The sequence below is a fragment of the Pleurodeles waltl genome, chromosome 8 (assembly GCF_031143425.1).
Source record: "Pleurodeles waltl isolate 20211129_DDA chromosome 8, aPleWal1.hap1.20221129, whole genome shotgun sequence".
NCBI lineage: Eukaryota > Metazoa > Chordata > Amphibia > Caudata > Salamandridae > Pleurodeles > Pleurodeles waltl.
The window spans coordinates 160,130,511-160,202,599 of record NC_090447.1 but is presented as its reverse complement, the minus strand read 5'-3'; the positions used below and the strand labels follow the sequence as shown (position 1 = coordinate 160,202,599).

At 44.4% G+C, this 72,089-nt stretch overlaps 1 protein-coding gene across 1 annotated transcript; it reads left to right on the top strand.

Annotated features, from left to right (window-relative positions):
• The first annotated feature begins 14,164 nt into the window (after positions 1–14,164).
• Positions 14,165–59,648, top strand: CTSC (cathepsin C). The gene is made up of 7 exons (XM_069204002.1): positions 14,165–14,483; positions 28,992–29,137; positions 34,153–34,313; positions 36,880–37,035; positions 47,409–47,524; positions 49,518–49,649; positions 55,921–59,648. The coding sequence occupies exons 1-7, from the start codon at positions 14,309–14,311 to the stop codon at positions 56,442–56,444; spliced, it is 1,410 nt and encodes a 469-aa protein (XP_069060103.1). The 5' UTR covers positions 14,165–14,308; the 3' UTR covers positions 56,445–59,648.
• Positions 59,649–72,089: the final 12,441 nt, after the last annotated feature.

The window sequence follows — 72,089 nt, the reverse complement described above, 5'->3', positions numbered from 1 at the left end:
TCTTATCCAAGAACTTGATTATTCTACTCTCATGTTGTGATTTGGAAGAAATCTGTAAGAGTTGGTTACTGAAGCAATGCATTGCTAATTATATTGAGGCTTCATAGCACATTGATGGTAATTGCCTCTTCATGTTGTTCCCAGTATATTGCCTCTTCACAAAACCAGAGATGCTGGTCCCGTAAAAGTCCACCTTTGCATACTCATAAGGTCTCAGGAGCAAGCAGTGTTGCACCATTGCTGACCAGATCCTGTACAGAAAATCTATTTTTTCTTAGTTTGTTCCTTCCCTCCTTCCCCTTTGGGATGGTGCAGGATCTAGGAGTTCCGTCCCTGGATCTTGCATCATCATGAGAGGGACTGGAGGTCCAGTATCAGCTTAGTGTTGCCTCCATGGTTGGGACCATGTGAGTGCATGATAAAAGTTAATGACAACTATTTGGCACCATAAAATCTGCACCACAAGATAAATGTAGACAGCAGACCATGTAAATATTGCTGCCTCAATGTATATACGGGTATTTATATAGATCTGGCATGCTTGGTGTGGTTTTCCCCCAACCTTTTGCCTTCTGACCTCCTGTATTTGCTGACTTTGTTTTTTCTGGCCTTAGGACTCTGCGCCCCTTACCACTGCTACATCACAAATCAAAGCCAGATATTATGCAGATTCAAATTCAGACTACTTTCAAACTACAACTCCTAACAGGCACCACTTTCGTTTACTTTCATTCACACTCTAGCGCATGTGCAATGCCTTTCCCTCTTTATACTCTAAAAACTGCTTCAGGAATCCTGGGACAACTGCATCATTGCACACAGGTGTCAGGAATCTAGGCTGCAGATCCGATTAAAGGTAAATTTTAATCTTGAGATAAGACCGGCTGAACTACAAAGGTACAGTTTCCAGTTTCTTAATTCAATTTACCTAAGCAGCTCAAATTGGAATCCTACAGGTTCAGTCAAAACCATTCTCTGCTATCAGAATTTGATGTTGCGCTCCACCTAGTCCCCTTGCGTGACCGATGGACCAGGAGGAGTGTTAATCCCTTAGCCGATTTTGCTGGTCCTTTCTGGCCCTGTGTCTCTAAAGCATTCTAAATGGCAATTTTCAGTTGAGACACATAGTACCAATTTGGTCCTGCAAGAATGACAGACAGGGAAAGCTTAAACCCTAAAGGTTTATTTTCAGATTAAAACATACAGAAATCGATTAATATAGCCAAAATCAATAAATCAAAAAATCAGAGTTAAAAGCTCAGTTAAGGTACAGAATCAGTCAGGAAACTGTAAAGTTCAGGTCAGCACAATACAGAGTATATAATGGGAAAGCAACCCGGCAGGCCCTCGTCTCTTAAGGTCATTAAGAAAAGGGCCATAACACATCCAAAAAGAGCACACTTTTATTGGGTTCTGAACAATGGAGTTCATGCACTCAATACAGATGTAAATAGTTCCCAGACAACAGATCAATCAGAGGTAAACAGAGCAAAACAGTTGCAAGCAAATACATTTCAAAATGTGCACGTGTAACTTCTTATAGACACACCTGTACTAGACCAAATATTGTTGCATTTTGTGTGATTCTGCTAAGGCAGCTAGGTTTAACCTTGGCCATGTACAGTTGTACTGAAACACCACTTTAATATTCTTCTGAATGTCATTGTCTAGCCTGTAAAAAAACACTCAAACATTATTTCACTGGGACATGAAAATATAAATGTGTCCATGTGATACAGAGCATTGGCAGCAAATGTAACAAACAAAATGAATTATGATGCCTACAATTTCTGTGTCAGCTTGAGTTCGACTTTCCTTAGTGCAATGGATTTATTTTGTAAAAAACAAACTTAACAGGACTGCTCTTCACAAATCGGGGAGACCTTTGCCATTTTTGGGAGACTGCGGACATTGCAGAGACCACTGACATGCGAGGACTGCTGCTCGTTGTGAAAGCTGGTTTAATTGACCGCTTTCAATCTCAGGAGAACAGATGCATCTCAAGGGAAGTGCTGTTCACCAAGGAGACTGATGCCTCATCACAAAGACTGTGCTTTGTTTTAGGAGACTACTAATAGCTACAAGAACCTTCTGCCACACGGCTCTCAAGTTTTGAAATTTCCTAGGAATGTGAACTAATTAGCATAACTAATGACGCCACAGGAATTGATGTCATGAACCCTTGGCATAAGTGACAATATAGGAATTTAAATTGAGTACATAAAAAATAAATCAAAATGCATGTAAAACTGCGAGAGTAACACCAAAACCTCACTAAGGGAGAGAAACAGCTGATAGAGGTTGTGGAGCAGAACTCTGGTGTATTCAATGCAGACTCTCTCATCAAATGAAGAAGACTGGTGGCTCCCCAGAAGTTGTGTTGCAGCCTTAAGCTTTCATGGCTTTGCTCGCCCCTGTATACAAATCAGAGCTCTGAACAGAGGAGCCTTTACAAATCTGGTTCTAGCCCTTTCCAGCAACTGACACTTCACCTGATGTGCATGAGTGCTGTACTCGACCTCCAAGCAGTGCTGGCTTTTGGCATGGGTGAGCTAAGCCCAGGAGCCTAGCTTTAAAGGGGAGCACCTGGCCTACTTACAGACCTACCATGTATCACTCATTGAGCGTTTGAGTACGCATTTCCATATCTGACCACATTACCGCAAACAAATGTTATGTCACACCCATTTCAGAGTTCCTTACAATCTCTCACGACTATCTCAATTTCCACACCAGGCCAGTGTATTATTACCAAGGATGAGCTTGGACTCTGTTATATTCAAACCCATGTTTGCTGCCGTGCATAGGCACAGCAAGGGACGCCGGTGTTGAGGAGGCAAAGGCAGACAGTTAACAGCTGTATCCAGAACTTTTGCCTTTCTTTTAACTCTTGACATGTGTTCCCCAATAGGAGTATTCTTTCTGATTTTGGAGTCTATACCTCATAGAAACCCAGAGCGCTGCAGTTCTGGCAAGCTCTAAGGACTAAGTTAATTTCATAGCTGTTGTTAACCCACTGCAGCCTAGGCCCAGAAAGCAGCTGGTGTGATTGTCTCTGAGGTTAAGAAAGGCGAGTTGGTCGGTCAGCAAGTTAAACCACTAGGGGCCTCTGGAACCAGCAGGTCTATTTATATGTTTCCCTCGTCTTCATTGCTTGATTTTGCTCGAGAGGAAGGGTTGCAGCAGCATGGCAAGCCTTATGGTTTGTATAGGATAAGAGTGACCTAGGAGACATGTTGTTGTGGGCCGATGGACCTTTGGACTCCATTGAAGATGATCACGCCCTTAGTCTATACATAACATTGACACTCAATCAACCACAATATAAATTAATTAGAGTCAGTAAGTCCACACACGGTGACCCATTTGGCCACGAATAACCACACCGTTTAGTATCAGTTAGAATATTTATTTACCTAAATTAACAACTCTAAGATCACGTAAATTAGTCTCAACGCCACATAATAAAGATATAGAAACAGAACTGGTTGAATGAAACATCGAAAGAATCTTAACTTTACTAAGGCATTAATGACAAGACTCTCAATGGCTATAGTACAGATCAAGAGCAAGAGTAATCGTGCAATGGAAATAACATACATTGAATCAGCAAGTGAACGACGTCAGTTCGTTGTTAAGCAGGAGAAACCTCCCTAACTCCAGATTACCATTAACATGTTGGGCTGCACACAAACGTTTTAGGAAGACAAATTTGGAAAACATCTAACTATGGTTCTATCAAAAGGCAGCAGTTGGTACCTAGCAAACAGAAGACAAATCAATAATAAACATTTCAGCATATACCTGTCCTGAAGGATCAGCAGGTGGCGTTATCTTCATCAGGGGGACATCAGCATCAGAACAAGAGAGGAAGTGAGGGGAAGTGGTTTTAAATCGGGGACTCTAAGCTCTCCGAACCATGGAGCATAAAAAATAAACCCGGAATAGCAAAGTACCAGAATGTCGGTAGACAGGCTGGCAACAATAACCTGCGGAATCTCAAGACGAGTAGTTCAGAACTCCAAAAGAAGTGCGGTTAGGTTAAAGTTGTCCCACGTTGTCATTGATCAGAAGTACCTTGCGAGAAACATTTGTGCAATAACATTAATATTCTATATCAGAGATATAATTAGACAGTCTTTCACACGTTGATGATTGGTTCTTTTCCATCTGCGTATTTTAGTTGATACAATAAGACTCAATTTGTAGATCCTTATGTCCTCCGTCAATAGACCCATTTTTAGTTGCTGAGAGCGTTGCTTTCCCATACGCTTCACGTTAATAGTTGCAACGATGTAAGAACATTCAGGTTTACATACATTTCCTCAAGAGAAATACATTTTGGTATTACAAGTTTTGTTCAACTTTAGGATTTAGACAAAGGATTTGTTATTCAGCAAGCATGAGATAATTTTACTAACATTGCATTTTTTCAGTATTTGGCAGACATTCATTTTCAGCCTAGACCTCATTAACTTGAGGCCTACAGTTAGAATAAGCAAGCTCATAACGTTCAGCTATAAGTATGACAGATTATTGCATTTTGACATTTATATAAACTCTTTAAACATGTTAATACACTATTAATGAATAGCTTCGTATATGATGGTGGCCAATCAAGTTTTTGAGTCACCGATTATTTTCTATGTTAATACCTTTTCTATTTAAAATCAAATACAGGAATAGATAAAATAATTATTAGCATTAATTTAAGGGCTCACAGGGTAACCCTTGGTCATTGAAATGCCACTCATAATTGCACTGAATTTAGGAAACTGTCACACAGAGCAATCTGAAACATTGGCAACTATGTACTTAACTACCTGTGTTTTTTATTTATTTATTTTTTATTCCAGGCCACCAGCGGCCCCAGACTCTCGTTCTCTTCCTGTAGGTTCTCTTTCTTGCCCTCCCCCCTTCCCTCTTCCTCTCCCTTGGGCTCTGACTGCCTGTGGAATGGAACTCGGGTGTAACTGTGGCATAGGTGATTCAGGTGAGTAGAAGGGTATGTTCCCAGGTCGTTCACTGTTTTGAGGTAATCAGCATGATCTGACCTGTGAACACAAAGGAGTCCCACAGAGATTACAGCTGGAGAAAGGAAAAAGAGGAAGACAGGGATAAGGCAAGTGGTAGTGAAGGTTGAAGAAAGTAGGCCTTCCCTAATTTTGTCATGCACAGCCGGGTACACTCCAATGGTGGGCGGCCTGTCGTTCTCATAGCAGGGGAAGAGGTGTATGTTCGTAAACCAGTGATTAACAATGGTATCAACAGTCAAGATAGCAACAGTTAAGTCATGCTCACATGTATAGCAGTGCCAGGCTTAAACATAACAGAACAGCAGCTGTTCTTATTTTAACTAAGTAGTAGCTCCCGTTATAGACGGCACTTAAAAAAGGCTAGGTGGGAGCAGGGGAGGAGGCTCACGAAGGGTGCCATTTTGGTTTCACTCAAAGGCAGAGCGCTACCCAAGCAAAAGCTGGCCCTACCTCCAAATGTGAAGGTCCCAAACCAGGGCCTCCGACGCTGCTAACAAGGATAGGATGAGTGGTAACGGCTCGACGCCCAATTCCTCAGGCTAAATCACTTACGCCCTCATTATGACATTGGCGGTAAGTCACGCTTACCGTCATGCCGACTGCTACCAACATACCGTGGTGGTATACCGCTACCCATATTATAACCAACAGAAGTCCGCCAGCCCAAAGGTCAGTGATAAAATGGCAGTACCAAAACCCACACTGTTACGCCAACAGAACTAAGCCCACAGCATTATGACCCACGAATCACCGCGGCAGACATTCACCATGGTAAACCACTGGTGGTACATACTGCTGTGCTCAAAATACACACACACATACAAAACAACACCACATTGGACAATTCAAACTACACACACCTGAAACATGTACACACACCACACCCGTCACACCCACACACCCACACACCCACACCACTATAAAACACACACCCACATTACCCACAACCCTTTACGACTCAAAGAAATTGACAACTGAGAGACACACCAAGAGCACCCACAGAACCAGAGCCACAGAACACCATACACCATACACGCACCTCACAGCACACACCCCAACACACCCTCACACACACCACACACATTACACCCATGGCACCACAAAGACACCCCAGGTTCTCAGTGGAGGAGCTAAGGGTCATGGTGGAGAAAATCATCCGGGTAGAGTCACAGCTATTCGGATCACAGGTGCAGCAGACATCCATTGCAAGGAAGATGGAGCAATGGCAGAGAATCGTGGACAGGGTCAACGCCGTGGGACAGCACCCCAGAACAAGGGATGACATCAGGAAGAGGAGGAACGACCTACGGGGGAAGGTGCATCCGTGGTTGTAAGACACCAGATAGCTGTACAGAGGACTGGCGGTGGAGCCCTACCTCCTCCCCCACAACTAACAACATGGGAGGAGAAAGTCTTGGCAATACTGCATCCTGGGGGCCTGACAGGAGTAGCAGGAGGACTGGACTCTGGTAAGTCAATTCTCTATTACTATCACCGCCTTACCTGCATGCCATAATATAACCCCACCCCTACCCTCACCCCCATCACCCCACCACCTCACATAAACCCCACCATCACAACCCACCCATCCCCTTACCCAGCACTGCATGCACCACCAAGCCCTGCATGGACACCCATCACCACAGCATGCACACTAGAGAGAGCCACCTAGCCCACAAAATAACTACTCACACAAGGAAAAGCTGACAGGGCACTCACAACAATACAGGGCAACACACCCATGCACAAGATGTCACACGCAGAAACATTAACACTGCATTTACATCCCCACAGGTCCCACACCCAACGTCACGGGAGAGGAGGTGCCAGCAACAACCAGCCCCCACAGAAGAGGCCCACAGTGATGACAGCAGCTCTGCTCGCCTGGATCTGGATGACCAACCTGGCCAATCAGGGACCTCCGGACAGTCGGTTACCCAGCCACAGTCCCATAGCACCACAGAGCCTCACCCCTCAGGAAACACCACCACAGCACCCACCCAGGACACGTCAATCAGCAGTGTGTCCACCACTACAGAGACCCCAGGCCACCCCACAAACACAGGATGATCAGGGACCTGGGGTCAGTGGCAGTGGGCACACGGTTCAGGGGACAGAGGCACAGGATAACAGGGAAGCTGGGAGGACTTCTGTGCGACGGGGGAGAACAGGCCCAGAGAACCGACTCTCCACGGGGCACTCACCAACATCCTGGGAGCATACCACCATTCCCAGGAGACGATGGGCCAGATACTGGCCGAGTTGCAGGAGACCCAGCGGCTGCAGGAGGGACTATACCTGGGGATCAGGGAGGACCTGAGAGACATGCACACTACCCTCGTCACCATTGCAGGGGTGCTGGCAGACATGGCCAACACCATGAGGGAGGCAGTGGCACACCAACGGGCCCCTGATACTAGCCACACCGATGATCAGCCCTCCACCTCCGCTGACGCTAGTGGACAGGAGGCCCCGCCACAGGACCAACAGGCCACCAGCAACCCTCCCCCTGTAGAAGGAGAACCACCACGCAAATGGTCCCTGCGATCCAGGCAGAAGCCAGAGAACATTGCCAAGACCCCCGCCAGGAAATAAGACTCTCCTGATTGTCACCCTTGTGTCCCACTCTGCCACCCTGTCCACCTTGAACTGCCATTGCTCCACTTCCTATGCCCCCTTGGACAATGCACCTGTGATACAAAGAAAATGGACTCTATCCTGGACTCTCCTCCACCATCACCCAAGCCCACTGCACATCCCCATTAACTTTTCAGCAATTAAATAAACACCCTTTAAAAAAATACAAGTATGTAGTATGTCAAATGATTTAAGTATGTATTTCTTTAACAGTGTGTAGACTTTGCAATTAGACTGTACAGTAATGTATACATAGGTATGACCTGTAATGTGCTGCAATCAATACACCAGGAGCCAGAGTAGGGCACAGATATCTGTGAATAGACATGTCAAAAGGTACAGTAAGTGGCCATAGTAGTGGGAACAGCAGCCTACCAGTGTAGGTTTACAACACAAAACTGCAAAAGAAGGTGAAGTTACAGTGTCTTACCTGTGTGTCACTGGAAGTACTGTTGAATGATAGATGTTCTGTTGTCCACATCCTCATCCTCTGCCTCCTCTTCGTCACTGTCCACAGGCTCCACCGCTGACACACGCCCATCTCCAGCCTCATCCTCCTGCAGAAAAGGCACCTGGCGTCTCAAGGCAAGGTTGTGCAACATGCAACATACCAGGATGATCTGGCACATCTTCTTGGGTGAGTAGCACAGGGAACCACCTGTTAGATGGAGGCACCGAAACCTGGCCTTCAGGATGCCAAAGGTTTGCTCTATAATTCTTCTTGTTCGCCCATGTGCCTCATTGTAGCGTTCTTCTGCCCTTGTCCTGGCATTCCTCACTGGGGTCAGTAGCCATGAGAGGTTGGGGAAACCAGAGTCACTTGCAAATATTGAGGGATGCCTGTTAGCCAGACGCTCACCCTTAGGGCCAACCCCACACCCATATACCAACATACACTAGGTGGGGACTATGGACTCACCTATTAGCCACACCCAGTGCCTCTGGAGTTGAGCCATCACATAAGGTATGCTGCTACTCCTCAGGATATAGGCATCATGCACAGACCCAGAATACTTTGCATTCACATGGGAGATGTACTGGTCCTCCAGGCACACTATCTGAACATTCATCGACTGAAAGCTCTTTCAATTTCTGAACACCTGTTCATTTTTCAGGGGGGGGAAAAAGGCAATATGTGTACCATCAATTGCCCCAACAATGTTGGCAATATGTCCCATTGCATAGAAGGCAGCTTTCGATGTGGCCAAATCCTCCACCTGGGTGAATACGATGTAGCTGCACATGTGTTTCATCAGGGCAGACAACACTCTGGTCAGCACGTTTGAGAACATTGCCAGCTGTGACACTCCTGCTGCCAAGGCCACTGTCACTTGGAAGGAGCCACTTGCCAAGAAATGGAGCACAGATAGGACTTGCACAAGAGGGGGGATCCCAGTGGGCTGAGATCTGGGCTGGCTCCAATTGGGCACACAGCTCTTGGATTGTGGCCCAATCAAGTCTGTAGGTGAGGATAATGTGCCGGTCCTCCACTGTTGACAAGTCCACCAGGGGCCTGTACACGGGGATATCTTCATCTCCTAATCATCCTCAGTGGTTGTAATCTAGGGGGCAAAACGATGAGCATCTGGTCAGTTTTCAACAATTCCTCAATGTACATTGCATTGCATGTTGTGACAGAACCAGTATGTTGATGTTTAGTCCCAAAATGTGCTTATGTCTGCTGTGACGCAGTTAGGTGCCATGGCCTGCCCGCCTGTGTGGAGGGACAGGTGGAAATGAGGTAATGCCGCTGATGTTTTGTGCCGTTGCGGGAGGCGGTCGAGTACCAACGTGCAACTCCTCAGTGGTTATCATTGGGCCCTATTGGTTACAGTAGCCAATGGTGATGTACGCCAGAGGTGACGGTACGCACCGCCGTGGACGTGACTGCCATTTTCTATCTGTTCACTCACTTGCTACCTGACCTTCAGCAGGAGAGGACCTACACTGCAAGTGCTGCTGTGACCTGTGTCTGGAAGCGACCATGGCTCGAGTCACTTGGGAAAGGGCCCCTACCTTCACCGCTGTGGAGAGACTGGTGGATGGGGTCCTACCCCAATTCCGATTGCTTTATGGGCCTCCAGACCAAAAGGTGAGTACACTGTGTGCACGATGCATGGGGCATGAATGCATGGAGTGCTATGTGTGAAAGCTTCGTGTAAGGGGGGGTGGTTGGGAGGTCCTGGGCAGCGTGCTGTATGTATGTGGGGCAATGTACGTGTGTAAGAGGATGGGAGGGATATGGTGGGCCATGAGTTAACATGCCGGATGGTATGACTGATACCATTTTCTATTTTTATTTTTCTGCAGGTCAGCGCCCATCAGAAAAAGGGTATATGGCGTGCCATCACCAAGGACATGTGGACCCTGGGTGTCTACTGCAGGCGGAGCACCCACTATCGCAAACGGTGGGAGGACCTGAGACGCTGGGCAAGGAAGATGGCAGAGGCCCAGCTGGGGATGGCCTCCCAACGATGAAGGGGTGCCCGTCGAACCCTGACCCCCCCTGATGTTCTGCATACTGGTGGTGGCCTATCCGGAGCTGGGTGGGCGCTTGAGGCCATCACAGCAGCCACAAGTGGGTGAGTACAGTTCACAATATACTACTTGCGCATGGAGGGGTAGTCTCTGGATCGGGGATGTGCGACTGTGGGTGCCCCTAGGCCAGGCCGGACATTGCAGGGTAGGTTCCATGTTGGGCAGGGGCTGATGCACTCCACCCCCAAACATGCTAGTGGGCATCCACTACTGGGCTGGGATGTGTGGGTCTCAGGTATGCTGCAACTGGTATTAGGTATTGCTATCGAAGGCCTGGTGACTAGCATTGTGTCTGGTAGTGCATCGCCTAGTGCGTAGGGCTGTCCCCTGTGTGTTGGGCACGCCAACAGTGGTGTTGTTGCTGGCATTGACCAAGTATATCCTCGGTCTCTCCCCCACCCCTTTTTGTTTTGTCACCCTGTCCTTCTTTGCATTAGCATCATCTGGCGGAGGAGCAGAGGCACCGTCGACGGAGGGAGCTGCATCCCACAGGGCCCATGAGGCTGAATCCAACGGTGGGGGCACCAGTGGGCGGAAGGCGAGGGGAGCACCACGGCAGAGACTGGAATGGGCAGTTCTGAAAGTGATACCTCCTCCGATGGAAGCTCCCTAGTGGTGGTGGACACCTCTGTGCCCACCCCAACTACAGGTACAGCCGCCAACCCCGCACCAGCACCGCCCTCTCAGCAGCCCCTCAGCGAATTTCCCGTGCCCGCTCAACCAGAAGGGTGGGCATCTCCTTCGCTCCAGGCACCTCAGACCCTGTCCCAGTGAGCCCTGCTGCCCTGGTGAGGAGGCTATTGTCCTCCTGATATCCATCTCTGTAGGGCAGTAAACCATTGTAAATGCCATTCAGGGGTGGCATCCCAGATGCAACAATCTAATGCGTTCCTGGAGGGCATTAACACTGGATTGGCGGCCCAACAGAGATCGATTCAGGCTTTGGCCTCATCTCTGATGGCAACCATTGTCCCTGTTTCTACCATCACCCCTCCAACTTCCACTTCCCAGTTCCATTCTCCTCAACCCCTGCTGCCCTGAGTGAGGCGGATATTGACCTCCTGCGATCCATCTCTGTTGGGCATGTCAACCATTATGAATGCCATCCAGGGGCTGGCAGGGCATTTGCAACATACAAATGCATTCCTGAAGGGCATTCACTCTGGTGTGGCTGCCCAACAGAGATCATTCCAGTTTCTGGCCTCCTCCCTGATGACAGCCATTGTCCCTGTCTCAAGCCTCCCCCCTTCAACTTCCTCTACCCAGTCCCATTCCCCTGATCCCCAACCTATCCCAAGCACACATTCAGACCAGCATGCACCCAGGACAACACACAGGAGTGGTTCAGGTGAACACAAGCACCACACATCATCCCACAGGCACACACACAAACACCATCCAGAAGCAGACATACCAACTTCCATTGCCTCCACTGTGTCCCCCTCCTCCTCGTCATCCACCTCCCTCCTAGTAGCATCTACACTCACACCTGCATGCACTACATCCTCATCCACTACCACCATCACGCCTATCAGTACACGCCCCTCACTGGCAGTCACCACCCCCACATCCATGCACACGTCCCCTGTGTCCTCTCCCACTGTGTCTGTGCCCCCTCCTCCCAAAGTACCCAAACGCAAGCACTCAGACACCCAACAGCCATCCACCTCAAAACAGCATCCAGCCCATGCACCTGCACCCAAACACAGCAGACAGACACCTCCTACAACTACTTCCTCTTCCTCCACTCCCAAACCTTCACCCTCTTCCCGCCCCAGCGTCCATAAGAAGCTTTTCCCCTCCATCCTTGACCTCTTCCCTACCCTCCCCCGGTCCTTCACTTCGGGCCAGGGTGGGCAGAACCCAGGCCAGCACTTCAGCCACCCAGTCTATGGCCACTGTAGTTTCGGCAGCTACTGCAGGTCTGAGAGGCTCCAAGGAGACACCCATCAGCACTGGCAGTGTGCCTGCACCAGCTGCCAAGGGGAAGGGCAAGGAGGCACCACCAGCTGCCAAGGGCAAAGGGCCTGCCCCTGCAGGCAGGAGAGACAGGAGGCCTGGTGCTGTGACAAGATCTGAGCCCCCCTACCAACCATGGCGCTTCAGCCGTCCAAGGCTGCAGGGGAAGGGCTGGAGCCTCCCCCCACCACTGGCAGCACCGCCACCTGCACCACTGGCAGCAGCCCCAGTGGGCAGCCGTCCGAGGCTGCAGGGGAAGGGCTGGAGCCTCCCCCCACCACTGGCAGCACCAACACCAGTACCGGCACTGCCACCACTGTGCAGCCGCCGCTGACGACGGATGGAATGTAGTCCTGCTTCCATGGAGTGTTATGCATCCTGCCCACTGCAAATCTTGTGGGTATGACACCCAGGTGAGAGACTGTGACCTTGCACACCCCAAGTGGTGCATCACAGGGCACAAAGCCCCCTCCATAACCAGTGGAAAAAGGCATCCACTCACCCCCTCCTTGCCAGGATGAAGCACACAGGGCACAAGGCCCCCTCCAGAACCAGTGGAAGAAGGCATCTACTAGAGAATGTGGCCTTGCACTCCCCAGGACCAAGCAGTGGGCAAACAACCCACTTGAGAGACTGTGGCCTTGTACTCCCCAGGATCAAGCAGTGGGCAAACCACCCACTAGAGAGACTGTGGCCTTGCACTCCCCAGGACCAAGCAGTGGGCAAACCACCCACTTGAGAGACTGTGGCTTTGCACTCCCCAGGACATCACAGAGGGCATATAGCCCCCTCCAAGACCAGTTTCGTTGTACCATCTTCTGGCTGAGGTGCCCCTCCATTTCCCTTCCCCCTGAGGTGCCTGTGTATTTTCGACCTGATGCCCCAGCAGTGTTCTCTCCGTGTTGAGGCTGGAGTCAAGTGGGACCTTGGCCTATGTGATATGGCCCTGTGGCCCACAGACATTACGGACTGGGCAGTGTCCCTACATTTATATATATGTAAATACTCTTTTGATTTTTGAGGACGTATTTCTAGTATTTTATTTTATTACACTCACTTTAATCTATTCCTTTTGTCCTTGCATTATTCCTGAGGGGTACGGGGTGGATATGTAATGTTGTTGCATCTGGTTGTGTGTATGGTGTTGGGGTGGGGGTGTTGCGTGTGTGTGTCACTCTCTTTTTCCTCTCCCCTCCCCTGTGTGCTAGGCGGCAATACTCACCGTGGTCATCGCCGCCGTCGTTGGTATTCCTGGTGTAGGAGGAGGTAGACCAGCATGGGGAAGACCTGCAGTTCGGGCTCCATGGCGTTGTGGTTCTTCCTTGATGTCGTTGGTACCGCTCCGGAAAAGGTTTCGGATAGGCCAGTTGTAATACTGTGGGCGGTACATTGTCTTCCGCCTGGCTGTTGGTGGTTACCGCCGCAGTGCTTTTTGGTACCGCTGTGGCAGTCGTGTGTTAAAGTGGCTGTCTGTGCGAGCGGTTTCCGCTGTGGTCATAATTAAAAAAAATTTTACTGCCGGCTTGTTGGCAGTATTACTGCCCTTTATCACCGACCACCAGGGTTGTAATGAGGTCCTTAATGTCCTGGCGCCTGCACAAAATGAATGTGTTCTTATACTGGTGCTCATGTAAAGCACTATACCTTCGGGTCAGGTTTGAGCTATATAAAACTGAAAAAAGAATAAGCAAGACTGTTGCAAGGGCTGGCATAGTAATGTTGAATTCAGATGACCTCATCATGGAGGTCAAGTGCACTTTAGAGACCACAGAATACTTTGCCCACGCTCAAATAATCTTGCCAGGGCAATGGGACTTCCTACGGAAACATGAGTCAGGTTGTCAGCTGTCACCTCACCTTGTGGCGACAAGTTGGTAAGAGGCACCAGCTTGCCGTCACTGACGCTGCACATATCAGCATTACAGAAGGGACAACAGCGCATGCGTGTCTGAGAACACTCATTCTTAGCATGTGACCCACCGCCTGACCTTGCCGAACGGGGACACGTGACTTTCAGGAACTGAAAAAACTTTATCTCGTCCAAAACTCCGAGCCCGTCGCTGCGCCTAAGTCACTGCCTCGCTTCCTTTTCCGACACGGTCAGATTAGGCTCTCTGAGCTTAAGGCACTGCTCCGTCATGGCGCTGCGCTGCCTCCTCCCGCTGCTGCTGCCGCTCCTCTCCGCGCCGGGGCTCGCACTGGCCGACACCCCGGCTAACTGCAGCTTCCAGGACCTCCAGGGCTCCTGGGTCTTCAGCGTGTACAAGGGGGCGGGAGAGGCTCAGGACCGAAGCATCGACTGCTCCAGTCTGGGTGAGTGAGAAGGACACTTGCGTGGGGCTAGGGCACGAGGTAGAGGTGTGTACCAGGAACGTGAGTTAACTTGGATAGAGGAGCCTATGGTTGCCGCCTGGATGTACTTTTTTTTTTTTTTACCTGCGTGAACAGTATATATAAATGTACCGGCCGGTCAAATTAGTATGATTGACAAAATCCGTTTCCCCCTTATAAGTACACACTACAGACAGAAAATATAGAAAGAACGCACTTTTAAATGCATTCTAGTGCTGTCTTAATGATCTCTGACCGATAATTAAACTAAATGTTCTTTTGAAGTAGACAAAAGCTGCCGGAACGGATGCGTAACTTATTGGAGAAAATGGGGTGGCCATGTTAGAGGGCATCAGGAGCAGAGGGTGGTGGGGGTAACTTCATGCAGGAAGTAGAAACACCTGCAGCTGGAAGAATTGGGCTCTATTGAAATAGGACATAGGACCATTTGCAGGAAGGGGCCTTCGAAAGATGATGGCCTGTCTCTGCAAGAGAGGAGGAAAAACGCCAGCTGCATGGACAAGGGGCATCTGCTATAAGGAGAGATTTATGGGTGGCACATACTGCAGGAGGACCTTTTGGGGCGACAGGCTGCAAGAGGAGAGTTTGGACACTTTGGCCTGCAGTAGGAGAATTGGAAGGGTAGCACTTGCTGCTGGAGCAGAGTTGTATGCTTAGCATCTTCTTCAGGAGAATAGTTAGAGCGGAGTGGGAAGAGGGTACCTACTGCAGTAGGAGTGCCGGACACTGCTGGTCTACTGCAGGAAGAGTACTAGCTGCAGGAAGGGAAACTTCCCATAAAAGGATAGTTGGAGGGGTACCAGCAGCAAAAGGGCCACCTGCTGCAGGAGGAGATTACAAGGGTGTACCTGCCATAGGAGAAGGCATCTGCTCCAGGATAGGAGTAGACAAAGGTACCTGCTACAGGAGGAGAGTTGGAAGGGTGGCGCTTGCTGCAGAGTGATAGGTGGAAATATGGCACCCTAAGTAGGAGGAGAATTGAAGGATGAGATGGATGTGTAGCTACTGCAGATGTAAAGCTGGGCACTGCTAGCCTGCTGCAGGATGTGTCCAGGGTCACTTGCTGATGGAGAAGAGTTTGCGGGGGGCACCTGCTACAGGAGAAGGAGGAGAGTTGGAAGGATGGCATCTGCTGCAAAAGGAGAGGGACTTATGGGTGAAGAAGAGTTGGCAGGACAGCACCTGCTGCTGGAGCAGAACTGAAAGTGGGGCACTTATTGCTGGATGAGAGTTGGTAGCGGGGATCCTTGTAACAGGAGGAGCATTGGAAGAGGGGCACTTGCTTCAGGAGGAGGGTTGGACAAGGTGTTCCTTTCCTGTTCCCTGCCAGATGACCTCCGCGCTGGACAAGATAAGTCTGGCGTCTGACAGGGGAGAGGGGTGGGGGTGTTGTGTGTGTGTATGTGTGCGTCAGTGAGTGTTGTGTGTGTGTGTGGTTGTATGCATGTGAGTAAATACATATTTGAATGTTACAGTGAGTGCATGTCAGTGTGAATGCGCGTGAGTATGTGTGAGTGAATGCGGGTATGGAAGTGGTGGTGAATGGGTGTATGCGTGGTGTGTGCGCATGATTACGGGGGGTGGAGGTTGGGGAGTTGGAGGGCGCTGTGACTCGTGGGGGGGTTAGACAACTGCTGGATGGGGGAGCCTTCTATCGGTGACAGGGAAGGAATTCCCTGTCACTGGTACCGCAGCGGAAACCATGGCGGTAGGCCGGCTCATAATACCACTGGCGGTCATGTGTGGACTGCTGGGTCGGAGATGCACATCTCTGGCCCGGCGGTTAATACCGCCATGGCAGCATGAGTAGAGATGTGGCAGGTTGGCTCGTAATGTGGCGGTATACACCACCAGCCTGTTGGCGGTGATACTGCCACATTAACCCTGGCGGTGAGAAGACCGCCAGGGTCAAAATGAGCGTCTAAGTTTCCTAACCAGTCACAGATCCCAAAAAGTAGAGCAAAATCCAAAAAAACATCTTCTCAAAATGTCAGGTATTTCACAATCAAAGCACACGCCTTTTTTGTGGGGGAAAAAAAATATATATTGTAAAATCCTTTTCAAGTCGAGGCTACTAAAAATCGCACATGATGTCTGTTGCGAGGCATATTGAGGCTTACTGTGAGCACATAAAGAGCTTGGGTTCAACTCATTGGTTGGTTTTCTTTGTCACGTTCATTTTCCAGCTTCTTATTGGTGTCCTTCTTGTCAGTCTTGTGTTTTTCCTCCCATGGAGCATTGCATCTTTACTATCAGTTTGATTCGTTGGGAGATCTGCTTCTGTTGCTTGCTTTTCCAAGCACTACTTTTCACTTTTGTGTGAAGCATGCCATGAGAGTCTGAGCCTGTTCAAGCAGTCTCCCTTGTAGTTAGCCCTACCTGCACTGCGTTATGCTCTATCGCCTGTTTCTTCCAGCCTTCCTTCTTTTTGTGCTTGTCCTTTCTTTCACTCCTGCCCACTGCGTGTTGCCCTCCTGTTCCCCACACACCCTCCTCCAATGTTGCTCTCCTGTTCTTCACCCACCCTCCCCCCGTGTTGCTCTGCTGTCTGTTCCTCACCCATCCTCTTCTCATTGTTGCTCTGCTGTTACTCCCCCTTTCCCCCCCACCACTCGCCGTGTTGCTCTGCTGTTCCTTCACCATGCTCGCACTTTTATTTCCTTGGGTACTTTTTTGTTCTCGTTTGTGTTCTGACTTCTGCTAATTTATTTTCGTGTTGGCAGACTAAATCTGGTGGTGGCAGGACCATTGCTGGCTCATGAACTTCAACCTCACTTGCAGGACTGATCATTAACCCTCTTAGACATCTCTTCCTTTATACCTGATGACTGTGAAATACGTGTTCGGCTTGAAGCCATAACTGAGCGTGTGCCCAGCAGATGAGTAGCTCTGTCTTTAACTTGTGCACATGGGATCTCTGTAGAAGACAGGTCCCTAACCTGTGGCCTGCAGGCCAATGGGGGAGTCCGCTGCACCAGTTTGGGGGCGGGGAGGGAGGGCAGGGGGGGTTCAATCTCGTATGACCTCTAACCATTATTTCCTGTCAATCATTTTAAGCTAAATAACTGTATAAAAGACAGTTGTTTCATCAAGTAATGATGCTTGAAGTCTTCTCTGTTGCTTCCCTAATGAATTTGATATACGTATTAATAAGACTACTAGAAACATGTTTGAAAAAAAAAATCCTAAGCCTTTTATAGTTATTTTTGTGAGAAGATGATTGCTAATTCAGGACAGAAGATATGTGAATGCCTAGTCACTATTCACATTCAAATGTCTGGACCTGAACTAGCAATCAGTTTCTGGCTAAGGGAACTTTGAGTTGGTTATGGTTTTCTAGATAATTATATGCATCTTCACCCTTGGATCAGTGTTCTAACAACTCATTAATCCGCGTGTGTTTACACGGATAGACTGCCCTACAGGCCCTTTTAGGCTGCACATTCTTCCATTCACTGATTTACCTGGACAGACACATGCCGACTCCAAGCACCCACACTTCTTGCAGCAGAGCAGAAAAGCTCCCATCGTCACTTCCCAGAACACATCATGTTCTCTGCCATAATGACAACCTGGTCTTAAAGTACTTATGCAGTTACTGTGATTGTCACCTTTTGACACAAAGAGCCAGCATGGTCGCCATCTTTGTCCATGTCAAGCTTAAGTGCTGCCTTTTGTCTGTTCAAAGCTAATGTCTCTCCTTGTACTAATTCTGTCCCACAACGTTTGCTGAGAGCTCTAATTTCATGTGATTACCTAGTGATTTGTGAATACGACCTGGGTCTTACACAGGTGTGCATTGACTGCCATTGCGAAACCTGCAGTGGCTAGATGTACTTAGTTAGGATAATGTGTACTTGTTTGTGTACTATTTTGTATTATTGCTTAAGTGCCTGTAATAGAAATGGCTTAGTGTTCCCCTGCTTCCATTTGTGATTCACATGGGTCTGCAGAAGCCAGAAGTTTAAGAACCACTTCTGTAGACTATATCAATTATTTTAATGATGATGAAAGCAACAATAAATAAGTGCTATTAAAATGTTACAGTATCCTATAAGGTAGCTCAATGAGATGAACACTAGCGTCTGTGATCAAGTGTCACGTATAAGATGCACCTCCCCCTTTAACTATAACAAACACTGTATAAAATGGTACTCTAAATAGTGGAGACACTTTAAAAAAAAAAAATGTATTTTGCCTCCTCTCCTCTCTGGTTTTCAGTTTATAGTTGGGGCATTTACATTTCCTACCCTCAGAGTACTTGGGTTTCACTTTAAAGTTGTATCCTCAAACTGTGGCCTCGTAGGTAAAAAGTCTCACAACTAAAAGAAACGACCTTGTGCAGAAGTGTGTACCCCTCCTCATGAACCTTTGTAGGTGCTTTACCTCGCTTCATTGTCGGAGGTGACCTCGCTCTTTGCCCCACACCATACTCTTCCTGACTCCTCTTCTACCCTTCCCTCCTGTGTTTTCCTTCACTCTGCTGCAAGCTTTGTCCGTTCTAGGGCAGTATTTTTAAGGCAATACCCAGAGGAACAGAGAGAGATAGTCTTCTAGGTCTAGAATGGCAAGGAAACAATGTATGAGGCATACAGAGAATTCTATATCAATGGTTCCCAACCTGTGGTCCAGGAACGCCTGGGAGTCCGTGAAGCGTCCTCGGAGGGTCTGCGACTGCTTAGAAAATTAAATATTATTAACAGATTAGGTCCCCAGTTTTCAGTAATAACTCAGTGGGGGCTCCCCGATTCCAGTAATGATTCACTGGGGGTCCCTGGGTTCCAGTAATGGTAAAGTGGGGGTCCACACAAGACAAAAGGTTGGGAACCACTGTTCTAGATTATTTGGTGCATTCTGAGCATGTGATTTTTTTTTTTTATTTTTTTTTATTCTTTTTATTGTGGTCGAAATTACGTGCTCACTTCAGGGGATTTCCTTTGTTTGTTGGATAATCAAAAACAATCGAAAACAAGGAAGTGTAGTTAAAGATTTGTCCGCTTCTGTTTGAGAAGCGATGAGTTTCATAGAGCTGTTTGTATATCAATCCTTTTTTTTTTTATTACCTGTTTTCTTTTTTTTTTTTTTTTACTGAGAATTCTTTTTGCTAGGTTTTCATCCCTTTCGCCAAGCTTTTAATTGTCCTTGGGGACAGCAGGCAATATTTAAATCTGCAAAAAAGACCAGGACTGCAAGAATAGAGTCTTCTCTTTAATCTACTTACTTGAAGGACGATAAAGTAATGGCTGTCTTAACTTATATTGGAAGTTGTCTCTTAGTTGGGCAAAAGAGATATCTCTCTCTCTCTGTCTTTCTCTCTCTTGCTCTCTCTCACCCCCGACTAAACAAGACATAAAGTAAAATAAAGTTTAGACCTAGGGCGTTGGGCTGCATGCTTTGCAGTATGCATCTTAGCTTTATGAATTATATTATCATTAATAAAACTGACTGCGGGTTGCATATTGATCTTTTCAGCTAGTGCATTACCTACCTTAGATATCTTACCAGTCCTAAAGCTGACACATGCTTCATAAACGCACATCAGCCAGATGGCCTACTTCAAGTAATGGTCATCTCTTGGTCAGCCAGTGGAGTAATTGCACATGTGAGTGTAATAGGTTTCATTTTATGGGCATCTAGAACCAGCTTACAACAATTGTTGTATATTGAGCCATTCATGGTGTTGGTATACATGGTATTACTAAGTTCCTTGTATCAATTCTGGATGGACCCAAAACCTGCACACTTGCCCTAAATTCGGTGCTAAAATAAAACTATTTAATTTTCTCAAGGGAATAGCTGAAGCTTGCAGGCCAAGGAAGGTGCTTGATATGGTTTCACTGGAGCTGAGAACAAAATGAGGCATTTGGCAAATGGAACCAGGTGAGCAGAGATACTGTCACTGAAAGTTCTATCTGTCACTGCCAGATGGCAAGGTGCAGGCAGCAAGAGAGGAGTTTAGATTGGAGGTATGAAGTTCGTTTTCCTTGCCAGTTCTCAGTGATTCGGAGGCAGCCAACCAGAAGCTTGATGTCCTCCAAAGAAGAGGCTTGTAGATTAATTGAACTTATTAAGCATTCATCTTGTGAGAAACAGCTATCCAATGTCACATCTAACCAGTGTAAGAGAAAAGCTGTCTGTGGAAGGAGTTGTTTCATTGTCTCTGTGTGACTACTAGGATGGGTTTTATTATCCTATATTCGGATCAGGTTGGATCTCCTGTTGGTCTTGAACCGCTATGCAGGATCATCCCTAAACTTTTTGCCTTAACCTTCTGTTTTCTGGATCAGTTTTTGTTGTCGTTTAAGAGTGTGTGCACTTTATCATTGCTAACCAGTGCTGAAGTTCTTGTGCTCTCTCTTTAAGACCTGGTGAAATTGACTAACACCCAATTAACACATTTAATGTACTTCTGAATCCCTAGGATAGTAGTTGGGGCCAGTGTCAAGAGACCCTGGGAGAAGGCTGCCCAGGAAATCCTGAAAGCTGTTTTCTAGCAGTACCTCTCCCAAGCGGAAGGTACGGGGACCCAGATGGAGGAGCTGGAAGTGAGGCCTGGCAAAGGCTCCCATTTGGCGTTTCAACCTAGAAGTGGGTGGCACTTGACACTGACAGCTATCTGTGGCCTCTGTTGATCGCAGTCCTTATAGGCAGAATTTTCCTTTGGTTAGAGACAGAAGTCTGATCCAAGGAGCAGAATGTTCCCCATCACTCTGCTGGCCATGGTGACACTGCCTGCTTACTATGATATGATGCATCTGTGAGCAAGTTAAAGTTGGGTGCTTCACAGATGGGGTGCACAAGTGAGGATAAGGGTGCCCCATGGGTCAGTACAGTGGCACAGGAGACTAGACAGAAGGATCCAACTGAGTTTAGCAGGGAATAGACCTGGGATGTGCCACTACATAAGATGTCCTTCATCTACTGTCTATTGCCTAAGTAGGAAAGACCTTTAAGGTATTGATTAGTCTACCCTGGCTTTTGATTGGTGAATATTTTTCCAGGCCTAAACCTTCCTTTTTAAGACATTTGTCGCCCCTAGGGTAGGCCCGAAACCTGCCCACAGGGCAGGGTGCATTGTATTTAAAAAGTTGAACTTTTGCTTTTCAGATTTACATGTCCTGCTAGTGAACAACTCTCATTTGTTTTTCACTATTGCAAAGCCGACCTCTCCCATAGGATAACAATGGGTTAAAGTGAAAACTATTGATTGGCAGAATGTAAAAGAGTCATTATTGGTCTCATAGGAATTGAATTTAAAACATACTTTAATGGTAAAGATGGATTTTAAATTATAGAAAGTTGGCATTTTCCTTTCCTAACTGCCTGGTGTCTGTTTCTTAGGTCATATGACTAGGTGTAGTTGGCTGCTGGCCTCTGTGTATTCCTCCTAGACCGCATTAGAACAAAGGGTCTGGGTGTTGGCTGGATGGGCCATCTCTAGCCGGATTGGGGGGTGCAGAGCTGTTGCCTGTTACACTTGCACTTCAAAGGCACTGGCCAAGCTTACACATGGATGATTCACACTATTGAGGGCTGTCCAGAAGTGCAGTGGGCTCTCTCATTCCTTGATAGGTAGACCTGCTCCTCTAGAAGCCTCCCACTACTTCAGACAGTCTAGGGTCATTAGAGAAACCAACTGCAGTTTTTGTTAAGCCCCTTCCTGGACCTCTTTATCCTTCTGCTTCAACAGATTATAAACAGTTCCCAAAACAAAACTTACCTATTCTGTTGTTTTATGAATTGTTGATGAAACAGTGCACATGCAACTTTAAATAACTGTCTAATTAGGGCTTTGGCTCCCTCCTCGGTGTGCCTTCTGTTTCTACGCATTGGAATCAATAAAGGTGCTTTTAAGTTCTATCCTTGTCTTTCCAGCACTTATGAGGACATAGTCTGCCTTAGATGATTTTAAGTCTCTCCAGCTTCTGAATTTAAAAGGATTTTTCCATTCGCTAGATGCCGCCCAGTTCTGTCTGATAACCAGCTATAGTCAATTTGTTTACAGTACAAGCAAAAGTGATATATATATATATATAGTTTTTTTTTTTGTTTTTTTTGTTTTTTTTTTACAAGTCTTAACTTTTGTACACCCTCTGACTCTGAAAAACCACTCCCTGAACTTCATTTTTGGAAGACTTGAAACACAATGGACCTGATTGCGACCTTGGCGGATAGGAATAGTCCATCACAAATGTGACGGATATCCTGCCCGCCTTTTACAAGTTCCATAGGATGTCATGTTTGTGACGAAGTATCCCATCCGTCAAGGTCGTTATCAGGCCCATTATCTTTGCTTTACTCTTACTCTTGTATTTTATTGTAAATGTATTTATGTGGTGCCTACTACTCCTTTCCAGGCAGTTAAGCACTTTGTGGAGAGCAGCACACTACTCAAGGTTCGTAGTTAATTTAGTGTTTTTTGGTTAGTGTTGTTTCTCAGTAGAAATCCTCTCATGCTTTACACCAGTTGTTGTGGTGGAACCAGAGGGATTCTGTGGTTCATAGCCACAGCTGCTGGGCTACTCAGGTGCCATGCTGTTCACCAGCCAATGTTTGGGAAACTCAGGGCCGAGGCGCTCTGGGTGGGCAGAAGGCACATGGGAACCTCTTCCTACAGTTTCCATACTCGTCCTCCAGATGGTTGTTGTGAACCTAAGGAGCCTGGTTCAACAAGGCCAGAGGATGAAGCAACGCACGAGTAGTTCATACCAGTAGGCGATGACTGCCAGATCAAAACAAAGCTTCTGCCTTATCGAAGGGCCCTTTTAAAGGCTTACTTTTTTGTTTCACAAATAACAAGGGTACGTTTAATAACAGCATGCCCCACAATGAAAGAGGGGCTGTGTTAGGGTCCAGCGAAAGGACGCTATACATTAGCTGCAGGATAGTTGCAAAACAATTCGCTGCCAGTAACAAAGTATGCTGATGTCGGTGTGACACCTGATTTCCCAATCTCTGACGTGACACCATGTGCATCAGTAAAGTCAACAGGGAAAACAATGACAATTCGAAGAAAAACATTTACTTTACTTACGTAAACGACTAAAGTTTAGTGAGCTGCTCATCCATCCCCCTGTGGTGGGTTTAGACGCCCAAAATAGAACGAGTTTGCTGTGTGGTAGGAGGCAAATATTTGCAGGAGCCACATTGCTTTCTTACATGAGTATCAACGTTTTCCATTAAGTGCCCGGGTCTTGTAACTTAGATATGGATTTTGCTAGGCGGGTTCCTCTTCTCTCCTCCACGCCCTACACCCCGCCTCCCACGCCCATTGTAAACACACTGGTAAACGCATAAGAAACGCCATCAAATGTGGGCAGGCAGAGGAACAGTACTCGGGCATTTTCAAAGCGTTTTGTTTTATCACACAAATTTTCCAGCAATAACATTTTGCATTGTGTATAGAAAATATATAATTGAGCCTGTTATTGAATAGCATGTGCCTGACTGTTACAACTTCATTTTGAGTAAGGTGATGAGTGAAAATCGTTTGCAAGGGGTGTTCTTGCCCGGCCACGTACTCGGCGCAGAAAATGGGTTTTTGCACAGATTGTGCTCCATCACAAGTTTGTGCGTGCACCGTTTCCTGCAGGTAGAACAGAGAACGAATGGAACAGACGAAGAAGCAGTGTGGTGAGGTGAATTTTATGTGAAAAAACCAGACTTTTTTTATCAAGGCATTCAGTGGCCGGGTCTCTCAGTGTCTCACCTGGTAGTAATTTTAAACGGACACTGACACAGGTCCCTATGGGGCCCATTGCTACATTTCTGAACAATGAATGTAAAAACAACGTAAAAGTAATCTGTGTCAGCGATTTCGGTCCTTTTCATATTTTACATGTTTTACTTAATCTTGAAATCCCTAAGAGTGCTACCTATTTCCAGAATGTGGCTTCTTGAATATTTTTTCCTTGCAGCATGTTAATCTGGTATACAGCATAATGTACAGTTTACACTGAGTCACCTCCAGGTGCCTACAATAGGCCACCGTTGAGAGGTCAAGGGTTGAGGCTGAAGGCAATGAGTGTCTCACAGTGCCCGTCGGTGGGTCGAATAGGTCTTCAGAACACAGTCATCCAATCCTTGGCCTCTGTACAGAGTGCATAGAGCGGTGGTCACATATTCCAATTGTGATTCGGTGCAAATGTGCGTGAAGGAGGCATACACATGTCAAAATACTGACGAGGCAAGAGAAAACGCAGCGCTTACAGGTGCGTGGGTGCGTTGTGTGTTTGAAGGTGGTAAAGTGAAACAGATGTAAGGAAGTGCAAGGTATGCAGGTAAAGGAGATGTGGATAGTGAAAGGGAGTGTGCGTCTGACGTAGAGTGAACCTAACAGGAGTAGTTGAGCCACTCTGAAGACCACTGCCACCTCCACAGGCCTCGGTGATTAAGTCGCAGTCCCACAATTTCAGAATTGAAACATTTCAGTATTCCTTATTTACAACAAATTCATTTTTGTTTCTAATTTAAGTTAAACAGCTAATGATCAGTGACAACGTCGATAGCCCTGGCCGGCTGTACTTCTGCCAGGACTTGTGTAATATTTCTGGAACAGAAAACCGGTAGGGTGGCTTTCTGTGGGAGCAGAACTTTATAGGTTTAAGCAACACTCTTTATTACACAGGCCACACCCCTTTAAAGGACACCCTCCGCCCCTACTTTTGTCATCTAACATAACGCCCTGCTTTTCACGCACATTATTCGACACAGTGTCTCGAAAGGTTTGGAATCTGACACAAACAACGGCCCTATATATATATTTTTTTTTAAGATACGTTATTTCGTAGGGTGCTTTTAGAACCTCCTTATACCACGGTGCTAAGTATGAAGCCACTAGACTGCATCCAAGCACCAGCACTGAAGTTTTACAGCAACTCCATTACTTGCTAAGTCATCAGTGTGTATTTTACTTTTGGCTCACATTTTCGTTTGCTAGATAAGAGTACGTTTACCAGTTGACAGTTTTAAAAATGCTGCTTGCATACTCGCTGCTGGGATTGCTGATCTTGACGTGTTTGTTACTCGCACAGGGCTTATGAAAGCTTGAGGCAGTGTCTTGTGCATCTCTTCCTCCATGTTAATTTCCTTTGGTAGAAGAAGTCTGATTTTTAGAAAGTGGTCCAGGACAGTGCTATGCACACCTGGTTGGCGAATACCCAGAGCCTTTTAAAGGAAGGTGCACTACCAATCCTGGCTATGTCCTCGTCCATACTGGCATCAGTAATGCTGCAGAGTTTCACCCCCCAGTTAATACTTGCATTCCGAAACTCTAAGGGTTTCTCAGGCTTCTTTAGCGCCCAGTATCAGCCTCAACATGCTAACTCATTTTGGGGAATAGCGAAAGAAACACTGACAGAGGGGATCTGGCAGTCAGTACCCTAAAATTGGAGCGCAAAAGAGTTCCTCGATCCCCACTGTGGTGGGACCCCCACTTATGGAAGAGAAATCCTAGGAGATTAGTAGGCAGGTTCTCCCTCATACTTATGCTACGTTTGCTGGCAGTTTGTGTAATGCATAGGTCAATTTCTGGGACCCGTTTAATGCTGTTTCTGTTGTTTGCGTATTCATTGCAGCACAATATTATAGTGCAAAATGCACAGTTGTGTCGATTTAAGACATGAGGGCACATTTTGTGGTAAGAAAGGGTTCAAAAACACAGCGCGCAATAGCCCCTTGCGTTCTGTTCCTATGTGTCGCAGTATTTTTTTTTCTCACAAATAGCATGATATTTCCTGAAGTGGTGCAATGGCGTGAGCTTGGGAATTTCGCTATCGCGCATAATGCGAAATTCCAGAAATTACACAAATTAAAGAAGCTTAATTTAAAAGCCTACTTCACACTCGTGGATTGCAAACACTCAAGTCATCAACGTCCCACATAGATGGAGGGAAAGTTCTGACTGTGGGGTTCTGACAGACCAGTTTAAAACACACGTTGGCTGGCATGCAACTCGCCCTGGCAGTTAATGGGCAAACAGACCTGTCTGGCCTATGAACTGGACCACTTTGAGTCCTCTACAGCCTGGTGAGCTAGTGGTAGAAGAATTGTCATAAGGAGTGTGCACATAGTGTAACCCTCTAGATCACACATCCCCCTACTCTAGGCCTCAGTTCTTGTCAGAAGGTCAGTCAGTGCACATGCACGATTATCGTTCGAGCTGAGGTGAATAAACAATCACCAACAGAAAATTGCTAAGTGAAACACGAAGTTGGGACACACAATCTTCCGAGACATGCAAGCGACGTTTTCTATCTCAGCAGTTCTACGAGGGAATATTTCACCAAAGGGAAATATTCCACCGCTCTGTCTGAGTTACCTATACCTAGCCAGATTTCACATTTGTTGTCCTTTTTACATATAAAACAAGCACTAGCAAAGCTAATATGTTCCACCTTTGTTTTTTCTTCCTATTTAACTGGATTTGCAAATATTAGAACAATGGTATAATGTTTGTTTTAAATTTGATTAACCACTAATGGTTTATCAAATTTAAAACAAACATTATTATAACATTTTCTAATATTTGTAATCCAGTTAGGTAGAAAGAAATAAAGGCAAAACCTTTTGGCATGAGGGCATGCAAAGAAGACCGTGAAGAAGACAGCATGTGGTAAAGAAGAAAAGTCAGTGCAGAAAGAAGACAGAAGACTGCATGCGGTAAAGGAGACAGCGAAGAAAGCAGGCAAGACAGCACGGGGTAAAGAAGACAGTGAAGAAACGACGGAAGATGACATGCGGGAAAGAAGACTGCGAAGACAGAAGATGGTATGCAGTAAAGAAGAAAGAAGTCGGCAAAGAAAGAAGACTGCATGCGGTAAAGACAGCAAATAAAGAAGACCGCATGTGGGAAAGAAGACGGCGTAGAAAGAAAACATGATGGCATGCGAGTAAGATGACAGCAACGAAAAGACAGATGTCGGCATGCGGAAAAGAAGACAGCAAAAAAAGAAGACAGACGATGGTATGCAGGAAAGACGGCATGAAGAAAGAAGACGGCAATGAAAGAGAGAAGACTGCAACGAAGAAAGAGAGAGAAGACGTCATCAAAGAAATAAAACATTAAGGAAGGAATAAGACGGCATACAGAAAGATAAAAGAGGTACCTTCCGCTTCGTAGCCAGAGGAAGGACACTGGCCAGTGTCAAATGGGAGGTGACCAGAAGGAGTACTTGGTGCAGAGGCAACTCGATAGCAAGATAGGTGAAGAAGACAACAGGAAGTGACGTGCAGATGATATGCTGGCATATCAGAAGCATGTAAATCAGAGCGACGGAGTAAGCCAATGGTAAGTTCAGATAAGTAAGGGTCTGGTTCTAAGCCCCTCTTAAGTATTGTGTATTTTTTTTTTTTTTTTTTTTAAACACATGATTTCACAAGTAGCACACAGGCAGGCGAAACATAAAAAAGTACTTTGGGCTAAGCAGACTGTTTTGGTGCTTTATCTTGGTGCCGCCACAAACACCATTTACCCCACAGTATAACAGTTTCTGAAAAAGTAAATTTCTGGGTCGGCAGCCACCCTGTAGAAACACTGGTAAATAGGTGTCCAGAATTATATAGATTCCTGAAAGTGCCTTTGCCCTGTGTCGTCTTATGTCAGTAGTAAAAAGTCTCGGTCTTCTGGTTTTCTTTAATTCCCTACTTATTGAAAATTATATCTAAATCTCAAATAGTCCAAATGAACATAATCCACGCTGTAACCATCATCCCCACACCTGATTCACAGATAACCTCTTTATCAGGTCTTATCTCACCTTTCAATACTTTTTCACACATAGGACTCCATTAACCTCAAGCTGTACCATCATAACCTTCAGTTCTTTTGAAACTCACAATTTTTCTCAATTACATTTTGCATGAGTCAAATTAGTCCTTTTTACTGATGTACACATCCTTACTAACTTTTGTGCCTTATGACTTAGAATCTAGTGAACCAATTTACATCTACTATTAAAAAAGGATTCTTTATACTCCATAATCTATAGTCCTGCTAGATTGCCTCACTATTCGGTCAGCCATTTTTCCACTCTTTAACAAGTTTATGCATTGGTAGAAAAAACTTGTTTAGGCACCCTCGTTCTTTTTCTTTGCACTTCTTAACCAATCACCATGAATCTTCTTTGCATCATCAGCCAATGTTGAGAAGGAAGTAGGTCTGCAAAGTTTTGTGAAGATTCGTCAAATGGTGACTGTTATTACCAAGCACAAATATGAGAAATTTCTCTCTCAGAATCCAAACTATAACCACATATTGTTTACAGCTGTCATATAACTGTTTGGGTCAAAATTAGTAAAAGAATTTGGAATAGCCTAAGATAAACACAGCAATGTTAGAGAAAGAGTTAAAGGCTAACTAGTATGAGGTGTTAAAGAAGCCTAGGGAGTGAGCTGCTAGCTGGTCAAGTTTGTTTTCTGCCAGTATCTGTGTGTCAACAACAACTGTGTAACAACTGCATTATTTTACAGGTCCCTTGCAAAATACATTCACAGTCCATCTTCAAAAGCTTGACTTGGCTCAAGATGACCTGGGTAACTCCGGTTTCTTCACGTTAATTTACAATCAAGGATTTGAAGTCGTTATTAATGACTACAAGTGGTTTGCGTTTTTTAAGGTGAGTTTTAAACAAAAAATTGTTTTTTTGCTCTTGTTTTTGTTGTCTGTGTGCCAAAATGTCGAAGTCTTATTAAAGCACCTGTTCAATGTTCAATAGCTTGTAATTCAGTTCGTCACTCAAACTACAAAGACTTCCCTCAACTCTTTTCGGGTATGTTAAATGATTTGTAGATTTCTTGTATTCAACCTTGCACAAAAAAAGACAAAACACATGCTTGATATGTATGTATATGTAAATATATATATATCAGCTATCTTAGTACTTGAGACTCAGGATACCCTAACGTTATCCAGCTCCCCCCCCCCCCTCCTCCCCACGGGGTAAGGTCCTCGAGTCCGTGGTTTAAAAAAAAAAAAAAACCTGGGCTTGACCAGGGGAGGCAACACATTTATTGTTTAGGGGGTTGAGTGACCCCCTCCCAGAGCCTGAAAAAGCCACAGGGACCTCATCCTCTGGGGCTGCAATTTTGCAAATGGGGAGGGGGATGTGGTGCTCCCCTCCACCCCCCCGCCTGAGCCATTGAATGGCCTCGAGAACTCTGTTGCCTGGAGACAATGTCCCCAACCCCCGGGACACAGTGTATTTCCCTCCCTGAAAGCTCCGGGCAGGGAACGTTAATTGTTCCCACCTGTTAAGAGCATAAAGTGGCTCCAGACAGTTAGGAGCACAAAACCTTTTCCCTGCCCATGTTCTCAGGCAGGTAAAAGAAGTGAGTTGCTCCCGCCTGTTAAAATGCTCCAGCGCAGTGGTAGCTATGCCGCCGTCCGCTCACCTGGGATGGATGCAGGCAGTGCTGTGGGGACTCCAGGCCACCCCCTGCAGCCACCAACAAAACATCCCAGCTACTGTAGGAGCAGGGTGCGGGCAGAGGCCCTGGGGCTCTCCCATAAGGCCCCAAGAAAAATAATGGTGCGGGGTGCCCCGGTTGGGCAATTGGGCACCCCTTAAAATAAAAGGAAAATGCTGGATCTTGAACAGCCGCGTAAAATGTGGCCGCTTGCAGGGAGGCAGGGGACATGGGGCTTCCCCCTGCAGAAAAAAAGTAGGGGTCCCAGGTGGGACTGAGATATTCAGGTAAAAAAGGGAGAAAAACAATGAATAATAATTGAGTGGCTAGAGCCAGTCATTTACTTCTTAGTGCTCATAATAAGGAGCGCCCCATAATGCCCTGCAAGGGCTATTTAAATTTTTTTGTTTTTAGTTTGGTAAAGTATTAGAAGGGGCAAGGGCACCACCAAGCCTACATTTAATGGTGTGGGGGATGCAGGGAGTTCCTGCAGCCCCTCCAGCAACATTAGACACAAACAGTAAATCTCTGGGTCATTGAATCCATGACCTCAGGAGAACTTATCATATTTTCTTGAAGCACTCTTAGCTGGAGCTATATGCAGTTTCCCATTTCCCATAGTTGTATTAGACAGGGCTGCAACCTGAACCGCTGGACGGAATTGAGCTACATTTGTCAGAAAGCTAGATTTTAGTCCATACGGATCCCTTTTTATAATTTGGTGGAAATCTGTTCAGTAGTTTTGGAGTTAATGAAGTAACAGGATTTATATATATCAACAGATGCAGATCCAGGTGGATTTGCAGAGCCACACGCCAGCAGCAATGCTGTAATTGGCTGGCCGCATGTGAGAGGAAAGATTCAATCGCCATTTTGTTCACTGGGACATTGTTCTGAGTGGGAAAACTAAAATTTTAAAATGTTCGAATGGATCAGGGTAGAGGTACCCTCAGCCCATGGGACCAATGGGAGGGAACAGTGAGGCAAAGTGATACAAGGGGTCAGGGCAGAGGTACCATGACCTCAAGGGACTGATGGGAGGTGACTCTGAGAGAACCCTCATTGGCAAGATATTCTACAATTTTTTTTAATCTTGTAAGGATCCACGGACCCTCACGGATTCGAGTGGCTCGGCGGATCCAGCCCCCAATTGGAAAAAAAACACATACTCCCACTTACGCACCCACTTACGCACCCACTTACGCACCCACTTACGCACCCACTTACGCACCCACTTACACACCCACTTACACATACAGCCACTCCCACTCACTAACCCACAAAGCCACCCACACAGCTTCTCACATACCCACTCACCCACACCTACTCAGACCCACACAGCCAGTCACACATACACTCGCTCGCACACCCACTTAGTTATATAGTGATAATTATCTAAAGTAACTATAACTCATGCCCTAAGGTAAGTTTAACTCACACCCTCACATGCACTGCTAATTACCCTACATATTAAATCACCCATGACATCATTGATAATATCACTGCAACATTTGCAGTGAAATGATTGATGAGAAAACTGTGCATGGTGGGGGCACGAGTTACAGTTACAGAGGGGCATGAGTTATTGTTACTTGAGAACTATATAATTGCTGAATTTATGTGGTTTTGTGCGTGTAAACTATAACGTCCTTGTAAACTTAGATGTTCTCTGTGAAAATAAATTATATATTACATATATTTGATGAGAACAGTTGTCAGTCCTCAAAAGGATTTGCTACTTTGAAATGCTTTTCATGTGTATAAAATACATTTAAAAGTAATAGACGTGCAGAAAATCTAGTTTAATCTTTAACCTGGGAACATGTATCAGCACATTTGGTGGTTAGAGTTTTAGCAGTCACAGGAGGTACAAAATGCTTTGAATCAGCAATTCTACTTCAGCACTCCCACGTCAGTACTAATGTTACAGAATGATTATGCCATTGGCTGTTACTCTTTGTAACTCCTTAAATGAGCGCTGTGACGAGTGTTTTGGTTATGAGTCAGTCTAAAAATCCCCTGCCTGCTCCCACATTTACAGCTGCCTCGGAGTCTCATCACTTTTTACTGAATCACTTCTTCAGCGTAGTCTGGTGTTTCCAGGGCCCGTAGGTGGACCAGGGCACTCAATGTTGAAAATTTGCACTTTATAGATGTGAGGACGATCTAGCCTTGAAGAGGGGGAGGGGGAGGGATAATTTACATTGCATGTTGCGAAATAGTTTTGCTTGTAGAAGGCAACAGAATTGATGGGATAAAGTATAACGTTGTAGTGAAGGGTGCCAGAAAACGAAGTTTCTGGAAATATAGCCTAAAGGAGCATTTCCGGAGGTAGTTGGGTTAATTCTTCAATTAGCAATTCCACTGGATTGTGTGTTTTTTTTTTTTTTTTTTTGGGGGGGGGGGGGGGGGGGGGGACTCCTGGGTGTCATTTTCGCTGTGCGAAGGATCTTATCTGCCGATCAGTTTGGGGTGAAATGGGCCACATGTTAAGTTAAACATCCACAGTTTGTGGCATAAATTTAAGATGTCATAGAATATTTGGCTTTGTAACATGGAACTTCATCACTTAGGAAGCCATTATGGCTGGCAACCCTGCCTGTGTGGCTGACAAACCCTCCTTCTTTAATGGCTGTCTGCACATGTGCAGATTGGAGACTAAAAAGTGCAGAAACGTAAAACGAGGCCATATGCTTTTTCCATCAATCCCAGGATCGAGGACATATCCACTGGGACTTCCCCAATCTTTCTGCAATTTAGGAAAGCGGATTCCCCGTTCTAATAGCTCAGAACTTGAGTAAGGACCAGGGCTCAGAGGCCTCAATGACTGGTGACTTCCGACATTGAGAAATCAAATTATTAAAAAACAGAGGAACAAGCATTGGATTCCTACTATCTATACATATGGATCATAATGTAACCAGACCTCCATACCCAGGAGGTTTTCCAGTAGGCTTTAAATGCAATCACTCACTAACTCACCTGCTGGCTGAAGCCAAGGAACAGGAGCCTATATCTTTGAGTCACAGAAAAAAAAACAGTCTATGGGTAAAGTAGTAATTCTGTAGCGAGCCCTTAACTCTACCACTGGTCACCTCTTCCTTTTCTAACTGAGCCTTCCTAAAAGTGTGAACCTGTTCATTTGTGAACGATTGGTTAATACCATTCTGCCGTCTAGGCCAGTGGTTCCCAACCTTTTGACTTCTGAGGACCCCCACTTTATCATTACTGGAATTTGGGAACCCCCCTCACTGAATCATAATTCGAATCCGGGCACCCCACCACTGAGTCATTACTGAACGCTGGGGACCTAATCTGTTAATATAATTTAATTTTCTAAGCAGTCGCGGACCCATTAAGGTGGCTTCGCAGACCCCCAGGGGTCCCCGGACAACAGGTTGGAAACCCTTGGTGTAGGCAACTTCATAAGGCACAGATCCTATCAGAAGGCCATAGAGGAGGTTGCTAAAGAAGATTAGAAGAGGGTAATTTAGTAAGGGGGCCTGCTGAATCACCATATCCTATTCTTAGGAATAATATAAACACGCAAAAGAGAGGGCTTGGAATTTAAGAGGCCAAGTAGTCAACGTGTGCTTCAAAGAGTAGGGAATCTCATCCTGGATGCACGTTTTCGTGCTCTCCCTACCATGCACGTGTCCTCGTGAGTACTTAACATTCATCTCTTCACTTCTAGTGATTTTCTGCTACAACCAGATGCATGGACGTCGGTGAGTACGAGTTAATTCTAGTGAATAGCGTACATTTTGATTGTCGGCAGAATAGTTAATCAAATTGGGCAAAATGGAGGTCTGTCTGGTGAAAATACCGCTCTAAAATCCAATTTAGGGTGTGATTCAGAGATTAAGCTGCAGTAGTTGATGTGACCATACCTGCTGGGCAGGCGATCTACTTTTACAGCAAGGTCAACCAAACCAGTAAGTGTGACATTATGGTGTTACGTGGCAGAACAGGCACAGGGCAAGATGTTTCGGCCTCATTTAGAAGCTCTGCAGACGCATCTGTTGCAGATACCAATAAAGCCTGAATAATCTTGGTCTTTTAGTGTTGAGGCAGTTTAAATAGCTGTTCTGGCTCCTTTGTGGTTGTCGGCGTAAGAACGTAGTTTCCAAAACTATTGCTGAATTTTTGTGTGTTCTAAGTTGAAGTTGTTGTCTTTGGTTTCCATTTGATAAGAGGCTCATTCTTCAATTTGTGTCCTTAACAGTACGAACAACATGGTCAGAATGTCACAAGTTACTGCCACGAGACTCTTCCTGGTTGGGTCCATGATGTGCTGGGCCGGCATTGGGCATGTTTCGTTGGGAAGAAAATCTCGCCTTCACGCTCTCGTTCAGAAGCAGTGAGGTCTTATGAACATCATGAAAGGTGAGTGCCTTATCACACTTTTGCCACTCTTGCAGGGCTTCCAGCAATTTTTTTTAGCAAATGTTAATATTTATTGTATATATTTCAAAATGTCTGTGTTGTAAATCAAAGTACATACGTGTCCGAAGTAGTTAAAAACAGTACCCAGAATGTTCTCTTATATTCAGCTCTATTTTATTTAGAAGCATTGTTTCCTCGAAGATTTGATATAAAAAGAAAAAATCACGACCCAGAGTTTTGTGACTCTCAATTTGGGACACATTTGTGAGTCGTAAATTGCATGTGGCAAAACCATATGTACAAAAGTGTACTTCACACTGTTTGCGATTCCCAATGGGGTCGCAAATGACCTACCTCATTAATATTCATGAGGTAGGTCGCAATTAGCGACCCCATTGGGAATGGCTGTACTCACAGGGATGGTGGCCTGCTGGGGACAGCAGACCATCATGTCTGTGACTGCTTTTAAATAAAGCATTTTTTTTGCTTTTTTTAAATGCAGCCCGTTTTCCTTAAAGGAAACGAGGATGCATTTCAAAAACAAACATGAACATATTTTTTTCTTTTTTTCAGAGCACCATGGACCACTGCCTGCTCTGAATTTTTTTTTTTTTTTACGCTACCATTCACAAAGTTCCCGTTAACTGTGATTGTTTTGTGACCGCATTCACGGTCACAAAACAATCCTACATCGCACTGCGACTCACAATTAGGAAGGGAACGTCCCTTCCTAATTGTGATTTGCAAACCTATTTTGCGATTCGGTAAATAATTACTGAATCACAAAATTGGGTTAGTATATACCAAAATGCTTTGTCTTGTCGCAAACGGCCCGATTCTGCGAATCAGGTCGTTTGTGACATGAAAAAGCTACGTAAATGTGGCCTTACCTAACAAGATATGAATGCTAAAATATATAAAACATTATTTTTTTAAGTGCCACGGACCTTATTTTCAAATATAATTAACTCTGTGACCCTTCAGAGTGTATGCTGGCCTAGTCTAATTTTGAATTTCTTTGAGATCTTACACCTTATATCATTTTAGCACAAAGTTATTTTGTTAATAGGTTAAGCAGTATTGAAACCACCAGGATTCTGACCTTTGGACTGGACGCTCGTTAGGTAACTTTAGTTTAGATTCTCAATTATCCTGATTAAATATTTAACAGCAGGCTTCACAGAGAAAACATTTGTTTTTAATAAGGCTTTGGCCACCAGAAGTAGAGTGTTTGAGCATGAGTTCTTCAAATCTGTTTACTCCTTCAACTTTGCTGACAAAAACATTTTTAGCACGGAGGTTCTTTTCATAACCTAGGAAGAAACACGAGCTCTGCAAAACTGTGCTTGATCGTGGCAAGCCTTAAATATATCTGCTGGGCAGCTCATTTATTTATGTTGTCTTTATGACTTTTCACTGTGGGAATGCACTGGCTCCCATATTCCGACGGGCGCTGTCAGAAAGTGATTTTGTCGCTTAGTGTGTGGCCTCCTTCCTCCAAATGTATACCTGTTTTTTCGCTTGCCTGTCTTTCCAGGGTTGTTTTACTTCTTTCTGTGATCCGGCGCTGTATGTGTGGGTTCGGGCTAAGATCAGAAAGTAAATCATTTCTTAGCATCCGTAGCCCCAATGCGCTATGATTGGCATCAGTAGAAAAGCGCTGCACTGGAGCAGGATGCTAATTAAGATCACCTGTCTACCGACATGCATTGGTCCTCGGCACCAGAGACCTTTCTTCCCTTCTTTATGATCAATACAAAAACATTTGGAGGGGGCAAGCAGAATGGGATGGTCCCTGTAATTGGATGTTTAAAGCGCATGCAGTGAAAAGTTGTTGAAATTACATCGTTTACAAGTGGGGCAATTTTTGTTTTTTCATGCTTTGGCATCGGACAGATTTATAGTCGCTGAAAAAAATAAAGGTTAAAATGACGAAATAGATTGGTTTTGAAATAACACAAAAGCTAACATTTAAAACAAAAAAACTGTAAAAAACTGAAAACCTCTACTTACTGAGCTAACTAGCTAACTGACACACCTGCCATGCACTGTTTATGACCTTGCATATTACATCCCTCACGACAAGTTAATGGACATCCTTAAAGACATCGCTGATGGCATTTCACAGCAGTGGGGGCTGGCTGCATGTGGCATGGTTGAGCACAGAGCCTGGCCACTGCCCAGGACCTGTGGCCCACACCCACGCTGTGGTCGGCCAAAATATGTGTGGGGTGGGAGGAGCTAGTGGGGCCTTTCTTGTCCCCCTCTTTCCCTCTTGCAGTTTAGAGGAATAAAAAAGCCCTTTAGAAAGAGGAATAAAAATAAAACGTTTATTAGACAATGCTATAACACACATAGAGTGAGCGATACTAATCCGCTATTACAGAACAAATCTGTGAAGCCTGGTTGGGTAAATTGACTTGAAATTTGTTTGCATTGATATTATAATAGAGGATTTTAGTGTGGATTTAAATGTTTGATCAAGGTCTGTATCTTGTGTGTACTTTGAAAGTATTGTTTTGTTTTTTCAATGGTTTACATTTCAGCTTTGGTTGTGTTCCTGCAGATTTTCACACAAACCCTACGTGTACAATCTTGACTTTGTTGATGCTATTAACTCTGTTCAGAAATCATGGAAGGCAACTGCATACAAGGAGTATGAAAAGCTTACGCTTGGAGATTTACATCGAAGAGCTGGTGGCCGCCACTCCAGGATCCCCAGGTATTTGCAGAATAATAAATGTTTAAAGTATTTGCAGTTTGTTTTACAGCAAGAACTTAGTCTTGAATCACCCACTGGGCATACTTCGATCTAGTGGATGGATTCTAAAAGATATGCTGAAGGAAAAAATAAATATATATATATTTTTTTACTTGGGTGTTGCTATAGGTGCAGTTGGTATTGAACAATCCTCCCAGCGCAACTCTACAGCAGCAACTAGGTCAGATCTTCAAACTGGGGGGCTTCAAGTGATCTCGGGGGTGAGCCGGACTCTTGCCAAAAGAAGCATTATTCAGATAACAGGCCCTTGTTTTAAGCAGAAGCATGTTATTGCATTTAAAAATATATAACCGTGCTTAACTGCAATGTTTAAATAGGTCTAGACTTATTTCAACATTGCCATCATTATAAAATAATTGTGAAAAATTCTGAGGGGGGGCCCAATGATTTCTATTTTTCAACTGGTAGAGGCACAGCATTAAAATGTTTGGAGACCACTGAACTAGATTGACATAAGAAGCGTTAACTAATACCACACCTTGACGGGAAATAATTGACAAATGAGTGATTATATGTTTGTGGCCAACATGTGTATTGTAGACCTCTGATAAACATTAAAACGGAAAAAATGCAAAATGTTAAATGGATCTACCTTCGCATCTTTGTTTCGCAGAGCCATGTTGTTTTTCTGCAAGATTGCTCTCAATGGTCAGAGTGTAAGGTAAAGATGGCCGCACCATCCTTCCCTAGCAGCTTGGATTCTTTGTTAGACCTTGGTGGGTTTCCTGGATGGTGTCAGAAGACAGACTCAGAAAGGAAGGTTTTTACAGCAGCGACCCCTTCCAAATTGTCTGTGGGCTGGTGCTCAGTCAGGGTAGTTGTGGCCTTCAGACCGAATTTGTTGTCTGTTATCTCTAGGTCAGTGTTGGCCCCAATACCAGATGATTGAACCCATAGCTCACTTCCAGGTGATAGGTGTCTGACCTAGCTCACTCAGGGAATTGCGCAGAGAGGTTGTGGAGACCCTATCATAGAATGGGGGCCTCTCCTGGCGCAGTTTCTTAGGTTGTCTGCTTTCTCTGGTGTTCACCCTCATTGGAAACACACACAGGCCTCTCCTGGTACAGACGTTTCTCATGCAGGGCCAGGAGCACCCATTCCCTCTCATCAGGCAGGCTTCCAGATTCTTCAGGCTGACCCTTTGATCCTCTAGCAAAAAGTGATTTCAGGTAATGACCCTCAACACTGGAAGACTGACTGTCAGGTAGTCACCAGCCATAGTTACACAACAGCTCTTTGAGTATTCTGTGGAATGTTTCATTCCTTGGTCAAGAAGAACTTGACTAAAGCAAGTGGGGTAGTTTGGGTCCCGCTTTTTTATTTTTTAAAAAAAATTTTTAAACACATTTTCTGGTCATGGGATGTGGACCACTGTCAAGCTTTAGAACCAATTTGAGCTAATTCCCTTTCAAATGTCCTTCTCAGGCTGCTTTCCAGACCCAATTTTTGTGTAAAGTGACTCTTCTCCAGCAGGTAACACTGGGGCTGGCTCCAAGCAAGAGCACCTACAGCATGTACACAGTGAGGTGTGAGCTTCCTGCACTAGGCTGTTGCCAGCCTTCTGAAACAGTAATAGGAGCAAAAGTGCTGTTCTCAGTTGGAAACTTCCTCACCTTGAACAACAGAAACTGCAGTCCCACCCTTCTCCATCATCTACCATATGGCAGTCCTTTGGAAAAACTAGTCAACAGCCCCTCGCTAACAAAGTCTACATGAAATTTGAGAATGTAACCCTGCCTCCGCCCTTCTCACTTCAGTGTCAGGATCTCCACCCTCCAACCACAGCAATTCAAGCTATGTTCTTCCACTATCTGGAGAAACTTTCCTAATCCTGCATCTTGTACCATGCTACAGCAAGGGTCATGCAAATGCATCCTGCGGGCTTTAGTACCCAGTCTCACTGATGCACTCCTGCTACCACTCTGCAAGCGCACAGGTTGTCGGTGCAAGGTTCTGCATTTCACATACCAGCAGAACTTTACATGAGAAGGAACGGTAGGTCACGTGGTCTTATTGACAAATAAAAAGCTCTGGTCACACTAAAGATTCACAAACCGCGATACGCCATCACAACCAATGCTACATGCTTTCACCCAGGACGGGGCTGGTATTTCTGTCCTGCTCACGCAACAGGACGTGGATCTCGCAAGGTCATGGACAGGCCTAGGTTATTGTCGCCACACTAGATTAGCATGACCCCAGAACCAAATTAAGTCAAGATGCCAGTTGTGAACTTAGGGAACTGATACATACCTGTACTTTTATACCGAGATTATTCCTGATCCAAAGACTCCCTATTTGTATTTACGGTGTAACCTTTCGCTGTAGTTACGTTCAGCTTTTCACCCTGCAGAGGCAAAGTAAAAGAAATGTGAATGTATTCATTGGCTACTTTCTTTGTATTCTCTCCTTTTTGGGGGAAAAGTGATATGTTTTGTTGGTTGATTGATGCTAATCTCGTTATGGTGTTGAGTTTTTGGCTGGCTTTGCAGTGCTTCTGGCATTGGTCCATTGGCTTTCCACTGAGACATCCGTGTGTTGACTCTGTTTGTTGCCAAGCACCTTTGGTCAGAGTTGACCTGAGATGATAGAAGCGTGAGTATGGAAACACTTTAACTCACGTTACAACATTGGCTCGTTAAAGAGGCCTGCAGAAACGTTCGACAGGTTGAAACGTAGTTTGTTTGGAATGTCAAAGTTTAGTTCAGGTGTATGAAGTCTGATGGTTTGTAATCCTGCAAACCTAAAATTTGAAATTGATGACCATTTCTTTAAGGCCTGATTCCTATAATGCTGATTAACTTTGAAATATTTTGAGTAAATTGAGGGATTTGATGGGCCCCTTCGGCGTGCCTTCCTTAAAAATAATCTTTGTACAAATACAACATACATTAATATTTGAGCTCTTTACCCTTAGGCCACAGAGTCAGCTTTCTCTATCCTGACTTAAATGTACCTTAGCCACTTTTCTTTTTTAATTTACCTGCTGGCCATCCATATCAAATTTCATAATTATCTTTTTTATGACACTTTTGTGTTAGTTTTGTCCCATCGCCTTCAGGTGGCACTATTTAAAAGTGATCTTAATTTTCTATCTAGTTTGTGTAGGAAGCAGTGTTTGTTCTTAGATTAGTATTGCAATAACTTGTTTTATATAATGCTTTATAATAACTAGTATCATTCTTAGCCGTGTAATCGTAGTGAATTTACCGACCTCAAAAGGATAAAAGTCTGAGGAGTCCTCTTTGCCAGGTTTCGAACTTGTGATCTTCACATCAAAGCATTTCTGTACCCCGTGGGTCTAACTCGGTCACCAATCCTACCCATTCATATTTTTGTGAATAGCCTTTGAATAGTAGCGCTGTGTGTTTTTATTTCCTTACACTTTTAAATGAGAGCTGCGTACCACAGGTTTCCTGGGAGAGTAGTGATTGCTTGGTTTTAGCATCCTGTACATTTATTGCAATCAATGAAATAATTTCTAAGCGGAGCTGATAGACGTCTTCGGTATCTACTGTTGGTTTCAATAGTGTGACTGACATTTCACAGGCAGCAGGTTGTATTTCTGCATCTCCGATGTGTTTTTCTCAATGTTGAGCGTGACCTACGGTTTTTAGTGTGGAGTGGCTCTGGTCGTTTCCGTCATCTCTTGGTTCACAGTGTATTGTACCAATTCTCTGGATTCTTCGCGAGGGACAGCACATGCAGCGGGTTTTTTCTTCGTCTATCAGGGTACGGTAGGTGATTGCAGCAGGCTTCCTTAGAACTTTGTTCCTTTTTTCTTTCCACAACTCTTGGCGAATGAAACTCTTGGGCAATGAAAGATTTTAGGCCAAGGCCCCTAATTGCCCAGGCAATTGATGATGAAATAGGAGCCAGTTATGTAGGGGATGACAGGGGCGACCATTTATTGCCTGCAAGGTGTCATACTCACCGTGGACGATGGTGATTGATGCTCACACATTCCATACTCGACCTATTGGCTTGTACGTGCAATCGGTGTATCTGAGGTTTGAGCTTTGCGAAGTCCTTATCTTTCACCCTCAACAGAGGACGCTGCCGCATAATAAATCCCAGCATCGGTGCTTTATTTGTGCGGTGGCTGCAGGTGCTAGGCACCGGCACTTATTTTTAGTAACTGGGACTTATTTTTCCTCGTTATAATTTGACCCGGAGTAAAAGAGAGAGAGAAAGGAAAGCATAGGCACTGGGAGGAAGGAGGGGTTGGGAAAGAACACGCAAGAGTGAGGTAAAAAGAACGAAGCAAGATGCGCCGGGAGAAGGACGCGTTGGGTGCCATTAAACGTGGGCAGGGTTGGTGTTTGGTATCCCGGCGTTTGGCCGCGCCAACAGCGGATTTCTAAAAAAGCTATTTTTTTTTTTCTTTTTACAAATGATAGTACACTTCTAACACGCTGTCCCAAAAGACAGCCGCGAGAGTGATGACCGAGCACCTACAAGCAGAAGCGATGAGCCATTTGCCCGTCTGCAGGAGGAACTGCAACTGTGAGTGAACGGAAGATCAGCACATGATCATTCTAAAACTAGCGCGGCGAGGCCGCAGACCCACACATCCGGGTCTGGCTGAAAAGAACGGAAGGCAACCAAAGTTAACTTAACTTGGGCTGTAATTCTTAACCTTTAGAATTAAACTAAATGTAAACTCGTGGCTAAACCTAACAATTAAACTTAATACTTAATGGAAACTGATTAACTTGTTCTACAGACCTCTTGGCTGACCTCGATGTAGTCGGATCGTCTAAAAACAACAAAAGAAGGAACATAATTTGTTTTTACACGTAGTGCCTCAACCATACTTTTTAAGAGCTGTAAGTAAGAGGTGCTATCTAGTGCTTGATTTGTTAAAGAATAACTGCTGTGCCCCCAAAGTTTCCTCGGCAGCCCTTGAGTGGCGGTAGTGAATATTGGGGCGCCCAATACCAAGTGTGTGGTCTTGATTCCATTTCATGCCTCTTTAATCACCTGCCAGGCATGCTCTGCTCCTTTATCTCACTCTTGCAGGTCCCTGATTTATTCCATAGTCCGGTTTTTCCATCTTTCTTTTCCTCCTCATTTCACTGTCTTGCTCTGATTTAAAATCTGACGGAGAAAAATAAGATTTGGGGGCTGAGTTGACCATATCCTTATTCAGACTTGTGAGCAAAGGAGATCATGGTAGGTGTCTCTGCCGAGCATTTAACTCACTGAGCCATCTTGCTTCCTTAAATTTGCTGGTGGAGCAGCCAAGAACCACTTTGATCTCAAGCAAAACTGCCCATCAGTCTAACTAACCCTAATGTGGCTTTGTAAGACCGGGAAAACCTTGTAGGGAACACACATGATCGATTTGGCAAGAAATATGGGTATTGCAAGAAGTTCCACTGCAGAAATTCACAAGATGAGATCAAATGTAGGGTTATGAAAAACCTAGATTGAACACAAAAAGGCCCAAACATCACATCTAGCTGGTGTTACATGTGTTGGATCTCCTACATAGGAGAGCTCCAGGGAGGAGATTCTCCAGTCCTCATCTCGATTCCCCCACCCCCCATGAGAGGGGTGAGCAGTGAGAGAGAGGCTTGGTGCAGTGATCAGTGTTTTTAGAAATTGCATCTATGCATGTTGGGTAGGGATTCCCCAGCTACACCCTTGCTTTTTTTGTCCTACACTAGTGAAACCATGGAAATATCTAGGCCTTCTGTTCCGTAACATTGTACTGTTTGAAAACATGCCTACCAAAAGTGTGAATTTTATGAAAATTCCTTTGAAACCTTTGGCCAGCCAATCGGAAGCAACTAAATGGACCTCCCACTAATAGTCCATAAATTGTGCAGAGCTAGAAAATAATATTCCTAAATCCTGCGGTGCTCTGATCTCCAGAATTGTAATACTGTATCCCCGAGTAGGAGGACCAGATATTTCTTCAGAGACCTTCATTAAAGAGCTTTTCTCAGTCTGTGTTACATAGCTTGTATGCATCTATTTTTTTTTTTTTTTTTTTACATTTAGTGCAAATGCACCAAATGGTATTAGTGTGTAATATTTTTCTGACATCTCTTCCATTTATATGTGAGCCAAATATGTAACCATTCCATCAAGGTGTTGAGACTGGGAGACATTTAGAGGTAGGAATGGTAAGTTGAAAGGTGATTGATGTCCATGAGTGTCTACAATATATATTTTATCTAATTTTAGACATTTTGTCAGTGAAAAATGATAGTGACCTTTTGAATTTTTTTAAATGATTTTGGTCAGTTCTCTGGCCGGTTTGTTAGAATTTGATATCTGTTTATGGGCAGTGGTGGTCTTTTTAGATCGTATTGTCTGTTTATGTTCTGTTCTTGATTTCTTTGGCTTCTACCTCTTAGTCTTTGATTTTGCAGCAGTCATATCTTTACTTGTTTCTGACTTTTGTCTCATGTCAAGAATATAGGCGGTCATTCTGACCGCGGCGGGCGGCGGTAGCCTCCCGCCACGCGGTTACCGCCATATGGCCGCTCCGCGGTCAAAAGACCGCGGCGGCCATTCTGGCTTTCCCGCTGGGCCGGCGGGCGGCCGCCAAAAGATCGCCCGCCGGCCCAGCGGGAAAGGCCCTGCAACAAGGAAGCCGGCTCCGAATGGAGCCGGCGGAGTTGCAGGCGTGCGGCGGGTGCAGTTGCAGACAGTGAAAATGTTTATGGGGCCCTGTTAGGGGGGCCCCTGCACTGCCCATGCCAGTGGCATGGGCAGTGCAGGGGCCCCCAGGGGCCCCACAACACCCGTTCCCGCCATCCTGTTCCTGGCGGTAAATACCGCCAGAAACAGGATGGCGGGAAGGGGGTCGGAATCTCCATGGCGGCGCTGCTTGCAGCGCCGCCATGGAGATTCAGCCCATGCAGGGGAAATCCAGCGGAAAACCGCCGGATCCCCTTTTCTGACCGTGGCTTTACCGCCGCGGTCAGAATGGGCTGGGAAGCACCGCCAGCCTGTTGGCGGTGCTTCCGTGGTCCCCGGCCCTGGCGGTCTTGGACCGCCAGGGTCGGAATGACCCCCATAGTCTTTTGAGGCAAGGGTTGCATGAGTTTTGGTCTCACATTTTCCAGTGTTCTTGGAAGCCACTCTGTAGACAAACTGTCGTTGTAAGTTGGTAATTAATTGGCTACTAGTTGGTCTGTGTAATTTTTCCTTTTAATTCAGGCTGATTAGTCTTTTCTTTGAGCCATGTGAGAAGAACCACATAGTGTATGTGGTATCAGTACTATGTTTCCTGCCTGGAAAACAACCATCAGGTGCACACTTGTATTCTCTGTAGCTGGAGGGAGAAAATCTCTTGCATGTATGCAGACCAATGTCCGCACCACCTTCAGCAGATATGCTACTTTATTTCTGAAAGGTGGTTTTAGGTTTGTGACTAGTTGTGGTCACCGACATCACTGTCATTGATGATGCCCTTCACCCCATAAACATTATGAATAAAAGAGACCTCCGATACTGAGGTCACCCTTTCTGGCCAAAAGCAGCAACTCCTGGAAAGGAAACCCGGCGTGTCAAATAAACATGTTTGCACTAGTGCTGGACGTAGCCAGTGTTCAAAATCAAAGAGAAGAAGGATTCTGCCTGGGAGTAGGAGACTTCTCAGGGTACACACTTCCTCACCTCCACAAATGCTTTTGTAACATCAAGTTGAGTTAATCTCTCCATTTATTTGTAATGGTTCCAGGCATGTAATTGCACCCTGCAGGCAAGTTTGTTTCTGATCTGTGTACAGAGGCTGCAAAGCCTTTGCACTAAGATATAAAACACTCCCTAATGATGTCATTTTGTGACACCAACTCTCCTTTTACTCCAATGACTCAGGCGTGGAAAGGGGAGGAGAATAGGGTGTGTGGACAGGGATTGCAGCAGGTAGCCAAGCAAGCTGCCTTCAATAAGCACCAGCCTGTTGAGTTTGAATTGACAAGACTTATCCTGCTCCCTACTTCTCCGCCTAGTCCTTAGGGATCACACTCTCAGTGCAGGAGGTGGTTTAGAGGTTGGGCTGCCATGTTGATGAGCAAAGGCCCTTACCACAAGTAAACACAGCAAAAGGTGTGAAGTTGTTCCAGGTTTTCAACACCGTACTACAGTCTGTTGCTTGAGTTGTCTACAGAAAAATGCAGGTGCAGAAAGCCACCAGCCATCATTACTCCTTCACTCAATAAGCCACCTACTGCAGTCTGAGTGGTTAGTTACAGCAGTCCATGATCAATATCCTGAGACTTGAAAGAAGGTCACTCCCACATTGCTTTTTCCTTTACCACCTCCTGGAAGGTGTTAGCCTCTGTGACTGGACTCCTGCATGGCAGGGACAGGTGTCTGCACCACCTTAATTGGTGTGCCAATTCATCTGCTCAACAAGGAGACAGTAGTTGTCCATGGAGGGAAGGCATGGTACTCCACTGGTCCATAGAACTGTCCCTGCCCCGTTATATCCATGTTTTTGGAGTTAGTTTTTACTCAGTAGAAAGAATGACGTCAGTTGGATCGTGATATAATGCTATCCTGTGTAATAAAATGTCTGTTGTGGATTAATTGTGTCCTGTAATCTGAGACTCTTTTTAAAGCCAGAACAGCTGCAGGATGCTTTACAATGCTGTAATCCCTATAGCAGTGTTCCCAACCTGTGGGCCGGGGACCCCTGGGGGTCCGCGAAGCCTCCGCAGGGGGTCCCGACTGCTTAGAAAATTTTATATTTTTGGGTTCCAACTATCAGTAATGACTCAGTGGGGGGCCCCCGGATTCCAATAATGATTCAGTGTGGGTCCCCGGGCTGCAGTATTGATAAAATGGAGGTCCACAGAAGTCAAAAGGTTGGGAACCACTGCATTATAGGTTTCTGAGCGATGCACTGTTTCTGCCAAGTGAAGGTAGCACTCTGAGCACATCTGAACTTCATCCTGAAAGCTTTGAATGTGTGTATAACTTAATGAGGGAAATATTCCCCTGGTTCCCTTTTCAAGTAAATTATGCTCCACCTTGAATAAAATGTTGCAGTAAACCGTACAGATAGACGAGCGTCTATGCATGGAGCTCGCGCATACGCAGCAGGGACAGTCCAAGCCGTGCATAGCAGGACTTTGCTCCTGGGCCAGGCTTTTTAGGCCCTTTAACCCCCCCTGAAACCTGATATTCTCCCACTAATTGTAATTTGCCAACTCAAAAAATGTCATGCAGATTCATCAAACCGTGCCAGTGTTATTAGTGGATGAAACATTTATTTCCACCACATGTATCTTTGCTGCTCTCTTCGCGCTCTGCTTAAAACATGACAGCAGAACAATAAACCTGTTATAAATCTGCCAAAGTTTGTGCGAATTAATCTAACAGGACCAGATTTATGAACAAATGAGCACTTCTTTGACATGCCTCTCTTTTTAGACGTGGCCCTTGTTGAACCTGCATGAAATTGAGCAAGAGTAAGCAAAGCAGGCTCTGTCTGCTGTATTTCTTGCAGATCCATCTAATGTTGCCAAGTTCACAAAAAATAAAAATACAACTACTTTGACTCTCCTGTCCCGGTTTAGCTTGGGCCTCCTGTATTGTATTGGCATGAAATCTGAAATACCAGCACTGGCTATTATTGGCTAACTGCCTGCCCCATTTCATTCTGATTCATCAAACACTGGCAACTTAATAGCAAATTAAACATGTATTGCCCCCGTTCTTGATAGAATTGGCAGCGTACCAGAGGAATAATTCTTCTAAACTAAACATCTGCCAAGTTTTGTGCACGTTGGTCTTGCCAGAGGATTTATGCAGTTCTTTGGTTCACATTCTAATGTCTAAGCTTTAAAATAAGGTTTTAGCTTGGAATTCATTGCCCAGTCGGATATCCGTGTATCAATGAGCTTAAAACATACCCCGAGAAGATTAGAAGTTGTCCCCCAATAGTAAGTCCAGTAAATAAGGGACTGACCTATTTACTGGATTTACTGGATGATCCTTTACTATTGGGGGACAACTTCTAACTGCTCTGCGTGTACGTGATGCTCATGTTTGATGTGGGATTTTTCTCACATTCTTTGGCACTATTTTGGTAGCATAGTGCTTTTCACCTGTTGAGCAGTTTGTCCGTGCAAATTTAAGTGTATTGTACATACCCAAGGAAAGTGCTGCCCACGTAGGACCACTGCTACCGCTCTCCGTCGCACCCTTGTGTCAGTGTATGGAGAAGTTCATACTTGCATAATAGGAAGTATATTTTATTCATTGTTTGTTTGAAAAGAATTTGTCTGATCACTTTGATTTTTCGAAATTCTTGCCTTGTTAGGTCTATAATGTGTACTTTATTTTAGACGTCCGAAACCTGCACCAATGATGGAAGAATCTACTGGATTCTCAAGTTTGCCCGACTCCTGGGACTGGAGAAACGTTAATGGTGTTAACTACGTCAGTCCGGTTAGAAATCAAGGTAATCTCAATTATTTCTTTATGACCTAGAGATTGAACAACACTCGCCATCATGCATTTAAACAAATGTGTAAAAAAAAAAAATATATATATATATATTTTTTTTTTTTTTTTTTTTTTTTTTTTTTTTTTACTCACATGAGTAGGCTTGTAGCTTCATAAAAAAAAAAAACATTCTCATTAAATCCCACGTTTGTATTGAAAATGTCTGTATAACTTTTTTTACTGCCCTATATTATTAGTGTGTCACCAGAATCGCACAAACCTTAAAAAAAAAAAATATATATATATATATATATATATATATATATAGTTACCCTTCTTGATTCAACAATTGATTTCCTGTTCTAGAAATGTGGCTGTACAGGCTTCTTCCTTGTTGATCAAATGATGAATCTGCTTGTTTGATGGGACATATTATTAACACATTGGCACAGCAGCACAAGTTGTTCCTCTTTCCTTCAATACTTTGGCCATGGCTTGATGTCCTAGTGTCTACAGAAACTCTGAAATCGTGCAGCTCCAGGAACAAAGGGGTGGAATGTTGTCTAGAAGTCAGCTTCTATACGAGTGCTCCTTGGATCATCCCAAGATTCGGTCTTTCATCCTGCTTCAGACTGTGATGTGCAAACTCTATAAATCATCGGGATGAGGATCGAACCGGCAGTGACATTTACCTTTACAGCAGGGGAACAGGGTTTTTCTGAACTAGCCTGCATGATCCAGCATTACTGAAAGTAGAAGATTGAGTGTGGCCCCTTGTCTTGAGGAAATCTGGTTCTTTCAGCTGGGCAGGTATCAGGTCACTACTTTGTGGTGTCCTGAAGCTCCTCAAACACCGCCAGTGTATCTTTTTGACATCTCATAGCCCGATTCCCCACCCTCCAATCAAGGAGTTCCCCTGAATCACCAGACATCTTGCAGAAACAAATGTCAGCCATTCTGAATTCCACTAGGGCAACCAAGGATCCACATACACATCTGGCGGGCAGCATTAGTTCCATCCATATCCTCCACAGCTTTTCACCGCAACCACCACAGATAATTTCCTGAACACCACTTCTGTTACTGCTAGACAATGGTGTGCCTTCTCTTGACTGTTGTGTCACCCTGCAGGAGTGGAGGCCTAACAAACACACTTTGATACAGAGTTTGCTTATATGCATACTTTACTCATTTGGAGAGTAGAGTTATTGTGCACAATGCAGCCAACACAAGATTTCACATTTACATTGCACGTTGTTTTATTGGAAAATTATAAAGGGCAATATCTTTACCTTCACTTGTTTAAGGACTGAAAGAACTCAAACTAGGCTGCAGTACCATGCACAAGTGTCTCGTCCTCAGAGGTTCTCATTAACTGGCACTGTGCTGATTAACTTCCGGAACAGTCAGTCAGTCTTGGAAAGCTCAGTTCAGCTGTGCTAAGGCTTGTATTTTTCCTGCACTGGCTACTGGGATTACTGGCTCCATTAAAAGCCTTTTGTTGAAAGCAGCCGCCGACCGCTAAAAATTGACCTACCAGGGAAATGCCCTCTCTGGCCAGACCGGCCCTGCCAACCTCGCCCTTTAAAAAGCACATCCCGCTCTTTGGGAAAGAGTTGGCATGGATGATGGCCAGCTAGCAGAGATGTTATTGCTTCACCCTCCATCCCCACTCTGGCAATGTGGTAGGGTGAAACTACTCATTGCAGTCACTTAGCATTTAGTATTTACAAAGTGATCGATACTTCTCATGGATTCTACCTCATGTTCATTTGGCTTAACTTGGGTACCGAATTGATTTCTGTAGCTCTAGCTTTATTCAGTTTGCATGATTTCTACATGCTAGTTTAGTTTTCAATATCTTTATGCGAAACAGCCATTTTGAGGCTCTGAATTATGGTAACATTTGCTAACCTGTTACTTTTCTCCTGTTTCCATGCCTACAAGCAATGTTTTGTTCCCTACCGTGTTACTTCCTCTTTGAATAATGATATGCTTTTGTTCCACAGGATCCTGCGGCAGTTGTTATGCATTTGCTACCATGGGGATGTTAGAAGCTAGAATTCGTATCTTGACCAACAACTCCCAGGCGCCCATTCTTAGCCCTCAGCAGGTTGTGTCCTGCAGCCAGTACTCTCAAGGTAATGCAAGCACATTTACAGTTCAGTCAAAAAATGTATTTTTTGAAGATGTAGATCAATTAGTCTTCATTCCTACTTCCTTCCTGTCTGGTATATCTAGAGTGAAAATATTTATAATCCATAATCTTACATTAGACTCTCTTTAATTGACTTTGTGATGTTCCAGTTCTTATTTGTCAAGTAGTAGTAAAAAAGACGCTGATTTTTTTTCATTAAATATCTTAATAAGAATGTGTTAATTGTAGAAGCCAGCACCTCAATCTGTAGTGTTTGACCTAAGATATTTTTATTATGTGTGGCCGTCCCTGCATACTGTGAAGGGATTTGTGGCAAACGTTAGAAATTAGCAGTGTTTTTGCACAACAATGACTCATATAAAGGTACTAAAGAAAATCACTACAGACCACCTCTCAACCTCTGTTCCACCACCTTAAGACGACACACTTATTAACATTCTGAGCCGTGGAGGCTTATTTGGTTCCTTGCGTAGAGTGGGATCTCTTGGCTTATAATGTATTCTTTATATAGAGCGTCCCGCCATTTTGAACGTATTCCCAAATGGGTGTGCGGCTGAGAAATAATAAAAATGGAGCAGAGTGATCCTGCTTTACCTTTCATTCAGCACTGAAGATTTACATTTTCAGGGTCATCTTCTCTCTAGTGCAACGGTACTCAAAGTACGGCCCGCGGGCCGCCAGCGGCCCCACGGACCTAACTTGGCGGCCCGCGAGACGCACACCAAACGCAATAAACAATGGCCGCCGTATGTAAACATAGAGGAGGGCCGCGGGAGCATGCTCCCGCGGCCCTCCTCTATGTTTACAAACGGCGGCCATTGTTTATTGCGTTGCCCTGACGATCGTGGAAGCCAAAGCCCCATAAAAGTCAGCGCTTGCAGCTAACTTTTACGGGGCTTTGGTCGTCTGCTTGCTGTCACCGGCTCCACGTCTGCTGCCCGCCTGCCTGCCTGCTGTTCCAGATTTGTGGCATCTTTACAGTGCTTTGAGTCAGGTAAGGCTCTTTGGTTATTTATTTATTTGTTTTTAATGTAGTGTGTGTTACTGGGGTAGGCGTGTGAGCAGATTGCGCTGTGTGTGTGTGCTGTGTGTGTGTGCTGTGTGTGTGTGTTACTGGGGTGGGGTGAGAGCAGATGGTGCTGTGTGTGTGTGCGCGCTGTGTGTGTTACTGGGGTAGGGGTGAGAGCAGATGGCGCTGTATGTGTGCGCGCTGTGTGTGTTACTGGGGTAGGGGTGAGAGCAGATGGCGCTGTATGTGTGCGCGCTGTGTGTGTTACTGGGGTAGGGGTGAGAGCAGATGGCACTGTGTGTGCGCGCGCTGTGTGTGTTACTGGGGTAGGCGTGAGAGCAGATGGCGCTGTGTGTGTGCGCTGTGTGTGTGTGTTACTGGGGTAGGGGTGAGAGCAGATGGCGCTGTGTGCAGATGGCGCTGTGTGTGTTACTGGGGTAGGGGGGAGAGCAGATGGCGCTGTATGTGTGCGTGCTGTGTGTGTTACTGGGGTAGGGGTGAGAGCAGATGGCGCTGTGTGCAGATGGCGCTGTGTGTGTTACTGGGGTAGGGGTGAGAGCAGATGGTGCTGTGTGCAGATGGCGCTGTGTGCAGATGGCGCTGTGTGTGTTACTGGGGTAGGGGTGAGAGCAGATGGCGCTGTATGTGTGCGCGCTGTGTGTGTTACTGGGGTAGGGGCATTGTTTTGAAAAAGGGGGTGGGGTGGTTGTTCCCCCTCTAAGCCCCGCCCCCTCTAAGCCCCGCCCCCCGCTGTCACTTCAGTGCGGCCCTCGGCCGCAAACCATACTGCAATTTTGGCCCCCGAGAAAAAGTTTGTGAGTACCCATGCTCTAGTGCATGATTCCTTTGTGAGTAATTCACAAAGGGTGTGAATAGCAGAAGAGCACGCGAAAACTATGCATTTAGTGATTAATTCTGTTTCTAGCCAAATGCCATAAATTGCTGAGGCTAAGGTCTAACAGGCCTAGCACCGTGTATGTTAAAGCATTTCTCCCTTTAAAGTTGATCCTGCTAAGCATAGCTCTGATTAACTAACAATGAAGATATTGTCTCACGCTGTCCCAGCTCTTAAGGAACGGCATTGGCTTCTGTTGGCAGTCAAAAAGTTCAGATGACTATATTCTATTTACAGGCATGAACCCTCTGGACAAAATACACCCATAAGCTAATTTGCCATTGTATTTCAAGGGAAAACCTCTAGTTGAGCAAAGCGAATCTGAACGTAGAAGCCCGTTGTAACTGTACGATTCACCATAGCAGCTCACCAGTGTTATAGCTGCGCGTCTCTGGGACTCGCTAAGCCAAAACCTAGGAGTCAACCAAACCTGGCAAAATTCATAGAGCATCTCAGAATGAGCCCTAATACCAATGGAAAGGCATATTGTCCCTTTAAATGAGGTCTCTCTCTCTCTCTCTCTCTCTCTCTCTCTCTCTCTCTCTCTCTCTCTCTCAAACTCAAAACTGTAGATCGACGCGTCTCCCTCTCTCTCTCTCTCTGCTGCAAGGTGGTTTAACCTCACAAGCCAGCGCTATACAGAATATTTAAATAAAGCACTACGTAAGGGCGCTAGTTGCATAACTGAGAGGTAGGTAGAGGCTGGAAAAGAACTAATTGAATGTTCTTAACTTTGCACAATTTTTTTTCCCGTCCTAATGCAATAGTGGGTTTTTATCACGTCTGCAAAAAACGTAACTCATGCCTGAGCTAGTAATAAGGAGAAGGGTATAACGTGTGAGTGATTATTCACAGCAGTGTTTTAGAAATAAGAACATTATGTTGGCTAGCAGTTATTGGCATCCATTTTGAACAGCAAGCTTTGATCAATACTTCATAGGTGTGGGTGGCTGAAGCTCGCTAGTCCTTACTGGGCACATGACCAATTCGTGTTCAGTTTGTGAAAACAAGTTTAGGTATTCATACAACGCGCCTCAGCACTACTTCCTCATACCTACTAAAATGACCAAGCTCAAAAGAACCGACGCATCCCTCTCGTTGTGGACTCATTTGTGCAATGAGCTCTGTGCTGTCTTGCCATATTCTGACCTGACCGCTGCATCTGATAACGTTTCGATTGTTGGTTTCATTAATGGATTAAATACCACATACGATTGGTGCCTAATGTTTTTTTTGTGCTGACATGCACACATAAGGTTAATAAAATCTTATTAAAGACGATTTGCATTCCAGTCACACTTTGCCAGTCAGCTATTCACAGCAATATTACAATATTGGAAATTAGCAATCTGGCCTCTTAATTGAAGTATAAAATTAAATTCCTCTTGTCTTCGGTATTTTAACTCACTGTGCCCAATTGAAATTGTATCTGTAATGAGATAGCTGTAAATAACTACAATAAAAAGAAGGAAAAAAAAAACGGAAAGAGGTGCATGTAGACTTCCTTACAGATTTTCTGCTACCTTCGTTCTACAGATAAATATTGTCGTAAAATCCGCAGTGGCCCTACATCTAAGAGTCTGCAAAAGTATAGAAAAGACCCATCTGTTTTATCAGCGAGCTAAGAAAAAACAAAAAAGTTCCACCCAAGAAAAATATATGAACTGGCCTGGCTGACTTTGGAAGAGCAAAATCCGAATAAAATACCAGGTTCCTGATTACGATTATAGGTGCTATTTATCTCACCCAATAAATAAAGATACCACGGGGTATGTTATTTTTCGGGTGAGATAAATAGCACCTGTTATGAGTTTCTGGGGAATAACATGCAGATTTTGTTGTTTAACCCACCAAAATCCATATGATACATTAAGTTCCTTATGCTTTGAGAAAATAACACTCCACGCGCAATTCCGACCCCTGCGCAAACGCATGTTTACACAGGAGATGGAAATTAACAACCCACTCGCATTTGGGCATCAGGACTTCTCGGGAGGGCAGTGAAGAGAAAAGCCCCCAAGTAACTGACCAACCTCTTTTCCTTCTGTGAGGCTATTGGACTCCTGTGTTCTTACGGTGACCAACACTTTTCTCTTCTCTGACGTCTAACAGCAGTCAAAGCCAGTAGCTGACCTTTGGAATGACTTTGACAAAAAGCTCGGACATGCAAAACTAGACCTCATTCATAAAGAAAATTTAAAATGGGTTCAGGCCTGTCTACTTGCCCCCTGCTTGGATTTCCCCCCCCCCCCCCCCCTTGAGCCCATTCACCCCACCTGTTGGTGTGCCCAGTGGCGTAACAAAGGCCCCTGTGCTCCAGAGGGCACCCTCAGTACAGTACCATGTGCATGGGTGGCAGGCCCCTGACTAGATCCTAGGTCGAGGGGGGCCCCTAGCAGGTACTTTGCATGGGGGCCCCCTCAAGTTTCATTACGCCACTGGGTGTCCCCTTCTTATCCAGGCAATCTTTAGGGCTGTGCTTCACTCCTTCCAGTATTAAAAATATCCACTTTACTTTAGGCACTCCCTCATTTTGTTGGTTACGACTCTTAGGGCCTCATTACGACTCTTAGGGCCTCATTACGACTCTAGCGGTCTTAAGACCGCAAGGGCTGCGGTCGGACCACCACCAATGTGGCGGTCTGACAGCCACATTACTACCATGGCGTTTGCGCCACGGTCAGACCGCCAGCTCTGCCACTTCTCCTCCACTTGAGGGGCTGGCGGTCCTAATCTGCCAGTGCAGCGTGCAAGCAGCGCTTCCCTTGGGGATTACGAGTCCCTTCTCCGCTGGTATTTACATGGCGGTACCACTGCCATGCAAAGGCTGGCAGAGACGGGTGCAAGGGACCCCATGGGGGCCCCTTCACTGGCCATGCACTGCACATGGGCAGTGCAGGGGCCCCATGGCCATCCCTATCGTGCTTTTCACTGTCTGCTTTGCAAAACAGCGAAAAGCGTGACGGGTGCTGGTGCACGCTATGCAACGCAGAATTACCTCCGGCTCAATTATGAGCCTGCATCAATGTTGTGGGTTGTGGCCTTTTTTGTCCGCCGAAGTCATAATAAGGCCCTTAATGCTTTTGTTCTTTATTGAGTGGTACATATTTTTGTTTTTATGCTATGTGATGTATTTTTTCCCTTTTTACTGTTTACCATGTAGTTGTTTGCTGCGCCTTAAAGCAAGGCTAATTGAAATGCTGTCCATTACAAACAATATATGAGAATGGAGAATAGCTTGAGCCTCTTTCATTTTGTAGCCCTGGTAAATGTGGCAATTTGTCGTAAATTTAATAAACTCTGTTTTTGCCTCCGTCAAAAGTATTGACAATTGAGTGCAGCGTTGATGGAAACCTAATCAGACAAACTCAGCAAGTATCCTCACCCAACCTTCATCTCTCTCTCTGAGCTGCCAAGAGCTCTCAGTGATCCTCGCATGCAGTTACCAATGATTGAGGGACTCAAGGAAACTGAATTCTGGATTCAAAAGTAACTGAGGCCTGCAGTGGAAATTTATTGCGGTGTGTGTGGTTGAAAGGGTGAATGAAGCAAGTGGTTAAAGTTATCGTTTTTCTTTGTTGATGAGAGGTTTTTGTGTGTGCGTGTCTATTATTCTTTTTAAAAAATACATTGTGTATTGGGCAGGTATGGCAGTGTAGAAGGATGAACTGCTAGAGCTGCCGCACAAGCCCCAAGGGAAATTGCACAAGGGTGTTTGACTTATTTCCCAGGTTAGATCATGAGCACAGCTAAAACCCACCCATGCTGCCAAGTCGCTAACTCTACTACGGCTTCAGTAGGCTCCCTCCTAATTAGGGGTGTGCAAAATTAATTTCATTTGTTTTCATGTAATTACGCTAAAACTTTAGCGAATTTCTACAAAATTATTTGTGATGAAATGAAATACAAATCCCATCATTTTCAGCGCTATTTTAGTGTGAAATGTCCGTGCGTTAATTTTTGACACAAGGAAAGTACTTCGCGCTAAAAAATGGTAGGGGGGAAGCATTGTCAACAGCATTGCTTGCTCCTTGTTACCATCCTTTCGCTGTCTTTTTTTTATTTTGCAAACAGCAGAAATTCTGGAATTTCACATAAGAAGTGTAGCACTAAATTGCCAAAATTATGTTAATGATGCTGGTGTAATTTTAATTTCCACCAGGTCTACTCCTAACCTCTCCTAATTGCAGACACATCACTAAATTAAATAAAACAAAACAACTGTTATCTTTAGTTTTAAATTGAAATTGGGGACAGGTGGTAATGGAGAGGTTAGACTAAATGATACTACTTGAGATAAACAAAGTGCCATATGGACATATTAGTAACCTTGTTTTCTAATATTTTCAGGTTGTGATGGAGGATTTCCCTATCTTATCGCAGGAAAATATACTCAAGACTTCGGAATCGTGGATGAAGAGTGTCTCCCGTACACCGCCTCCGACTCTCCTTGCAAACTTAAAGAGGACTGTTACCGGCACTACACATCCGAGTACCATTATGTTGGAGGGTTTTATGGGGGGTGTAATGAGGCTTTTATGAAATATGAACTTGTAAAACATGGGCCTTTGGCCGTAGCCTTTGAGGTTTATGATGACTTTATGCACTACCAAGGAGGGATTTATCACCACACGGGGCTCCAGGATCGCTTCAACCCATTTGAACTGACGAACCACGCGGTGCTGCTGGTAGGCTACGGCAGGGATGCTGCTACAGGGGAAAGCTACTGGATCATTAAAAATAGTTGGGGATCTTCCTGGGGGGAAAATGGTTATTTTAGAATTCGCAGGGGGGCCGATGAGTGCGCTGTTGAAAGCATTGCTGTAGCCGCAAAACCTATACCAAACCTTAGAGAGGAGCTCTCAAATTTTTAAAGTCACTGTTTTTAGGAGGACATGGCATTAACCTTGTTGATGAACAATTAAAATCCCCTGATGCTAGGTTGACACTTTATACAGAAATCGAACCTAAGTTTCACGTATTAGGAACGCAAATACAAAAATAGATTTTTAGAATTCTATTGTGACACAATTTGTTTAAGCAAGGAGAAATGTCTCAAAATTTGCAAGACCAATCAAGGCTGTGAATGGCTGCATCTGCCTTAAAGAATGAATAATATGCTTGAAGGGCATATAGAGTATGTCTCCATATGCTTCACCTATTAACTGCTAGACCATCGGAGATTTACTGAATTAAGCCCTTCAAATACTCGCATTGTGCAGTAGTTTATGGATAGATCCACTGATCATCTGTGCTAACAGAATGGGATGCTAAGAGCAGAAGTTCATCCCTACTCTTCTGATCACAAATTGCTCCAATTTTGATGCCAAGTAATGGAAATTCTTTATTCTGCAAGCTAACACATATCCTTTCTACAAGGATCACCACAGTTAAATGATTACTCCTAAAGAACCTTTAAGAGATTTGGTATACTAGTTTGGAAATTGCACTCCCATCATTTTTTTTTTATAGTGAAAGATTTAATTCATTTTTTTAGCCATTTTATAATTTGTGAAAATCTCTTCCACAGAGCCATTTAACTAAAACCAGAGTGCTTTTAACTAATGATTTATTGCACACGGGACAATTCTGGTATGTCATTTAATGTTGAGACAATCTGTCATACGAATTCCCCATTTGGGAATGAGGACGCTTGATGCAAATTATTGAATGTTTTAAGTCCAAGTGGTTCAATTTGTTCTGTGGTTAAAAATATATTTTTATTTTAAGCTTCATATAGTGTTTTTGTAAATTCAGCCCCATGTAAATGTGCTTGTAAAGAGCTGTGCGGAGGCTGCATTCTAGCTTTGTGGCACGAGGAACATTTGTCCTTCTCATGCTGAGGTTTTCATTTTCAGCTGTAGGAAAGATGGAACAGAAGATAAACCCATTCTTTTGGCACAATGATTTATTGCTGAAGAGGTGCATACTTTTTATACCTTATACTTTTGTAATTGTGTAAAGTTGCGTTTTTTTTGTACCAGCATGTGTACTTCACATGCAGCTTATAAAACTTTGGTAGCCTTTTTTTGTTGGGTGGAATGTTTTTAAATCTTTTCTTTTCAGTAATCCACAAATAGTCATCCTTGTAATTGGAAGTCTGACAACGGCAAGCAGTATGCGATTAATTCATTACTACTTATTTTTCGGGCAGTTACTGTCACCCTCTCAAGCAGTTGTACCCTGTTATCAGTCTGGGGCACCAGAGCTAATGCCCTTAGCAGAAGTTGAGAGATACTCTGAGATTCCTGTAGTGTTTAACATGCCATTGCTTGTGTCCGTTTGATAGATAGTTCTTATGAACTGAACATCTAGACATCCTGATTGAACTATAAGGGTGCATAACATGGCACAGTTAACTTGAAGTAACATTTGATTGGCTAATTCATCGAGCCTTATGGATAATTTGTGTGTAGACACAGGTCCTTTATGATGGAACGCGGATGATGAACAATCCTAGATAGCTAGCTGTGGATGAAGCTTTGTCCCCATAATGAGATGAGTGGTGCTGAAATAGATTGCATGAGCGTCTCCCCTTCACCCTGGCACTGAACTCAAATGTTTGGCAAACTTTGACTAGCTAGACATTGGTCTTAACTGTTATTTAGTATTTAGGGAATCTGTTTAAAGCTTCTTGTGGGACTATCATGTAAACAACTGTGAGTGAAATACATTGTTGATGGGCTTTGCTCCCTGGATATCAGTAAAATGCATGAGTAGCATGTTTCACAGCTTCTCTAGTCACTGTTTCTGTGAAAATAGGGGTAAGGCACAGCTGTGCTCAGATGTACTTTCAGCACTTAGTAATTATGGGGAAAAAAAGCAGTTGCGACTCCCAGCATGAAAAGTGGTGGTCAGTGAAAAGCACAAGTGAACGAATGTGGCACACCTGAGAAGGAGCTACCTAACCTGCACATAATCAGTGAGATACCTGCTTTACAGGTCTGTATATTTCTCATGGCCATTGGCTCATTTGTTTAGTATAGGTGCTCCCCTGTTGGTGCATAAAGCTGATACACTATTGAAAGCCATTTAAAAATGTGGGGTGCAAAGCTGGGCTTTTCCTGGGCCCCTCAATTGCCCATTGCCAGTGGTAACAGTGTGCGTGTCATCCTGCTCACCACACTCATCCGATGCAAGTCCAATTCACCGATCCAGGACCCAAGCATAAGAACTGCCCTTCTCTGTGGCACCAGATGGTTCTTCCTTCTAGATTCTTCAGCCTCATCGCTGTCAGCGGGATGATGGACATAACCAGTATTCAGTCTCAGGACGTAGTCCTTAAATAAAGAGTGCAACATTGAAGGTATCTTCATTTGCTTATGTTGTCGCACTTGTGCTGTTTATTCCCAAATGTTAAATATTGAAAAATCAACTGGAATGAGGTACATGAATAGTCACTGAGAACTCTACAAATTATATTATCCTAACTTCTACATCATTCAGGATTTGCCTACAGTTTTCAGGGCTATCGCTTTCTAGCTTTAACTAGGAAATAAAACCAAACAGTATGCTCTTTAACTTTTGCTAATGGCTTAAGTTTACTGTCAGTCTCTCAAAATGTCTCATGTTAAATATTTAGGGCTAAACGAATGTACCCACCTGTTGGGGGATCTAGTAGTTTGTAAAGTAGGATCAGAAAGGTGTTTTTTAAATTCTGCCTTAATGACATTCTTCTCTAGCAAAGGAAAGGCTACTATAAAAGTCTGCTGATGATCAAATTGTTTAGGCATAAGTAGGCGTGATGCATATTTTTTTATCTACAAACGAAAATAAACCTGCCGCTGAACTGTTACCATCATTATTTGAACTCTTGAAAATATGTTTTTTTTTTTTTCCATGGCTCAGTACGGTTTGATCACTATTTACTTAAACGTTTGATGCCATTGATGGATGGTGGAAAAAGGGAATTTTAAAAGAAATATTCAATTAAAAATGTGCCTTATTTTTGAGTGTATATTGGGAAAACTTTGAATGAATTAAGTGTTAAGATCAACAGTGGACATTTTTTTTATATCAATTGTTTGACTTTTTCTAAAATGAGATTCTTGGTGCAATAAAAATATATGAGAGTTAAAGGTTAAGATTTTTATTTGCATGAAAAAATAACCGATGCATTAAAGTTGATGGTGGGTAATGGTGGATGGTGAGAAGCTTCAGATTAAGATTTGAGTCTTGAGTTAACAAATATTGTCTCCTCTCAGTGGCTTATTGTGGAGGGGAAAAATAGAGAACACGCACTGTATTCATTGTGAAATACAACTTAATTGCCTGACCTTTTGTGCTATGACTGCCCTTTGCATGAAGAACCTATAGTAGATTTCCTCACATCAGTATGTGTTGAGGGTGGGTGTGGGGAGTCGCCTGTGCAATAGGGATGGCTCATGAAGTGGAAGGCTCTTGACCACTGTATGAATTCATGGTTTGTGGTTTAACTCTGTAATTGGGCTCACAGGTGGGCTTTTTTGTGTTTGCTGTGTAACCAACCAGCTTTTTCCCAATTTCCTAAGGATCTGGTAGTACATGGGTTTGATAGGGAATTCAGTAGTTTAGTGATACTATGTGTTAATGACCATCCTCTGACCTGGCATTTTTTTTTGGATGAACCTATATGACGAGGTAGGCAGATAGAGGTATGATGGTCGTGGAGGTGCTGGCATTTGAACTTCGCCTGAGGCATTAAAGGCGGCAACACTTTCACACCAGTACCTATAACACATAGGATAGCACACCAATTCAGAGGTTTTGTGAGAACTCTTGACTGGATAGAACCAGTGTTATGGTGTTAGAACATGGGTACTCATAAACATTTTCCCAGGGGCCAAAAAGTTTGGTTGGTGGTGTACTGAGGGCCGCACTGGCGACACGTGTGTGTGTGTGTGTGTGTGTGTGTGTGTGTGTGTGTGTGTGTGAGAGATGGGGGGCATGGGCGTAGGGGAAGTGAAGCTGGTACATTTAGTGGCTGAATTTAATTGAACAATATGGAACCAAAAACCCTGGAATCCATCCTGGCTTCCCTACTTGATCAAATTGTGAGATCCTAGGCAATTTTTTTAAAATTTCACTCTCACTCCTTTTACTTGATTATGACATACAAAAGGACCTCCACATACATGACTTCAGGATACACGCTGTACAAAAATGTCTCCTGTTTTTGGTTTTAATAAGCTCTAATGTTGTTCATCTATAATAGCAAGCCAGTTGACCCAAAGGGTGCACATAGCGACTGGTTTGCCTTTTAGTTCACCTTTGGCATTGTTTTCAGGGTGGGGGGAGAATTAATGTTCCTAAATTCATGTTTGAAAACTATAAAAATTCTTCTCGTTGCACTGTTATAATCTGATTTGCTAGGGTGAAACTGTTCTACATGCAAATGACTCGCACCTCCTGAATTTTAAAGACTTTATCATATTTTTACACGTGCTGCAAGATGTCTTTGTAAAGTAAGGTGTTGCTAATGTTAAATGGCGCAGGTCATCTTTGATCCCTATTTTCTTAAACTGCAACTAACCTTCAAGTAAATGCTTTTCTCTTTATTTAACATATTTTTAAAGTTAGTTAAGAGTCGAGTTATCAACAGCCCAGTGCTTCTATTGACTAGGGGGCACATATACAGGTCAGGAGGGCCGTACTTAGAGTATCATTGTGCTAGAACTTTCTGCCATGCTTAAAGAAAGGCAGGTACTTATCAAGGTTGATTGATGGTTGAAGCCTGTCCTTCTGGCCTAGAGACCGCTTTAGTGTATGCCAGTCTCATTTAATAAAATCATTGTTAAAAAAAAAAAAAAAAGATATACAAATATACATAAAGGGTCTTAAGTTAGCCCAGTTGAACACTATTCCCCTTACGTTGCAGGACTGCCGGGAAGGAAAGGGTTTTCCAGGACAAAAGTAAACAAAGAATAGATTATTAAACTGTTCCTAAGCATTAGTGTAGCTGTAATCTGTGCAAGGAAGTCTATTTTTAGCCAGTCAGAGTAAAGTAATTATTTTGAGGGTAAGGCACTTGGAAGAAAGCCGGAAGCATCTGCCTCTAACCTTTTTCTGTCCTGACCACAAACGTGTAAGCTAAAGCATAAGACTGGAGAAGGTGGATCTACTTCTTTGTGCCTTATTTACGTTGCACACCATACATTGATTAGAGCTATGAAATGACTAGTTTGAGCTTCAGAAGACAAACATTTGTGGTTGATTAACCATTTTAGGTTCACTCTGCTGGAATAAGGTGTCTACCTTACCATTGTTTGTAACTCATTTGTAGTTAATCCCAAAGACCCAATGGGGATAATATCCACTTAGACTGTCTGGGTGGCAAGGTTCTAGCTGGTTTCAGAAAATATAGATTTCTGTGACCAGTCAATGTGCTTAGATCCTAGAAAATAATACCTACATTTATCAAAAGTCTTTACTCGCCAAATGTTAATCTGATAGTATAATTCAGTTCTGTAGAGGAAATGATTACCCTCTCAAAGCAAAACAGAGTCCAATTCAACAATAAATGGCTGCCCAACAATTGGGTGTTGCAAAATAGGGGGACGCCTTTAAACACTTCACCATAAGCCAAAATGCCTGGTATGCCTCTCTGCACCATACAAAAGCAGCTTCATAACAGATCTCTTAACCTCTGTAGTACTGCTTTGGCATGTTGTACGTGTATCTCGAAAGAATCTGCAAAAAATCAAAATTTCATCGAGCTAGACCTCCCAAAACTGTGTCCATAAAATATGAAAAGGCAGCCGGAGTCTTCGACTCCTAAGGTCCCGTCCTAATACTCACATAATCTTACCTCTGTGCAACATTTTTTTCATTCCGCCCTCTGACTGTGAGACAATCCCGCTCCTCTAAGGCCACATTTGGTGAAAATCTTTGCATAATTTATCTGATCTAGTAAAACGAATAGCAAAGGAAACAATATATATTTTTGCCTGTAACACTGTTGATTGTTCTCTAGCCGTACACTTTCTTTGTTAACCTCTTTTAGAAACAGAATAATGGAGAGGAAGCAGGCAGATGCCAGGGTTCAATAACTACTGGCTGAATATTCTTCCATGCACGGACTATGGTGTTCAGTCTGATGCTGTGAGTGGATATTGTTGACTAAGGTATGGGTGTGCCTGGTTCGAAATCAAACACTCAGTCAACTTATGTGTGAAGGGAAGATACTTGATTTTTGTTTTATTAAATACTTCATGGAAACTTCCATAACTAGGAAGCAGGGTAATTGCAGAACCAATGGCATGAGGTGGCACAATTCCTGCAATTGCCTTGACGGGCGACTATTGAATGATTCACCAGGTATCAAACAACTCTTCACAATTCTTGGGGATTTTAATGTTAATGCAGAAACCTTACACAATGCTGCTGCTAGAAGCCTTTTAACTGACATGAACGCATTAAAGCTTACTCAATTGATCAGAGGCCCCACTCACAATAAAGGGCACTCCATAGATCTTGTTTTTAGTAATACAGTTGACCTAACGGCACTACCCCCCACTCCATTAGCCTGGTCAGATCACATGTTTTTCTCCCTGAATCTTACTACTAAAAAACCTGCCAAGCCCCCCTAAACCATATCTCAACCGTTTAGACGATGGCATCTGTTGAATGCCACAGAATGGACTAGCGTTTTAGAAAACTCTAAACCAATCCTTAGCGGAAATATGACCGACTCCTTAGAAGCTTTTAATAAGTGGATTACCAACAGCCTTGACGTTACTCTTCCATGCATAGCAAGGCGAGCTGGTAAACAGAGAAAAGGGCTCCCTGGTTTTCTTCCTATCTTCAATCATTAAAACGAGAGTGTAGACGCCTAGAAAGGAAATGGAGGAAATCTTATGATATTTCACTCAAAAAAGAATATAGGACAGCTATTAAACAGTTTCATGTGGAAATTAAAGTGATGCGAAGCAATTACTATGCGATGAAGACAGAACAGGCTGTGAACTCCCCTAAAGAAATATTTAATATATTAAAAGAAATCGTATGCCCTCATGCCAAAACTGAAGATATGGAAGTCTTCTTCAAAGACCGCAATGAGCTATGCTCATTTTTCCCCAAAAAAATCTCAGACGTCTATTCAGCTTTTCCCACACAGTCACACAGCCCCCAGGAGGGGAGTGGACTATGCACCATGGATACAGCAATCTAGCTAGGATTCCTCCCCTTTCCATAGAATCGACAATAACACCATTGTGTATGCTTAAATCTGGTTCCCTGTTGGATTCAGCACCTCCATCAATCTTAGCTCAAGGAGCGTCTATAATAGCCCCTATTCTAACAGATCTACTGAACTTGTCACTGGTTTACGACCTCATTCCGTCACAGTGGAAGCATGCAATTATAAAGCCGCTGCTCAAGAAATCCAACTTGGGTCTATAATAATTCAATACTGATTGATCATTTCAATGCTGCCAACTTTGGTTAAGATTCTGGAAAAACATGCCAATATTCATCTATCCTCTTTTTTTGGAAGACAATCAGATTCTCTACCCATCTCAGATGGGTTTTAGGCCTTCTAACAGTACAGAGTCTGCACTGATAGCAATGACGGAAGATGTCAGGAAGCCATTAGACCAGGGAATGGTCTCTGCAGTCGTGCTCCTTGACCTCAGTGCAGCCTTTGACACCGTGGACCACACTACTTTACTTTATTGGAATTACAGGACTTGCCCTAAAGTGGTTTACAGAGTTCTTAAATGCAAGATCCTTCCAGGTACTCAATCGATCTTTCTATTCGAGTAGCATCAAGAGCCAGTGGGGTCTACCTCAGGGCTCATCCGTAAGCCCCACATTGTTTAACATTTATATGCTACCACTGGCAAGGATAGTGGAGCCATTTGGGCTCTCGCTGATATTCTATGCGGATGACACTGAGCTGGTAGTATCTTTTTTCTCTTCGGACAACTCTTTTGACTCTCGGCTGGCCCTGTGCCTACGGGAGTCTCCAACTGGATGGCGGAGTGTAAACTCAAGCTGAATGTGGACAAAACAGAGGTCATGATCATGGGCCATTCTTCACATCCACTTCAAGTGACACCCACCTCGCACTTGTTTGGAGATCTTCCATTGCCGAAGAACTATATCAAGAGTCTGGATGTATGGCTTACCATGGACCACCACGCAAAGAAAATATCTTCCACCTGCTTTGGGATACTCAGACTTCTTAGAAAAGCTTTTAAAGTCCTCCCATTTATAGCAAAGAGACTTATTGTACAAGCATTAATAATTTCACGTTTGGACTCTGGGAATGCCTTGTTTTTAGGCTCCCCAAATTATGTTAAAAGAAATTGCAGGTGGTCCAGAATACGGCTGCCCGCCTTCTTTACAATGTTCCCAGACATCAATCGGCTAAACCTGCTCTTTCAGCCTTACACTGGCTCCCCATTGAACAACGACTAGTTTAAGGCACTTTGCTGTATTCACAGTGCTCTCTAGGCTAAGGGTCCTCCGCTTTTGCGTACCTTGGCTACCTTGCATAAGCCAGCCAGACAATTTAGATCATCATCATCAGCAGAACTGGCAGTGATTCCTCCAATTAAAAAAAAGTTAAATGGGGTGGCAAGTCAATGGCCTGTCTCAGTGCTAAGCTTTGGAATTCTGGCATCCTTAAGGATTGGTGAAATAATGTCCATATAACATCCTTGGGCTTCTGAATCTATCGTGCAACCATGTCTTATCTGCTTAAGTCATTTTCATTGGAACAATCAAGTGGACAACTGATGACTTCAAGGCATTCACAACCCACTTTGGTCTGACTCTGTTTTTCCACTTGGCAAGTCAGATCTTTCAGTGTTGAGGAATCCGGTGTTCTGCCAGCTGTGTTTTTGTAAATAGTTGCAATGTTACTGCACTGATACTAGACTATTAGGATCTTAGGGTTATTCAGTAGTCTATAATGAAATGTCTGGATCTGCCACAATACATAAATACATTTTGTGCACGTGTTTTCATTTTCAAATATGACTTTTTACAGTACCTAACTGCATAGGTTCAGGAGCCCCTGCAATTTTAGTCTCTTCTAATCTTGAATGTACAACTTTTAGCTTCTGTCTTTTTTCTTTGAGCTTGTTCACTTAGTAGGAGATTGGCTCCTTATGTCAGTACATCTTTAATTTGCTTTTTAGGTCCTGATAGAATAACTGGGATCTCTGCTCTTCAAGCCAGCTACTCTTGTCCACTTACAGATTCATTTATGGTTATAAAGCTTGGTAAAACTTGACGGCCTTGTTTGAAATTCAACAACTCCCTATCTAGAGAGAGAGTATTTAACTTTTCTCAAACAACTTCTGCAGAAAAAATATATAACAATTGATCATTTCTGTACAATAATAGTACACTTCAATCGGAAACATTCCACTGACGTCAGAGCAGGAAAAACAACTTTAGCATTATCATCTAGAAAATCCCTAGATTTACACATGAATGCAATTGGCACTGATTGAGGAATACTGCAAATTAGTTAGAACCTCCAATAAATCACTCTGGAGGTGTCAAAGGTATTATAGGCATTACCTGTGAGTATAAAGAATGCATCATGCAATTCAGAATCTCGTACTGGAGGTGATGACGCCAAGCAATGATTATAGATTGCAGAGGGAATGGTGTTTGACTGACATACTTTATTTCTGGTTTTTTTATTTTTATTATTTTTTGTTTTTTTTTAACTGAAGTTGGTTCCAAGTTTAAATGCTCCCTTTTTGGCTTCACAAACCTTCTAATGTACATCTGAGATTTGAGACAAGGTGGTATAAGAATAATTCCACCAGTTAGATAACATGGGCAATGCAATTCTCGTAGTCCTGTATCCACCTGGGGTGATATATGCTTCCACACTTTCCTTCACCCATCACCAGCAAAACACAGAATTATATGTTGGTTAGAAGTAGACCCTCAGAAAGGGGAATAGAATAAAAGACAAAACAGATTCTGAAGATAGCCACTTTGCCTCTTCACTAACCATGGTCCTCAGCTTCAACAAGAGGTAGTCTTTAATAACTCTATTCATTGTCCTGGTGCTCTTGATTTCTAATATATTGTATGCTATACCTTTACACAATATCTGTATCTCCAACTCTCTAAGGGTTGATGAAACTGATGCCGCCCTAGTGCTAAAACTAAAAAACATCTCTGAAGTTAATCTTAAGAGCATGGGAGTCTGTTAGCATTTACAGCAGCACCTGCCTTATTTAATATATTAACAAACTTCTATCATTCATTTATTTTCAAAACAACCGGTTCATAAACTATACATTAGTATTCTAGAGTTCCTCTGATACAAAATGAATCACTTTTCCATCAAACATCTACTCATAGAAACCATAGAAAGGTTATCAAAGTCTGTGAATAGATGTTGATCCTCTCAAAAAGATACACAATATAGGAGGTCATAATCTTTAAGACATGACTCCTGGATTAGTGTTTTAAAATACATCCATATTCCTAAATCCAAATAGTTTTTTAGAATGCTAGTACAACAGCCTGCACAGTTTCAAACGTGTGGCAACAAGGACCTGACTACTGCAACTGTCTATCGCAAAGCTTAGCAAGGACGCTCTGAACCACAAGTATCAATCAAAGGTGTCTGCATTTGCTTGAAAATGTAATGAGACCTGTGGCTTCATAGGACATGTAGTATCATTGTCTAAATGAACTTGTTTTGCATAGAGCTTCTAGCAAAGAAAGGAAGAATTTTGCAAGCGATGCAGACACCCGTGCACACTGAGCGCCTTTTCTGCTTATAAATATGCACAACCTCAGGCAGTTTGGGGTTTCTACTTCAGCGCAAGTAGAACATGAGGAGGTAATTACAGGCCACAGATCATGACAATCCGAGATGACACCAAATATTGTAATCTGACTAATCTGTTAATGAAACATTTGCACTCACTTGCCTTTATATCTGTTATTTTCTCATGCCAGAGGAAGGGGCTGGATTAACAACGTGCATAGATTATACTGCGCTCAATACAATTGCAGTATAAACTTGTTACCCATTACCATAAATATTTATTAGATCAGATGTAAACGCTAAAATATTCACTAAATTAGGTCTCAAAGGAATTTACCACCTGGTCAGAATTAGCAAGGGTGACACATGGAAGACTCTACAGTATTGTGTGCTAAATTTGGGTTACTTGAAAATTGGATCATGCCTTTAGGACTCTGCAACATTGCTGCACTTTATTGAGGAAGTGTTCATAGAGGTTTTATATAGACTACTGGGATATGATTTATTCCTATCCTAATTTAAAAACACATTCACATGTAAAAACAGTGATTGCGATAGACATCTCTTTAACAAGATGGATACATGTGTCTTCCATACAACTACAGTAGAGTTGTTGAGATACATAATCACACCTGCAATTATTTAGATGTATGAAAATGTTTCATCAATCATTCAATGACTTATGCCCACGAAAGTCAATGCTATTCAAAGTTTTTTGGGCCTTCTCAATTTTTGTAGGAGTTTCGTTTATCAGTTTTATTATTTATGAGTAAGGGAGCAACTGTTTGAGCAATTGAGATCGATCAGGCCTATAGCTTTTTAAAGAAATGTTTTTCTAATGCTCCTGCTATGCAACACACTGTTGTTGGGTATCGTTTATTGCTTTCTGTCACACCACTAAGTGTGTTTTATCTCGTAGATACATCAACACTGGATAGGTTTGTCCCGTATCTTATTTTTCTAATTAAATTCTTCTTAGTAGAGTTTACTTATAATAAAACTGATAAGCAACCTCTGCCCATCAAAAATATCTTTCAAAAAGTGAAGGTATTACCTGTTGGGGGGAAAACTCACTAAGGCCCTCTTTACGAGTCTGGTGGTCTTAGAACTGCCAAACTGGCAGTGGAAGTCAGACCACCGCCAATTCAGCGGTCCGACCGCCACATTATGACAGAGTGGAAAGTGCCATGGTCCGACCGCCGGCACAGACACTTATTTGGGGACTGACAGCCTGGCGAATCCTGCAGTGGTAATCTGCTGTGGGGATTACAACTCCTGTGTCTGTCAGCTTTTGCATGGCGGGTCCACCGCCATGCAAAACCTGGCAGGGACGGGGTACCAGGTCCCCCATTGGGCCCAGGGCCCCCCATGGGCTGCACCGTCACACTTTTTTTGTAAAAGCGTGATGGGTGCTGTCACACCAGATGCACTGCAACATTGCTGCTGGCTCTATTGTGAGCCGGCGTCAATGTTGTGGGTAGTTTCCAGCTGGGCAAGCGGGAGGAAACGCATAATTCTGACCTAACGAGTTTGGGGGGCGACCTTTGCCACTCTCCAAACTCATAATGAGGCCCTAAGTGTTAACACATCACAGGAAAATATAGTTTCCAAAGTTAGCTAGAGCATTAATTCTTGACAACTCAAGTGGACATTGTTCTTTTCTGATTACTATATTTTTTTTTTAGGAAACTACAAACCAGGTCCAAAATGGTAAAGCTAAAGCTGTAGTTTTATTGATTTGAAAATGAGAACCAGTCAACAGATTTACCAATAGTTCTGTCACCTTGCTTAATACTATGCATAGAAAATTAATATATTGATAATGAGAATTATTTATGAGAAGTTAAATATCAAAGTATGGTTTATTGTATCAAGACCAAGCTATGTTTTTGCCATCAGTTCAGTTAAGGCAGTAGATTATGAACTCACTTCCTGATTTGAGGGTTGCTGGACATCCTGAAATAGTTAAGAACTTAGCAGCAGTTTGAAGATGTTTTTATGCTCCGTTTGTTGATGGATGTAAAATGTTATGTACAAACATGTTGTATATGGGCTAATTGAGATGTAATGTTCCGCGTACACCTTCGCATACAGCATCATGGGATTTAATTGTAGGATTTCCCAAAAAACAAGTTTCATGTTCTTGTGGTTGTGAATAATTTGACTTAAAAGGGTAATTTTATGTCTCTGCCAGGGTTGATCACTTTTAAAGATCTGGCACAAGTTTTGCACAAATCATTGTCCACATTCATGGTATTGTACAGGTTCAGTTATCTGACATATATTCTCAATTTACTTCAATATTTTGGTCTTCCTTGTGTAGGGACTTAGATATGGAGGTCCAGCTACAAACCAGTATCACTCTCAGGCAGATAGACAGGTTAAATCAGTATAGGAGCAGTATTTGAGATATCAAGCCTTGCAACAGAATACAGATTGAAATAAGATGTTATGGTTAAATATGAACATATAATTATACAGTGCAATAACACTGAACCTTCATCAATGGAAATATCACTTATTTTATATGGACAACAATCATTATTGAATATTACCTTTGAATTAGCCCTTATGTATATCAGTTCCTTCAGTGCAAGAACATATAAGTGAAATATAACAGAAGTATATCTATGCGGAAAGCCTTTAAGAGGGTAGGTCGCTTCCCACGCCGCTGCAGCTCCACCTGCTCCACCTGCAGCTCCACCTGCCCTGCCCAGGCCCCTGCCACTGCCAGTAGACCGTAAGTGCTCCTTTGCGCTCTCTCCTGTCCAGCTCCTCGTTTCTCTCCTCTCCTCTTGGCACTCTCTTGTCCAGCTCCTCGTCTTTTCTCCTCTCCTCTTGGCTCTCCCTTGTCCAGTTTCCAGTTTTTCTCCTTTCCTCTGTGCTCTCTCTTTGTCCAGATCCTCATCCTTTCTCCTCTCCTCTTGGCTCTCCCTTGTCCAGTTTCCCGTTTTTCTCCTCTCCTCTGTGCTCTCTTTGTCCAGTTCATCGTCCTTTCTCCTCTCCTCTTGGCTCTCCCTTGTCCAGTTTCCTGTTTTTCTCCTCTCCTCTGTGCTCTCTCTTTGTCCAGTTCCTCGTCCTTTCTCCTCTCCTCCTGGCTCTCCCCTCATGAATTTCCCCTTCTACACTCTGCCACTGCGCCTTTCTACTCCTGTGTATCTCGCCCCTCTTTTTCCACTGCGCTTTCTTTACCCCTCTGACTCTTTCTAGTTTTTTGATTTTTCCTGCCATCTTCGCCTTTCTTCTGTGAATTTCCCCTTTCCTTCCAACTTTTTCTCTTTTTTCAGCCTCCCGCCTCCCGCTCTCTGCTTTCCCGTCGTTGCCACCCGTGCGGCCCCGCCCCCACTCCCATTCGTCACCCTCCCTCCTGCCCCCAGCTGACCCCTCCTCCCCCCCTCCCTCTTATGGCGGCCGCTCTGTGGCAGAGACAGCGACCCTTGACCCTAGGGTAGGTCGCTTCCCCCGCCGCTGCAGCTCCACCTGCCCAGGCCCCTGCCACCTCCAGTAGACCGTAAGTGCTCCTTTGCTCTCTCTCCTGTCCAGCTCCTCATTTTTCTCCTCTCCTCTTGGCACTCTCTTGTCCAGCTCCTCGTCTTTTCTCCTCTCCTCTTGGCTCTCCCTTGTCCAGTTTCCCGTTTTTCTCCTCTCCTCTGTGCTCTCTTTGTCCAGTTCCTCGTCCTTTCTCCTCTCCTCCTGGCTCTCCCCTCGTGAATTTCCCCTTCTACACTCTGCCACTGCGCCTTTCTACTCCTGTGTATCTCGCCCCTCTTTTTCCACTGCGCTTTCTTTACCCCTCTGACTCTTTCTACTTTTTTTTATTTTTCCTGCCATCTTTGCCTTTCTTCTGTGAATTTCCCCTTTTCTTCCAACTTTTTCTCTTTTTTCGGCCTCCCGCTCTCTGCTTTCCCGCTGCTGCCACCCGTGCGGCCCCGCCCCCTGCTCCCATTCGTCACCCTCCCTCCCGCCCCCAGCTGACCCCTCCTCCGGCCGCGCAGCAGTCGGCGCGCAGTCAGCGCGCAGTCGGCGCGCAGTCAGCGCGCCAAAGGCAAGCCCGTCTGCGTCCGTCCGCACCTGGACCGCGCCCAGCGCCAGAACCCCTGGCCCCCAGCGCTCCCAAAACCCTGAGCACTGCTACAACGCCGCCTCCCTCCACGCACTCAACCCGGGACGTACTACCACCTGCTACCAAGCCAGCCCGAAACGCACTCATGGACCCTTCACCTGTCAAACCTGCAAGCATACCTTCTACCGCGACTGCATCCCGTCCACCAGCCCACGCTCCAACAACCACCTCAAGTGCATCCTCATCAACGCACGCTTCGTCCACAAGCACGCCATTGAACTATGGGACCTCCTGGACTCTACCGCACCGGACGTCGCCTTCATCACTGAGACCTGGATGAACGCTTCATCAGCCCCCGACATTGCCATAGCCATCCCCGACGGCTACAAGATCACCAGGAAAGACCGCACCAACCAAGTCGGAGGAGGAATTGCCATCATATACAAGAGCTCCATCAACATCACCACCTCCACCGAAGACACCCTCCTCGCCGGCAGAAACATGCACTTCCAGATCCACACCGACCCCAGGACCATCCTCAGAGGAACTCTCGTCTACAGGCCCCCTGGACCATGCGCCCTATTCAGCGAATCCATCACAGACTTCATCTCCCCGCACGCCTTAGCCTCACCTGACTATATCCTCCTCGGAGACCTGAACTTCCACCTAGAACAGAACAACGACACCAACACCACCACCCTGCTCGCCAACCACGCCAACCTCGGTCTC

Coding starts and splice junctions, on each gene's coding strand:
- CTSC (XM_069204002.1), top strand. CDS start 14,309: ATGGCGCTGCGCTGCCTCCTCCCGCTGCTGCTGCCGCTCCTCTCCGCG. Junction 14,484..28,991: donor CATCGACTGCTCCAGTCTGG/GTGAGTGAGAAG, acceptor ATTATTTTACAG/GTCCCTTGCAAAATACATTC. Junction 49,650..55,920: donor CTGCAGCCAGTACTCTCAAG/GTAATGCAAGCA, acceptor TAATATTTTCAG/GTTGTGATGGAGGATTTCCC.